Genomic DNA, 72,089 nt, shown 5'->3' on the forward strand with positions numbered 1-72,089 from the left:
CCATAGTGCAGGAGCACAAATCCAGCAAGGGTCCTGTAACTTACTGTATTCTGTAAGTGTGTGCAAATGGCAGCCCCGACCATGCCCCTCACAAGTGCCTTCCCTTGCATTTATGTGCTGTGCCACTTACTCACGCCTTATAATATAGTGCTTACGTGTTGTGCAGCCACTTACATACATAAGTGTTCACTTTACCCGTGAAAGTGACGTTATTCTGTGCACTTTCATTTTCAAGTGGCACGTAAATATGGCTGCGCTGCCTTATAATGGACATCTACTGTAGATATGCTCCCTGTAACCTGCTGTATCTATCTTTTCTGTGCATGGAGTAAAAGTCACAGAGGTGTGATGATTGTCTGAGGACTGTCACAGCAGCTAAGCAGAATCTACTGCTGCTGAGGAGAGCTGACGGGGAAAGAGAGAGGAGACTGTGGCCTCAGTAGCCAGGAGCGGTGACAGCCATGTACACCATATTCCTAGTGATTTTCTGGCCTCCAGTTTGGTAGATCCTCTTCTTTCAGCAGATGGATGGTGCACCTGGGGGCTGTAGTAGCTGACTAGAAAGCTAAAAGTGCTCCAGTCTATGCATTGCTTGCTTTCTGTTGTACTTGGCAGATTACTGTATGCACACTTGGGAAAGTGATTCTTTGCATCCATGTGATGTTGAAAAAATAAAGCATTCACACCTTCTTTTGTATCTGAAGCCTATTAGGGTGTCTCAAGAGTTGTCTTTGACCTTGTGTGATGCAATTCCTTTTATATTACTCTTTCACACTCCCCACTGCTTTCTCTGCAGTGTGTTTCATTGCAGTATTGCGCTGGGGTCTCAATGCAAAGATATTGTTTTATGGTCCAAGATCATCATTTGATTTTTATACAGCTCTTACTCTCTGCAGCTTTTGCTGTCAAAGTCAATAAGGAAATCCAGTGAATGGTTAATAACTCATAAAGGTGGAACAGATAAAGGAAGTACCTGTCCCACGGAGCTTACCATCTGAGCGGGCCAATAAAGGAAGTGTGCATTAGAGCCGTGCGCTAGTGGCTTAGCGCATGGCTTCTAATGGAAGCATAACATGCAATTTTTGCTCTCCAATGAAGTAACAAATTATGGGCCCCTGGCGGTACTTCCTACCCCCAGTGCACTGTCATATCTGGCGCTACAAAAATACATTTATTTTTGTAGCACCAGTGTATACACGGTGGTAATTGGACAGTGCTGCGAGCTGCCCGGTTACTGCCGGGTTAGCAAGGGAACCCTTACCACCACTTCAATGGGTGGCGGTAAGAGCTCCCCCCCCCAAAAAAAAAATGGCCACACGGCAAGTGCTTTGCTTGCCACACAGCCATTTCCTGCAGAAAAGCAAGACCTACCTTTTACACGCTGTGGTAAAGGGGGGCCTCAGTGTGCATCAAAAACATGAGCCAATGCCAGTGCAGGCCCCCTTTTGCTGCAGCTTGGTAAAAGGGGCCCTATATGCAAATAGGATTTGCAAAACTTGCGTGCTAATCAAGGCAGCCCAGATATATATGCACAAGATTCTGTGCTGAAGACAGCTAGTTCTGTGTACGACTGAGCAAAGAAAAAAAAAGTACTGGTGTACATATATGCAGGAATGCTTTTCTTTGCATAAAATTTTTACAATGCCAATATTTGTGCACAGAATATCATTCCAGAACATGCGTGGATGTATGACTATAGAATATTTTCTCCTCAGACCTGTGCACAGCCGTAGCTGCCCTTAGCATAGAACTCTCACCTTCCCCTTTCTATCTTTTTTTTACCAATGCTCTTCATGGAAGCCATGAAAAAAGTTGAGGGTACAGTTATGCTCACAACAAAATGAAGAAACAGACATTAAATCCTCACAGATGCTACTGCAGAAGAATGAGCTAACCCTTCTACAGCTCCTCAGATGAGGTGTTAAACATTCTGCGTTGTGCACAGCCTTACAGTCTTCTGCACATTTCTCTGCATCTAAACAGAATATCTAATAGTCTCATTACCGTTCATTTTAATATAGTATGTGCTGATGTCTAACACATGGTTAGACAGACACACTGTGTACAGAGCAAGAGGCTTTGCACCAATTTTTAAAGACAAACTGCCTGATATTCAGTGCTATTTAACCAGCCAGAAATGGCTCCTGGCTGGTTAAATAGCCTAAAGCTGGCTAAGCGCTAATATTCAGCATGAGATGGCCAGCTATCTTGGCTGAATGTTAGTGCTGGTCACCGGCTATGTCATTCCGATATTCCTTGGCTGACCAGCTATGTTTAGCGGCCAGATGAATCCACATAAGTAGCAGGTCTATCTTTGGCCGCTATAACTTAGCTAGTCAACTGGTTTTTATTTATTTATTTAACACATTTATATCCCACATTTTCCCACTTAGTTGCAGGCTCAATGTGGCTTACACAATACTGTTATGTTCAGACCACCCCAAAAACATGGAAATTCAATGCCAGTCACCAGATACAGGCCAGCATTGAATTTCCGGGTTTGCCACCAACTGCGGCAGGCAGCCCGGCTAACTCCCGCGGTCTGAATATCAGCCCCAAAGTATGTGCATATTTTCACAGTGAACCTTTTCACGGATATTTGCATCTGCTTTTTCGTGTGAATGGGGTTTTCTGGAAAAATTGAGTGCCTAGGATTAAAAATCTGGTCTACACCTGTTGTCTTTCAATTGTACTCAAAACGCATCCCAGTAATACCGCCCAAATGTTGCTAAAACTATGCGCAGTTCTGCTTATATGTATTTTTACTGCAGTGGTTCCCATAGTCCTGGAGGTACCATAGCCATATACAGAATCTCCTCCTTTACGCAGAATACTGTCAGTTTCACAGGTAAGTATACACGTAAGTGCATATGTAACAGCAAAACACGTAAGCACTCTACCGTAAGCAGTGGTTCCCAAGCGTAGTCCTGGAGGCACCATAGCCAGTCAGATTTTCAGGATACCCACAATGAATATTCATGAGATAGATTTACATGCAGTGGAGGCAGTATATGCAAATCTCTCTCATGAATATTCATTGTGGGTATCCTGAAAATCTGACTGGCTATGGTGCCTCCAGGACTACGCTTGGGAACCACTGCTTAGGGTAGAGTGCTTACGTGTTTTGCTGTTACATATGCACTTATGTGTATACTTACCTGTGAAACTGCCAGTATTCTGTGTAAAGGAGGAGATTATGTATATGGTGCGTACAGGGCCGGTCTTAGCAAGTGTGAGGCCCTGTTCAGACCAATTTGGTGGGGCCCTGCCCTAGCCCCGCGCTGCCCTAGCTCCACCCCATTGATAAGCAAAAATAATATAGATATATGCAAAAAAATAAAAATGAAATGAAAAGATATACAATAAAATAAAGTGATGTGTAAAATATAATGTACAATATAAAAACATATAGACCACCAAGGTATTAAAATTGTTTAAAAATATATACCACAACTCTCTGACTCAAGAAGACTCCGACTCTGTCACTCTGTCTCTGACTGGCTGTGGCGGGAAGCTCAAACTGGAACTGGAACTCTCTCAACTCTCTCTGCCAATCTCGCGCGGCCTGCCCTTGAAGAAGGAAGTTGTCGCGGGGGTGGGCCGCATCATCAGTGGCAGACCAGGACTGTCTGTCACTCAGGAGGACCGAGCAGGATGGATCTACTGCTCTGCTACAGACAGTCTGTGGCACTCACGCAAGCAGCACATGTTGTGACCATCACGCCACGCGGCCCGGGGGCTCAAAGGTGCAGGCTCAGGAGGAGAGGTACGGTCCAGAGAGGTGACTAGGCGAGCAGGGCCAGGGAGCGCTGCATCCTAGCTGCTGCAAGTCTCTGGCAGGCAGCCGGCTCACACGCAGCAGAGCAGTCTGTCTGGGTTGCGGGTAGATGGCAGCGAACTGTGAGCGCCGGTGCGGGAGCGGGATGGAGTGGAGGAGGCAGAGTTGAGGTGCGCTGCGCGGGGCCCCCTTAAGCGTGAGGCCCTATGTGGTCGCCTCGACCTAAGACCGGCCCTGGGCGCCTAAAAAATCAGTGCTGAAATCAGTGGCAGCTACATGTATTCTATAATCGGCACCTAGATTAAGGTGCCGATTATAGAATACGCTTAGTTGATATTTCAGTGCCTAAATCTGCGCACATCCATTTACACCAGCTAAAACATGGCGTAAATCCTGGCACGTAGATTTAGGAGCACTGGGCTATATTCTATAACCAGGCACCTAAGTTTAGGAATGCCCACAAAATGCCCATTTCCCCTATCTATAACCATACCCCTTTTTGCTCGCGCATGCTAGAAGTTCGGCGCACATCATTATAGAATACGCTTAGTGAGTTGTGTGCCTAAATTCTAACCAGTGCCAATTAGTGCTCATTATTTCTTGTTAAGTGCTGATTTCAGTGCTCATTAGCTTGTTAAGCCAATTAAGTTACGCACGGTGTTATAGAATCTGCACCAATTTCGGCACCTAAATCTAAGTGCATTATATAGAATCCAGGGGGAAACCTTTTTTCTGCATCACACGCTCACAAAATTGTGTACAGACATCATGCTAACCCTGCATCAGCATCTTTTTTGCTGTATTGGCCCCTGAATTCTTATTTCACCACAGTTACATTGTGATAAACAGCAGACTTCGGGAGGACAGTTTTCAAGCCGCTGCTGCAGGTAAATGATTTACTTGCATAAATGGACTGTCTGAAAATTATCCTCCTCTAATGCAGTTGGAAGCAAGGGTATTCCTAAGTGGAAGAGAAAATAATGTGCACTGATTGAATTTTCAGTTCTGCATGTGTTATTTTCCATGGGAAATTCTCCTGCAACAAGTTTCATTCGTTTCATTAATTTATTGGACTTTATTAGTGGCCTTTTATGATGAGATTTACACAAGGCAGAGTACAACAGTTGACATAAAAAACCTTACACTAAATTCATTGAGTAACAATAATGAAATGACCAAAGGGAAGCTAAAAAATACAGTTAAAAATGCAAGATTATAGATATGCAAATTAAATCCTAGTAATAGCAATGACATGGTGTAGTATCATAAATATACACATTTGAACAGCATAGAACATTCATTGAATAGCAAGATGATAAGCATCAGCAGAACACACACGATATATCATAACAAGCAGCATAGAAGAACATAACCGACAGCACAGAATAACGCTGAGTGCCCGGATCCACGCCCAAATGTGGGCATGAGGATTTATGCCAACTGAACCCTGATGTACATCCCTGTGCCTAAATTAGTTGTGGTTTTCCTAGATTCTATAATAGGGCACACATCTTTAGTGAACGCCCCTCACCCACCCATGCTCCTCACGTGGCCACACCCTTTTCACTTGTGCACCAAAACTTTTATGTGCACAGCTTTATAGAATACCGCCTAGGAAGATGTGCATGGACATACAAATTGTTACTAATTAGTGCCAATAACTGGCGCTGATTGGCTCGTTATTCAATTAAATTGTGCATGCGAATTGGGCACGTGCCCAAATTTGCATTTGCAATTTTGAGTGCCATTTATAGAATTTGGGGGATAATGTTTAGAATAATGCAGTGGTTCCCAAACCTGGTCCTGCAGGCACCCCAACCAATCAGGTTTTCAAGATACCTACAATGAATATTCATGAGAGAGATTTGCTTGCAATGGAGACAGTACATGCAAATCTCTCTCATGAATATTCACTGTGGGTATCCTGAAAACCTGACTGGCTGGGGTGCCTCCAGGACCAGGTTTGTGAACCACTGGAATAATGGCATATTCACAATCCCCCTGATTCTATAAACAGTGCCCAAAGATAGGTGCAGTTATATGGCTCAATTGGTGTTTAATTGATGATAACGAGCAATAATTGGCTTTAACTAGCACTAATTGGGGTCTAATAAGGAGTCATGAGTGTAACTGATCTACGCCCCTGTTCTATAACCGGCATGCCTAACTTCTAATCTTATAATGAAACTTGTTATTGCAACATCTTTTACCAGGTAATAAGATCAAAAGACCTACAGCACCTTCAGATAGTCCAAAATACAGCCATTACATTGCTCACTGGTCATAGAAAATATGACCATGTCACACTCCTTCTAAAGGAGGCCCATTGGTTACCTGTGTCCCATCGTATTACATTCAAACTCCTCCTGGTGCTTAAAATCTGTGCATCTGGACAGCCTCTATTTCTCTCTCAACTTCTTACATCCTACTGTCCAGTGAGGACACGGTTTCAATAGAACAGGCTTACAGTTCCCTCATTCTGCCAAATTGTACATGACTCAGTTCCATCTTTTCCGTCCAAGGTTGTACATTTTGGAATGCTTTATCGAATGACTTAAGACTCCATTTTTCCCTCCAAGTTTTCAAGGCAAACTTAAAAAAACCTACCTCTTTACTGATGTCTACTCATAAGTTGGCTTCCACGAGGTGGGCCTGGATTGTGCAGCTACCCTTATGTGCTCCCCTCCCCTCTTTCCTATTGCCATTTTAGATCTCCCCTTTCCCTTGCTTTTTCTTTGCAGAAGCATTTACACTGGCCTTTGGCTGGCATACATGCTCATGCCTAAAGTTAGGTGTGAGAATGCGGACTTGAGCTAGTATTCTACAATGGCAGCTCCACACAGAGAACAGTGAAATTCTTGTCGAATCTGTGACCCTCAAATTAATTCACAACTTTTTTTTTTTTTAAGATGGCACCATTCTTACGAAGTCAATCATGAATTGATGAAACCCTGATAAAAGTTTGAACAAAATTTGAGGGCTTCTGCAGGATGGGTTAGGGGCTGAAATCCACATAGCTATACCGCCTCTGTGAAAACCACCTCAAGTCTTAATAGAGAATTCTCTGCATTTAACATATCAAGAACACTACTTGCTATCCCATGACTCTCCAATTTCTTCTGGAGTCTTTCATGAGGTACTTTGTCAAATGCCGTTTGAAAATCCAGATACACAATATTGACCACCTCACCTTTATCTACATGTTTGTTCACCCTTCAAAGGAATGTAATAGACGGATCCATGTTAGCTTTGTCTCATTAATCCATGCTTTTGGATATGCTCTGTAATTTTGTTCTTTATAAAAGTCTCTACCATTTTGCCCAGCACCGACATCGGGCAAATAGGCGTTACATTAGCCACCCTCCAATCTTCCGGTACCATGCTTGATTTTAAAGATAAATTACATATTACTAACAATAGTTCTGCAAGATTCTATCAGTACTCTGGGATGAATACCATCTGGTCCAGGTGATTTGCTACTCTTCAATTTGTCAAATTGCGCCATATTACTACTACTACTACTACTATTTAGCATTTCTATAGCGCTACAAGGCATACGCAGCGCTGCACAAACATAGAAGAAAGGCAGTCCCTGCTCAAAGAGCTTACAATCTAATAGACAAAAAATAAATAAAGTAAGCAAATCAAATCAATTAATGTGAACGGGAAGGAAGAGAGGAGGGTAGGTGGAGGCGAGTGGTTACAAGTGGTTACGAGTCAAAAGCAATGTTAAAGAGGTGGGCTTTCAGTCTAGATTTAAAGGTGGCCAAGGATGGGGCAAGACATAGGGGCTCAGGAAGTTTATTCCAGGCGTAGGGTGCAGCGAGACAGAAGGCGCGAAGTCTGGAGTTGGCAGTAGTGGAGAGGGAACAGATAAGAAGGATTTATCCATGGAGCGGAGTGCACGGGAAGGGGTGTAGGGAAGGACGAGTGTGGAGAGATACTGGGGAGCAGCAGAGTGAATACATTTATAGGTTAGTAGAAGAAGTTTGAACAGGATGCGAAAACGGATAGGGAGCCAGTGAAGGGTCTTGAGGAGAGGGGTAGTATGAGTAAAGCAACCCTGGCGGAAGATGAGACGGGCAGCAGAGTTTTGAACCGACTGGAGAAGGGAGAGGTGACTAAGTGGGAGGCCAGCAAGAAGCAGATTGCAGTAGTCTAAACGAGAGGTGACAAGGGTGTGGATGAGGGTTTTGGTAGAGTGCTCGGAAAGAAAGGGGCGGATTTTACGGATGTTGTAAAGAAAGAAACGACAGATCTTGGCGGTCTGCTGGATATGAGCAGAGAAGGAGAGAGAAGAGTCAAAGATGACCCCAAGGTTTCGAGCTGAGGAGACAGGGAGAATGAGAGAGCCATCAACAGAAATAGAAAACGGGGGGAGCGGGGAGGTGGGTTTGGGGGGGAAAATGAGAAGCTCGGTTTTGGTCATATTTAATTTCAGGTGGCGTTGAGACATCCAGGCAGCAATGTCAGACAAGCACGCTGAAACTTTGGTTTGGATGCAAGGTGAGATATCAGGGGTAGAAAGGTAGATTTGGGAGTCATCAGCATAGAGATGGTAGGAAAAGCCATGGGATGAGATTAATGAACCAAGGGAAGAAGTGTAGATAGAAAAGAGGAGGGGACCAAGAACAGAACCCTGAGGTACGCCGACAGGCAGAGGGATAGAAGTAGAAGAGGATCCACCAGAGTGAACACTAAAGGTGCGGAGGGAGAGGTAGGAAGAGAACCAGGAAAGGACAGAGCCCTGGAATCTAAGTGAGGACAGGGTATCGAGAAGTATGCTGTGATCGACAGTGTCAAAAGCAGCGGAAAGATCAAGAAGAATGAGGATGGAATATTGACCTCTGGATTTAGCCAGTAATAGGTCATTGGAGACTTTAGTAAGCGCAGTTTCGGTTGAGTGGAGAGGGCGAAAACCAGATTGTAATGGGTCAAGAATAGCACGTGAGGAGAGGAAATCAAGGCAGCGGCGGTGAACAGCACGCTCAAGTAATTTGAAGAGAAAAGGAAGGAGGGAGATGGGTCGGTAATTAGAGGGACAAGTAGGGTCAAGTGAAGGCTTCTTAAGGAGAGGTGTGACCACAGCATGTTTAAAGGCAGCAGGGACAGTCGCAGTGGAAAGTGAGAGGTTGAGAATGTGACAGATAAAAGGAATAAGAGTAGGAGAGATGGCATTAAGAAGGTGGGTGGGAATGGGATCAGAGGAACAGGTGGTACATTTTGAGGAAGAAAGGAGAAGTGTAGTTTCCTCAATAGTAACTTCAGGAAAGGAGGAAAGGGAATGAGGGGAAGGAGAGAGAGGGGAACGGACTAGTGGAGGGAGAGCTGGTGAAGTAGAGAAAGCAAGGTTTATCTTTTGAACCTTGTTGTGAAAGAATTCAGCAAGGGTCTGAGGAGATAATGAAGGGGGAGTTGGGGGAGGAGGCACCTTGAGGAGAGAGTTCAATGTGGTGAAGAGAAGTCGAGGATTAGAGCCAAGAGAGTTGGTCAGTTGGATATAATAATCCTGTTTGGCACGTAAAAGAGCAGATTGGAAGGAGGTCAGCATGAACTTAAAGTGTAAGAAATCAGCAAGGGCCCGAGATTTCCGCCAGAGGCGTTCGGCGGAGCGGGTACAGGAACGTAGGTAGCGGATATTAGAAGTCAGCCAAGGTTGGGGTTTTGTACGCCTTACAGGGCGGGTCATCAAAGGTGCAAGAGTGTCTAAGGCAGAGGATAGAGTATTGTTGTAAGAAGAAACAGCCTCGTTGACAGATGTGGATGGAGCCACAGTAGAGAGGAGGTTTGAAACATGGGAGGATAGAGATGAAGGGTCAATATCGAGAAGATTCCTAGATAAATTAGATAGGATAGGACGGGACTGGGAGGGAGGAGATTTAAGTGTGAAAGTTATAAGATGGTGATCAGAGGAGGGATGATCAGAGGCAAGGAAACTAGAAGGTGAACAGTTGGAGGAGAAGATGAGATCAAGACAGTGACCATTTTGATGAGTGGGGGAGGTGGAGCAGAGTTGGAGATTAAAGGACGACATTAAAGCGAGTAACTTGGAAATATAAGAGTTGGAAGGATCATTAGCAGGAATATTAAAGTCACCAAGGATGAGAGAGGGGGAGGAAGGATCATGGAAGAAGGCAAGCCAGGCGTCAAAGTCACTGAGAAAGGATGAAACGGACTTATCAGGGGGACGATAAATGACTGCTATTCAAAGAGGCAGAGGAGAGAAAAGGCGGATAGAGTGGACTTCAAAGGAGGAAAAACAGTGAGATTGGGGTGGAAGAAGGGGTTGAAATCTGGAGGAGGGAGAGAGAAGTAGTCCAACACCGCCCCCACGGCCAGCAGGGCGAGGAGTATGTGAAAATAGATAACCGCCATGGCACAGGGCTGCGACTGAAGCAGAGTCATCAGGGCAGAGCCAGGTTTCTGTTATGGCGAGCAGATGGAGGTGACGCGAGATAAAGAGGTCCTGGATATAGGGGAGTTTGTTACAGATAGAGCGGGCATTCCATAGGGCGCAAGAGAAGGGCAGAGAAGAGGAAGGGAGTAGAGGAATAGAGATGAGGTTAGAGAGGTCACGGTGAGATCTGTAGAGTTTGGATAATAGTTGGTGAGGAGGGCCAGGATTGGGATTGATGTCACCAGCTGAGAGTAAGAGGAGGAGTAAAAGAGAGCGGAGGAGAGTAGGAGAGGTGTGGCCACGAAGGCGTCGAAGGCGAGAGGTATTTAGGTGGAATGGGGAAGGCAAAATGGAAGGAAGAAAGAGACGGAGATTAAAAGCCAAGAGGGAGGAAGAGGGTAGGAGAGAAGGTGAGGTGATGAGATATAGAGATTTCATTCAGTTTCTCTGACTCATCAGCTTTGAATACCACTTCTGTCACTGTTATCTCTCTGAAATCTTCCTCGGTGAAGACCAAAGCAAAGAAATTAATTTAATCTCTCTGCTATGGTTTTGTCTTCCCTGAAAGCCCCCTTTACCCCTTGGTCACCTAGTGGTACAACCAATTCTTTTGCCGGCTTCTTACTTTTAATATACCTAAAAAAAATTTACTATATGTTTTTGCCTGCAACGCAATCTTTTTTTCTAAATCCCTCTTTGCCTTCCTTATCAGTGCTTTGCATTTGACTTGCCATTCCTTAGCTGTTTCTTATTATTTTCAGTTGGATCCTTCTTCCATTTTCTGAAGGATTTTTCTTTTAGCTCTAGCTCTAATAGCTTCCTTCACCTCACTTTTTAACCATGCTGGCTGTCGTTTGGTCTTTCCTTCCTCCTTTTTTAGTACATGGAATATATTTGATCTGGGCTTCCAGGATGATATTTTTGAACAGCATTCAAGGCTTTTGACCTCTGCAGCTGCTCCTCTAAGTCTTTTTTTTCACCGTTCTTCTCATTTTGTTGTGGAGGGGCATAATCGAACGGGGCACCCAAGTTTTCATGAGGGCGTCCTCGCAGGACGGCCTCGTAAAGGGGCGGGGCAACCCATATTATCGAAATAAGATGGGCATCCATCTTTTGTTTCGATAATATGGTCGGGGATGCCCAAATCATTAAATTTAGGTCGACCTTAGAGATGGTCATCCTTAGGTCATTTTTGAGATGGTCGGCCTCGGTTTTTGGCGATAATGGAAACCGAGGACACCCATCTCAAAAATGACCAAATCCAAGCCATTTGGTCATGGGAGGAGCCAGCATTCATAGTGCACTGGTCCCTCTGAGATGCCAGGACACCAACTGGGCACCCTAGGGGGCACTGCAGTGGACTTCAGAAAAAGGTCTCAGGTGCATAGCTCCCTTACCTTGGGTGCTGAGCCCCCCAAAACCCACCACTACCATAGCCCTTAGGGATGAACAGGGGCACCTACATGTGGGTTTCTGGTGGGTTTTGGAGGGCTCACATTTACCACCACAAGTGTAACAGGTAGGGGGGTGTGGGCCTGGGTCCACCTGCCTGAAGTACACTGCACCCACTACAACTACTCCAGGTACCTGCATACTGCTGCGATGGACCTGAGTATGGCATTTGAGGCTGGCATAGAGGCTTAGTGTTTTAAAGATTTTTTTTGAGGATGGGAGGGGGTTAGTGACCACTGGGGGGTTAGTGACCACTGGGAGAGTAAGGGGAGGTTATCCCTGATTCCCTCCGGTGGTCGTCTGGTCAGTTTGGGCACCTTTTTCATGCTTGGTCATGAAAAAAAATGGACCAAGTAAAGTTGGCCAAGTGTTCATCAGGGACGCCCTTCTTTTTTCCCCATTATCGGCCAAGGATGCCCATCTCCTAAGCACGCCCCAGTCCTGCCTTCGCTACACTGCCGACACGCCCCAATAAACTTTGGTCATCCCCGCGACGGAAAGCAGTTGAGGGTGCCCAAAATCGACTTTCGATTATGCCGATTTGGGTGACCTTGCGAGAAGGACACCCATCTCCCAATTTGTGTCGGAAGATGGGTGCCCTTCTTTTTCGAAAATTCACCTGTCTCCTTTTTGAAAGTTAAATGCTAAGGTATTGGATTTCCTGTGTGTAGTTACTCCAAAGTTGATATCAAATCTGATCATATTATGATCACCGTTATCAAGCGGCCCCAGCACCAGATCATGTGCTCCACTAAGGACTAAGTCTAGAATTTTTCTTCCTCTTGTTGACTCCTGTACCAACTGCTTCATAAAGCAGTCCTTGATTTCATCAAGGAATTTTACCTCCCTCGCATGCCCTGATGTTACATGTACCCAGTCAATATCAGGGTAATTGAAATCACCCATTATTATTGTGTTCCCCAGTTTGTTAATTTCTGATAACATTTCTACATCTGTCTGTTCATCCTAACCAGGTGGACGGTAGTACACTCCTATCACTATCCTTTTCCTTTTTACACATGGATTTTCAGTCCATATGGATTCCAAGATGTGTTTTGTTTCCTGCAGAATTTTCTATCTGATTCCCCATCTCTCAAAAAGATTAGTTTGCATTACCTTTTCAAATATTTAAATGAATGTCTGTATCATATCCCCCATCCCTCCTTTCCTCTAGGGTATATATTTTGAGGTCTTCAAGACCTTTCCTCCATCCTCCTCTATTTCTCAGAATGAAGCAGTGTCTGGGTAGCTCTTTTCTTTTTCATGGGATATCAGGTACCTGAGATATCTGGGCGCTACACCCTTAACATGAGGTTAGTGCACAAGAACAGTCTACTTAAAAGTGCGTTAAATGGTATTTTGCTTGTTTTCACACAGTAAACCCAGTGTTACTTATTTTATAAGAATATTTTTCAAAGAGGGCATGCCTATGGGCAGAGAGTGGGCATTCCTGCATTATCTAGCTAGCGTGTTATGATTAGTACGCGCTAACTGAATATCGCAGGTACACTTAGTACCTCCTAAATAGGAATCAGTAAGCACACAAACATTAATGCTATGCAGGTGTCTCACGCAAATGACATTAGTGCATGACCTGAAATTTTTAAAATTGTCCTAAGAAAGTGCTGCATTAAATCTGGGCTTAGCATATCAGAAAGTCCAGCATTAAAATGCATAAAGCCCAGATTTTACCATACATTAGTAAAAGAGTCCCTAGGTTAGCTAAATTCCTTTCCCTCCTATTCTTCCTCCTTCACAGGTTTCAGTTCCAGCCTAGAAGACAAAACCATGTACTCACTCAGTGTGGGAATAATCTCTACTTCAGATATTAAACTAGGAACAGAAAGACCAAGGGCACCATCACAGAAGCAGAATGCAGCACCACTTAGTGTAGCCTAAAGAGATCATAAACCACCCTCTTCAAGCTCTATTCTAACATTCACTATATAAACCCAACTGTGGCAAATGTTTTGACCTTAGTTGAGCTAAGATTATATGGGTCAAGAAATTGCGAACAAAAGTAAGTAGTTCTCTCTGTATGTGGTGGTCCTGTCCAGTGTTGCAAAAGTTCTGAGAGTAAACTGAGATTAAGTAAATTACCTCCAAAGAGTTTCCATTAATTCCAGACATATTTTCACTGGGGCTGCCAGTAAAGCGAGTTTACTCATTGTAAAATGAATTAATCATATGTTTGCTAATGTCTGGTAGAATTTCAGTGGCAGCTAAGTGGAGGTTTGAATGATTTGGATCAATAGAGTATGGGCTATTATTTCAATAGAAAAAAAGAGAAAAACTACACTTAATAGACAATATCTTGGTCATAGATTTCTTGAGATTAAGTAACCCATGCTTTAAAAATGTAGTAATGTCCAGGAAATGAATGGGGGGGGGGGGGTGGGCAGACTAAATCGGTCACATTCAGTTTTCTGACTGAAGAAACATAGAGGCCCACTTACTAAACCTCGGTAGGCCTGTCATGGGCCTACCATGCAATAAAAGAGCACTACCCCGGGACGTGCCGAGGTGTCCCAAAATGTAAGCCGCATTGAGCCTGCCATGAGTGGGAAAGCACGGGGTACAAATGTAACAAAAAAAAAGGTAGTGTTTTGCTTAGCACATGCTAATCCCACACAGGAAAATATTTTTTATTTTCCAGCACAGGAGGTGTGTCAAGGGGCAGAGAGTAGGCATGTCTGCATAAATCAAGTAGCACGGGCATATTACCACATTGCTTCCCGATTAGTGCAGGAATAGCCTGGGAGTCCTAAATAGGTGGTGGTAATGGCCATGCACTAATGGGGAAATTAACGCATGGTCATTAAAAAAAAAAAAAAAAAAAAGCAGACCATGGCCATTTTTCAGCTGTGTTAGAAAGTGGCTGGATTAAAACCTATGTGCTACTTGCAGCACCAACCATTTTATTTATTTATTGGTTCTTGTATCCCACATTATCCAAAAACAATTTCAGTTCAATCTGGCTATTGCATTACATTCTAGTATGCTTTAGTAAAAGGACCCCATAGTATGGGTTTGGATGACTGCAGGATGAATCACGCTGACAAGATCGTAGGAAACATTTGCAATTGTACATCCTCTTATGTTCAGTCAAATATACCATTGTAGGAAAACTTGTATGTAAATCAGTATGCTGACATACTTTGCTGTCTTCTCCTGTTACAATTTTTGAGAAGTTCAATGAAAATTTTATTACAAACGATTATAATTCAACAGGCATGTGCAGTGCAACAAGATCATTGAGCCCTTTCTTGCTGTAATTCCATTTTTAAGCTGAAGTAGTTATCATAAGTATATTGGTAGGAATGGAAGGAGGGTAATACTGATCCCTTTTTAAGGGCCCTTTTTATCAAGCTGTGGCAAAAGGGGGCCTGTGTTGGCATCGGCATGTGTTTTTGATGCGCCGAGGCCCCCTTTTACTGCAGTGGGTAAAAAGGTGTGTCTTTCTTTTCTGCAGGAAATGGCTGTATGACAAGAAAAGCACTTGCCACGCGGCCATTTCAGGGGGGAGCCCTTACTGCTACTCATTGAGGTGGGAGTAAGGGCTCCCGTGCTAACCCGGCAGTAACTGGGCAGCGCACGGCACTATCTGATTACCACCGGGTACACACAGGTGCTACAAAAATAAATATATTTTTGTAGCGCCAGATATGATGGCGCGCTGGGGGTGGAAAGTACTGCTGGGCTGCTGCGGTAGCCCAGCTGTACTTCCTTTATATCGAGCAGTAAGCCTGTGTTGGGTGTACCGCCGCTTTGTAAAAGGGACCCTAATTGCAGCTCATGCCATTTCAATGGCAAATCAAGAGCGAATTGCATCCAGGTACAGTATTTTCCTGTCCCCAAAAGGCTTACAATTGTAGGGGCCTTTTACCAAGCCACAGCGAAATCTGGGCTTAGTGCATGCTAACACAGGACCTTCCTGCACATTAACCCCTGATTCTGTAAAGGTCACCAAAAATTGCATATGCAAATTTAGGTGCAGTTTCAATTTATGTGCGCAATTTAATTGAACAATGAGTCATTTAGTGCCTATAATTTGCTTAACAAGCAATTATTGGCACTAATTAGATTTAATTGGTTATTACGCATATAAAGTTAGGTGCAGGATCTGCACCTAAAATTTACGTGCGGCCTGAAAAAGGGGGTGTGGCAAGGGGACGGACAGTCATGGTTGTTTTGGGGAGGAATGGGGGCATGGTTTTGAGATACGCGCATAATTACAGAATAAGGATGTTCTGTGTCTAAATTTCGTCTTGGAAATTTGCACCACATTTTCATTGGTGCATATGGTCGCACCTAAATTTAGGTATGGCCATTACACTTAAGCGCTATTCTATAAACCATGCTGAACTTTAGGCACATCTTATAGAATACCACTTAAGCAGGGGTTTTTTTCAGCATCAATCTTTTAGGCACCATTTACTGAATCTGGCCTAAGCACAGATTTACTGTGGCATATCTTAAGTGCTCCTGCATTAAGTCCATGTTAATGTGCATGAGCTAGCTGGACAATGCTTCCACACCCCCTCCAAAAACCATATACAATATATATATATATATATATATATATATATATATATATATACAGTATATATATATATATATATATATATAGCACTTACCATGGTTTAATAAAGGGGTCCCTAAGTGTGTACCTGAGGCAATGGAAGGTTAAGAGGACAGTTCTATTTATTTATTGATTGATTGATTGATTGATTGATACTTATATCCCACATTATCCAATTTTCACTATTCAATGTGGCTTACAAAGCAGAGTAAGAAATATAAAGATAGATGCAGAGAGTTACAGAAACATGGCTGATAGGCAACTTAGAGAGATGAATCATTGCAATTAAAAAACAATTGCATTAGACAATGTAAGTTATTGAAAAGGAAGACATGTCTATTTAGGCACCCCAAGAAAACAGAGAATAGGGTTAAATGGCCATTTTTCTCAGTGGAGGAGACTGAATAGTGGAGTGCTGCAGGGTTCTGTACTTGGGCCGGTGCTATTTAAAATATTTATAAATGATCTGGGAATTGGAACGACGAGTGAGTTGATTAATTTTGCAGATGACACAAAACTATTCAAAGTTGTCAAAAGACACACGGATTGTGAAAGATTTCAGGAACACCTTAGGAAACTGGAAGACTGGGCATCTAACTGGCTGATGAAATTTAATGTGGACAAATGCAAAGTGATGCACATTGGGAAGAATAATCTGAATCATACTTACCTGATGCTGGGGTCCACCTTAGGAGTCAGCACTCGAGAAAAAGATCTAGTTGTCATTGTAGACAATACGCTGAAATCTTCTTCCCAGTGTGCAGCGATGGCCAAAAATCAAACAGGATTCTAGGAATTATTAGGAAAGGGATGCAAAATAATACCAAAAATATTATAATGCCTCTGTATCGCTCCAGGGTGCAATCTCACCTTGAGTATTGCGTTCAGTTCTGTTCACCGTATCTCAAAACAGATACAACAGAATTAGAAAAGGTTCAAGGATGAGCAACCAAAATGATAAAGGGGATGGACCTCCTATCAAATGACGAAAGGCTAAAGAGTTTAGGGCTCTTCAGCTTGGAAAAGAGATGGCTGATGGGGGATATGATTGAGGTCTACAAAATCCTGAGTGGTGTAGAACAGGTAAAAGTGAATTGATTTTTCACTCTTTCAAAAAGTACAAAGACCAGGGGACACTCAATAAAATTATATGGAAATACTTTTAAAATAAGCAAGAGGAAATATTTTTTCACTCAAAGAATAGTTAAGCTCTAGAACTTGCTGCCGGAGGATGGTAAAGTTAGCATATCTGAGTTTAAAAAAGGTTTGGACAAGTTCCTGGAGGAATAGTCCATAGTCTGTTAATGAGATACACATGGGGGAAGCCACTGCTTGCCCTGGGATGGGTAGCATGGAATGTTGCTACTATTTGAGTTTCTGCCAGGTATTTGTGACCTGGATTGACCACTTGTTGGAAGTAGAATACTGGGCTATATGGACCATTGGTCTGACTCAGTATGGCTATTCTTATGTGTAGTGAGAGCCTACCATATAATGTCATCTAGGTGCCCAGATTCCTTTATAGAATACTAGTGTAACCCAGTATCCAGTGTGCCTTACATTTACACGCCTGCAGTTACACTACACATAAAAATGGTGGAGCTGTAGTTGCAAGGGACATAGAAATGCAGGCACCCGGTTACCAAATTGCCCTTTAAGGGGTCCTTTTACCAAGCTGTGGGAAAAACGGCCCTGCGCTAGTGGTGGGGGCTGTTTTTCCCTTGCGCCAGAGCCCTTTTTACCGCAGCAGGTAAATAAGCCCCCAGATACAAATGACCTTCCAGTAAGAGAACACTTATTGCATGGCTATGCGGAGGGGAGCATTTACCACCACCTCAAGGGCTCCCTGCTAACCCAACGGGAACCAGGCAGTGTGTAGTGATGCCCAATTACTGCCAGGCTACTGCCGTGCAAGCCATTTCTGGGGGGGGTCTTTTCCCCCTGGAAATGGTGCACGCTTAGGGCGGGACTACTGCCGGCAACCATGTTGGGCCAGCGGTAGTGCCAGAAGAGCGAGTGGTATGCCCACATTGAGCTTACTGCCACTGTGTAAAAGGGCCCCTGAATGACTTGCCTGTGATGAGAAGGAGCTGCAGTGGGATTTCAACCCTGGCTTCCCCAGTTCTCAGCCTGCTGCTCTAACCACCCTTCTCTGCCACAGGACTTATTTTATTTATTTATTAAGACTTATTTACTGCCTTTTTGAAGGAATTCACTCAAGGCGGTGTACAGTAAGAATAGATCAAGCATCAGCAATAGGCAATTACAGCAGTAAAAATATTCAAATAATACAAAGTATGGCATGGTATACTACTTACAATGTCAAGAACATTTTAATTGATAGTGAAGGGTAAAGCAAAGATGGAACATATAGATAGGTAAGAGAGTAAGAGGAGTTAGAAGGTAAGGTGACTAATTTAAAGAAAGTCGCACATGAGGTCAGAGAGATGGTTAAATATTATCTCAGCTAGGGTAGGAGCGGATGTAAGCCATACACACAATCCAGCTTATAATTGAAAAAGAAAAATGCCTATATTGCGACCCAAATCGGGAGATAGACGTTTATCTCACAAAAACGAATAAAGCGGTATAATCGAAAGCCGAATTTGGACGTTTTCAACTGCAGTCCGTCGCGGATGCGGACAAAGTTGATGGGGGCGTGTCAAAGGCGTGGTGAAGGCGGAACTGGGGCGTGGTTATCGGGCGAGCAGAGATGGGCGCCTTTCGCCGATAATGGAAGAAAAATATGCGTTTTTAGCGAGAATGTAGGGCACGTTTCCTGGACCCTGTTTTTCCACGAATAAGGCCCCAAAAAGTGCCCTAAATGACCAGATGACCACTGGAGGGAATCGGGGATGACCTCCCCTGACTCCCCCAGTGGTCACAAACCCCCTCCCACCACAAAATATGCCGTTTCACAACTTTTTATTTTCACCCTCAAATGTCATACCCACCTCCCTGGCAGCAGTATGCAGGTCACTGGAGCAGTTATTAGGGGGTGCAGTGGACTTCAGGCAGGTGGACCCAGGCCCATCCCCCCCCCACCTGTTACACTTGTGCTGGTAAATGGGAGCCCTCCAAACCGCCCCCCAAACCCACTGTACCCACATGTAGGTGCCCCCCTTCACCCCTTAGGGCTATAGTAATGGTGTAGACTTGTGGGTGGTGGGTTTTGAGGGGGATTTGGGGGGCTCAACACCCAAGGGAAGGGTGCTATGCACCTGGGAGCTCTTTTACCTTTTATTTTGTTTTGTAAAAGTGCCCCCTAGGGTGCCCGGTTGGTGTTCTGGCATGTGAGGGGGACCAGTGCACTACGACTCCTGGCCCCTCCCACGAACAAATGCCTTGGATTTATTCGTTTTTGAGCTGGGCGCTTTCATTTTCCATTATCTCTGAAAAACAAAAACGCCCAGCTCACAAATTGTCAAATAAAACATGGACGTCTATTTTTTTTCGAAAATACGGTTCGGTCCGCCCCTTCACGGACCCGTTCTCGGAGATAAACGCCCATGGAGATAGACGTTTTTGTTCAATTATGCCCCTCAATGTAAACTAACCATAATAACAATTTTTTGAAAATACAATAGTTACCAATTTTTTGTATTTCAAAGCATTAAACATTTTAAAAATATCTCAAACTGATTTTTTTCTGCCTCAACAATTGACTGAACTATGTATTAAAAAATCTATGGAGGAGGTTGAGAGTATTGTGGTTTTGAAAGCAAATTATGCTTCTTGTCAATAGTTAAACATTAGTCAGCATTCTTAGAGTTTTCATAGCACATAGCAAAGGTAGTAATGCATATCTTGTTTATAAATGACAATTTTAGCTTATAATAGTCTGAAAGTTAGGCAAGTCTTGGAATAAATCCTGAACTATTACCTTGTTTCAATGGGTGTGGCCATCTTGGAAAGTGTAACTGATGACGTCATAGCAGTTGGATCCCACGGGATTATATTGACAAGTGTCACCAAGATGATGGTTGTTTGCATGTCAACAGCTGGTGCATCTTGCTAACCGGTCTGTGTTTTGTAAGCAAATTTTGGGGCAGCTAAGTAGCGATGCAGTTTACTCACAAACATATAAAGTTGTTCTTACCTCTTCCCCCTCTCCAAAAACTAAGACTCCTATGGGAAGTGTAAGTAGAGAAATCTGACAGCACGCGCATTAATGCTCATTATGCTTTCATTACTATGGCGCTCACAGTGATAGCTGAGGGGTTCCCTGAAGGACACTTAGAGAAGAAGCAGCTGCTGCACAATGTGCTTTAGTCCACACTGTGGATAACTGACATTGAGATAAATATTTCCTAGCCTCTCCCTTGGAAAGAGCTTAAGCTTTGAAATACTCAGAATCTGTGACTTCACTTACTAACACCAGTAAGGAGAAGTTAAAAAGAAAGCTAGCTTTTCCTCCAGCAGAAGTCAATAACCATATGAAAGATAATTTACAAAAACATTTACCTGGATAAACAAGTTGGCCTGTCGAAAATGGCCCACTTCTGCATTGCTGAAAGTTTATGTGGGTTTGCACAGTACATATTCTTTTTTAAAATTTATTTATTTATCAGTTTATCATCTCAAGAAAGATATAGTAGAATTGGAAAAGGTGCAGCGAAGGGCGACTAAAATGATAGCGGGGATGGGACGACTTCCCTATGAAGAAAGATTAAGGAGGTTAGGGCTATTCAGCTTGGAGAAGAGACGGCTGATGGGAGACATGATAGAGGTTTATAAAATAATGAGTGGAGTCGAACAGGTGGATATGAAGCGTCTGTTCACGCTTTCCAAAAATACTAGGACTAGGGGGCATGCGATGAAACTACAGTGTAGTAAATTTAAAACAAATCGGAGAAAATCTTTCTTCACCCAACGTATAATTAAACTCTGGAATTCGTTGCCGGAGAAAGTGGTGAAGGCGGTTAGCTTAGCAGAGTTTAAAAAGGGGTTGGACGGTTTCCTAAAGGACAAGTCCATAAACCGCTACTAAATGGACTAGGGAAAAATCCACAATTCCGGGAATAACATGTATAGAATGTTTGTACGTTGGGAAGCTTGCCAGGTGCCCTTGGCCTGGATTGGCCGCTGTCGTGGACAGGATGCTGGGCTCGATGGACCCTTGGTCTTTTCCCAGTATGGCATTACTTATGTACTTATGTAATAATCCACAATTACAACACTTGTTATCAGAAATACAGAAAGAAAAATCAAAATTAAAGAAGGGAAACATCAACATGAGATATCTTAGGGGTCCTTTTACTAAGGTGTGCTAATGATTAGTGCATGTTAAATGATAAGACACCCAAAGGAATATAATGGGCTTCTTTTCATTTAGTGCACGCTAATCATTTGCACACCTTAATAAAAAGACCCCTTAGCTCTTCCTTAGACCACAGTTGTTGGAGGAGTAGACTAGAACACAAGGAGATCTCAACAGGCAGATAAAAAGATAAAATAAGTAAGGCTAAACACCCGTGGTGGCCCTACCATTAGGCCAACTGAAACAGGGCCTCAGACAGCACTCCTTATGAAGCGGCATCTTTTCCTCAACTCCCCTCCACGGCCTACCTTTTTCTTGTTTTTTAAAAGGCAGCAGCGACAGCGATCCCCATACTCTGCCCTGCCGCTGGCACCAGCATTTCCTCTGTACTGTGGCCTGCGTCTCTGATGTAACTTCTTGTTTCCTAGGAGGTGGACCGCAGTACAGAGGAGATGCTGGTGCTGGTGGCAGTGTAGCGTATGGGGATCTCTGCTGCCTCCGTCTTTCGAAAACAACAACATTCCCTCGGAATGCACATCTACTAAACAGCTCATTATAATATATTAGCGATTCCCGTTAGCTGCTACCACAGACAGAAAACAGGCCACAGAGCCCCTTCATATATTCATCACTGAATCGCTAGGGATTCCTGTGCAGTAATGAGAGGAGGCCCATTCAAGTCTTATGGGCTTCCTCTTATATGCCGTGCAGGAATTGCTAGTGTAACTTTGCAAAAGAAGCCCATAGAGAGAAGAATCTGAGTATCTCTGCACCTAAACTATTTTTTTAAACACCTATCCTAATAACAAAACATTCATTTGACATTAATATATAATTACAACTTCTATAAAACATTTTTAAAAGCCACACTAAGCTAACCAGACTAAGGGCCCCTTTTACAAAGGCGCGCTGAAAAATGGCCTGCAATAGTGTAGATGCGTGTTTTGGGCGCGTGCAGAATCAATTTTCAGCACACCTGTAAAAAAAAAAAATGCCTTTTAAAAAATGTTTCCTGAAAATGGATGTGTGGCAAAATGAAAATTTCCATGCGTACATTTTGGATCGGAGACCTTACCGCCAGCCATTGACCTAGCGGAAAAGTCTCACGTGATAACCGTGCGGTAATGACCTACACGCATCAAATGCCACTTGGTGTGCGTTCAATACGTGCATCGGAAAATAAAATATTTTTTTCAGATGCACGTATCGGACCGTGCCAAAAATGAAATTACCACCAGAGCCATGTGGTAGCCGGGCGATAACTCCATTTTGGCGCATGTTGGACACGCGTAGACACGCAGCTTAGTAAAAGGGCCCCTTAGTACATAACTTTAAAGCCTCCCTATCTTTCCTTCTCACCCATTACTTCCCTCACCCGTAACTGTCTTGTCTGTCTGTATTATTTAGATTGTAAGCTCATTTGAGCAGGGACTGTCTCTTTGTATCAGGTATTCAGCGCTGCGTGCGTCTGGTAGCGCTATGCAAATGCTAATAATAATAATAATAATAATCCTGTCTAGCTTAGTTTTTAGAGGAACAGGCAACCACTGTCAAGGTGTTTGCATAATTTCATATTTCGTGCATCTATATTTTCTCAATAGAAAGAAATATTTTGCATATTTCATTCACTTCTGGAGCTTTGGCAGAAGTAGAACTGTCCATCATTGAATGAGCAGCATCCTCTGAAATGTAAAAAGTTTTAAGGGCAGGTATTAGCTGTTTAAAGCGGGAAGATAAACATCCCTCATGCCTTTTTTTGTTTTTGGTCTCTTGTTTGGCAGAAGGATTTTACATCTAAACCAGCAACAAAACAGTGACAGCAGGGAAGCTCTCTTCCCAATAGCTTCAAGAATAAAGAATATTATTTATGTGACTAATTCCAAGCCTGAGTAACCAAAAATGATTTGCAGGCCGAAAGAAGCATGGAAAGAAAATGCAGACACATGTAGAATTAGCAGAATTGTGACTTTGGAAACTAGGCCAAGTCTAGCAAAGGCAAGTTCTCTGGTTTCACTAATTCTTCACCACTGTGTGGCATGTGTAACAAAAACACCTATTATCTCTTGTAATATTTACCAACTCTGAGGATCCTTGATGTTTTCATTGTAACACTTCAACACTTTTGTACCTGCACCAGCTCCAGTTGATTCAGAATGCAGCAGCAAGACTCATAGAAGGTTGCAAGCGACGTGACCACATCACACCATTTTTGCAAAAACTTCATTGGCTACCAGTACAATACAGGGCTAAATTTAAAACTCTATGTCTGATATCTGAGGCCCTGAAAAGAAATGGCCCCGAGTATCTGAAGAATAGGATGATCCTCCACACACTGCCAAGGACACTAACCAGCTTATTTTCGAACGAGATCGCCAGCCATCTTCCGACACAAATCAGGAGATGGCCGACCATCTCCTAAAGCCGGCCAAATCAGTATAATCGAAAGCCGATTTTGGCCAGCTCCAACTGCTTTTCGTCACGGAGCCGGCCAAATTTTAAGGGGGCGATTCGGTAGGGTAGCGAAGGCGGGACGGGGCGTGTTTTTGGGAAGGCCGGCTTCGCCCGATAATGGAAAAAAAGAAAGCCAGCCTTCACGAGAATTTGGTCCACTTTATTTGGTCTCTTTTTTTCAGGTCCAAGTCCCAAAAAAGTGCCTGAACTGACCAGATGACCACTGGAGGGAATCGGGGATCACCTCCCCTGAGTCCCCCAGTGGTCACTAACCTCCTCCCACCCTAAAAAAAAAACAACTTTAAAAACTTTTTTTTGCCAGCCTCTATGCCAGCCTCAAATGTCATACTCAGGTCCATCGCAGCAGTATACAGGTCCCTGGAGCAGTTTTAGTGGGTGCAGTGGACTTAAGGCAGGTGGACCCAGGCCCATCCCCCCCCCCACCTGTTACACTTGTGGTGGTAAATGGGAGCCCTCCAACACCTCCCCCCCCCGCACAAAAACCCACTGTACCCACATGTAGGTGCCCTCCTTCACCCATAAGGGCTATGGTAATGGTGTAGAGTTGTGGATAGTGGGTTTTGGGGGGGATTTGGGGGGCTCAGCACCCAAGGTAAGCGAGCTATGCACCTGGGAGCTATTTTAATTTTTTTTTTTTTAATTTTTAGAAGTGCACCCTAGGGTGCCCGGATGGTGCCTTGGCATGTCAGGGGGACCAGTGCACTACAAATGCTGGCTCCTGCCACGACCAAATGCCTTGGATTTGGCCAGTTTTGAGATGGCCGGCCTCGGTTTCCATTATGGGCAAAAACCAAGGCCGGCCATCTCTGGCATTTGGGCGGCCCCAACCGTATTATCGAAATGAAAGATGGCCGGCCATCTCGTTTCGAAAACACGGTTGGCCCCGCCCCTTCACGGCACCGTCTTCTGAGATGGGTGCCCTTAGAGATGGGCGTCCACAATCGAAAATGCCCCTCCACGGTTCTCCCAAGGACTTTCACTAACTACACCCTCTCCAAAAGACATTACACAATGTCATACCCGCAAGCGAGCCTTCTCCGGAGTAGCCCCCACACTCTGGAATGCATTGCCTGAAAGGCTCCACTTCACACAAGACTATCTGTACTTCAGGAAGCAGGTGAAAGCTTGGCTCTTCAACCAAGCCTTTAATGGAAGAAGTAACTAACTTGTTAGTCTCACTCACACACACAAGGATTGACTCGGGCTGCACATACTGCAGCGGGACATGCTTATCCACTCCTAGCCTAACTGAGATAATATTTAACCATCTCTCTGACCTCATGTGCAACTTTCTTCAAATCAGTCACCTTACTTTCTAATTCTTTCTACTTTCTTACTCATCTATATGTTACAACTTTGCCTTACCCTTCACTACCAATTATAATGTTCTATTACGTATTGTGTAGTCATTGCAAGTAGTATACCATGCCATATTTTGTATTGTTACTTGAATATTTTTAGTGCTGTAATTGCCTATTGCTCATGTTTGATCTATGCTTACTGTACACCGCCTTCAGTGGATTCCTTCAAAAAGGCGGTAAATAAATCCTAATAAATAAAATAAATAAATACCCCCCTCCTTTCCTCCCCCCCCCCCTGCCTATTTGGTAAGGAATGTCTTTCTTGTAATGAAGTCTCCCTTCACCTTCTGTTATAGGCTGTCAAATGTTTAACAGATTGCTTATTATTAAAGTCATACATAGTTTATTAAAAATGTATGTCTCATTCAGATAAAATGCCTCCCAGCAGTTTTTCAGATCTTGGCAGCTATCATCTTCTGCTAGATAACTCTAATGATGGTTCCTAACTATCTACTCAGTGCTTCTATACTTAAATGTTTTCCCAGTTTGTGATGACTTCACTGGCACCGCATGGTTTGGATTGGAAGGAGCGTTAGGCCAGAGGCAATGGAAGATGGCTTGCACAAAAAAATCGAACAGGGGGAAATGGACAAAATCTACCATAAGAGAAGACTAAATCCTGATTCTAGCCTTTGCATTCCACAGCACCAAGAGCAGGACAGGATTAATCCTTTGGTGGGTCCTAGGCAAATAAGTTTGTTGGTCCCCCCATCGTCATAATATATTTTAAAATGTCCTGAAAATGGTGCCCTTCATGGTTTGTTTGTTTATTTATTGTTAAAATTTATAGACTGAAAATCTATAATTCTAAGTGGTTTGCATTAGTACATACATATTGCACATATATTCCAAAACACTCACGTACATAATCTTAAACATATTATAATACACTTCTTCAATCCCTTTACATCATCAGCTTTTCAAGTAACCCTGTTACAATATATCATCAACCTTTCAGTTAGTCCTTCTGAAATGCATACTGGAACAAGTAAATTTTTAAAGCCTTTTTAAATTGGTCCAGTTTTGTTATTGACCGTAATGGCATAGTAACTCTGGTCTTTCTCCCCCTCACCCCTTCCCCCCCAACTTTTATTCTGCCAGCAGCTGACTTACCAGGGCAGAAGCAGTATCTGATCCAGTGGTGTAGCCATGGGAGGGCCGGGGCCCACCCAATTTGGAATCAGGCCCACCCAAAATTGTGGCACTCTTGCTGTGGCTGGCAGGGATCCCACCAGCTGAAAACTTCCTTGTTCCTCCTCCTTGGGCAGCCAGCACTTGCCTCAAGCTGACACCAACACCAGCCCCCTTTGCACATGCTCAGTTTTCATGCATGCTCAAACACTGAGCATACATGGCCTGCCAGCGGTGGCAACAGCCCGGGTACAGTGCGGCTGACTACCGCTTGGAAGAGCGCTGGCTGCCCGAGGAGAAGATCTTTAGTTGGCAAGACTTGGGGATTCCCACCACCTCAGGTATTTAATATTTTGGGTTGGGGGGAATGGAGAGCGGGGCTGAGGATGAATTCTGTGCCTACCCAACTTGGGCTTAGGACCACCCAAAATTGACTGTCTGGCTACGCCCCTGATCTGACCAACTTGCAGTCTTGACCCTAATGACGAGACACATTCTAGAAAAGGGCAAATGTATGGAACAAATCATAAGACTGTCCAAACCATTAGGATTTGTTCAATCCTGATTTATATAATACATGCTGTGACTGCTAAAGCTTCTGTTTCTCAAGGAAACAGTGGTCTCTTGGGTTCCCACCCTTATTTGGAGCGGGGAGGAGAAAAATACCATTCCATTCTGAGCTGTCTGTAGAGCTGAATTTGAAATGCATTAGCTGCCTTGGGTCAGTTATCTTGAATTTCTTTGTCAGGTTAATAAGACGAAATGACAATTCATCACCACAAGATTGCTATATTTTCAGTGTTTTAAGTAGGACCTGTAAATAACATCATTTTTTCAACAACAGATTTAAAAAATAAAAATATGACTTTGTAGAACTGTTTACTGGTAGAGAACTGAATTAAAAGATGATGTTACTTCTATTTCTGTTTATCCAACCTCACCTCAAATAGAGGGACCTCATAGAGGGGGAATTATCAACATAGGTTACTGTTAAATTGAGTTATTTTACCATAAGGCAGGTTATTGTATCACAGGGTTCCTATTTTATGCAATAAAATCCTGTGCTAAAATAACCCGACTTAATGGAAGTCCACAGAGATAACTCCCCCCCCCCCCCCCCCCCCCATAGTCACCATACAGTAGATAAGAACACCTGCTCACTTATGGACAGAATTCAATTTATTACCACTTAAAATGCATGTCATTTGATCACTCCTTGATGTTTTGCTATTTCACCATAACCCTTTTATTTTAAATTTTTAATGTATAAAATTCAGATAACTATTAACCCCCAAATTCTATAACAGTCACTAAAAATTGTGTGCTGAAATTTGTGCACACAATTTAATTAAATAGTGAGCTAATTGGCACTGATAGAAGTTGAACATGGTTGAACACTACAAAGGAAAGGGAAAGACAACCCCCCCCCCCCCCTTTTTAAAAACAGACAGGGCAACTGTGATGAGCTCCAATGCAGACCTTCAAATCTGCTACAAATCTAGCAGCCAGCAAGGCAGCAGATGGAGGGGTGTAGCCAGTGTTCATTGGTGTCCAACTATTCATTTGTTTTTATTGATGGGCCCAGCATACATCCAAGCTTGAGTTTCAGAGGGCATGTTGCTGATGGAAACTTAGGGGCAGTAATGAATTTTGATGATTCACTGACGTTTCCCATGAGAGTGCATCCACATTGGTCTGGATCACTAAGAACTTGCAGCTACGTTTGTAATAAATGAAGAGCATCAACCAAAAAGGAAGGTTTGTATTCTTCCTCTGTCTTAATAGCATTGTATATTACTGTATCTTTACATGATTGTAGCACAGGAAGAGCTATTCCCCATTAACACTACATAAAAATTTCAGCCCTTAGCTCTTTGCGGGGGGGGGGGGGGGCAATTTTCAAACTGCCCATCTAAGTTCTTTGTACCTGATTTTCAAAGGGAATGTACACTTGTACTTCCTTTTTTAAAGATGTCACAGGTACAAACTATTTTCTGACTTTTTTTGTGCCTGCTTTACTGTGCAAATAATTTTTTATGGAAAATATGTGCCCAAAACAGACTTATGGGACTGATTCTCCTCAATGCAGCTAAAACCAAAGAACTATGGAATTTCACTTTTAGCTGGATTGACTGAGGGCAATTTTCCTGGGTAAACTGATATGTCTGAATCTCTATTTATCTGTCTTCAGCAGGTGACCTGAAGCATGTACTGTCATTTCATCACCTGACACTTCATCACTGACACTTCTTCAAGTATTAAAGCTAAATATATTCAAATTATATCCATGGAAAGCTTGTGGCAAATGGAGTGGGGGGGGGGGGGGAGAAGAGAGAGAGAGAGACATGCCAGCACACATCTGCACCTGCTCATTTGCCCTTAAATATGAGTTTCAATAATATTTCTTACATACAAGAATTTTTGAGGCTCAAGTTTAGGCACAGAAGTACAATTATTTTATCACCTTAATTTGCCACTTCATCATGCAATGCCTCACCACCACAGATATTTCATCATATAACATTTCATCATTCATTCAAGTTAAATGCATTCAAATTATATACGTGGAAAACTTGCAGCAAATGGGGGAAACGTCATTAATCGAGGCTTCTTTGTGCGTATGTCAAAAGGAAACCAGGACTGCCAGCACCTGTTTTTTGCCCCTTAAAATGAGCCTCGCTAAACACATACTGAAGCCAAGTACCCCTGATTCACTTTCCAGGTTTATCTACACAGGTCTCCAAGATGCTATCTCACTTCCTTCCCTCACCCCATTCCCATCCTCCCCAACCCAACTGTGATATGTGCTCTTCAGCTTGGAAAAGAGATGGATGAGGGGAAATATGATTGAGGTCTACAAAACCCTGAGTGGTGTAGAACGAGTAGAAGTAAATCAATTTTTTACTTGTTCCAACAATACAAAGACTTGGGGACACTCAAGGAAGTTACATGGAAATACTTTTAAAGCAAATAGGAGGAAATATGTTTTCATTCAATGAATAGTTAAGCTTTGGAACGCTTTGCCGGAGGATGTGGTAACAGCGGTTAGAGCAGGGGCGTAGCCAGACAACAGATTTTGGGTGGGCCTAGGCAAGAATTGGGTGGGCACCAAGTGTTTGCCCCCCCCCCCCAAAAAAAAAATCTCAGCTGGTAGGAAAACACTTCTTTCCACCTTGGCAGCAGGAATTCACTGAAAACTGAGAATGCGCAGGTGCCGGTGTTGTGGTGAGTAGCATTTTCGTTACCATCGGGGGGAGTCTTCAGATGGCGGAGCTTGGGATTACCACCAGATACCACTAAACATATGCTACTGTTGGATGGGCCTGAGCGTAAATAGCCCATCTGTGGCTACGCCACTGGGTTAGAGTATCTGGGTTTAAAAAAGGTAAAAGACCCACATAATTTACAATGAATATGCATGGAAAACATATGCACAAGGGTGATGAAAAGTCAAAACTACAACAGTTCATCACCATAGGCAATTAGAACATAAGAGTAGCCATACTAGGTTAGACCAATGGTCCATCTAGCCCAGTGTCCTGCTTCCAATAGTGGCCAGTCCAGGTCACAAGTACCTGGCAGAATCCCAATTAGTAGCAACATTCTATGCTACCAGTCTCAGAGCAAACAATGGCTTCTCCCATGTCTATCTCAAAAGTGACCATGAACTTTTTCTCTTGGAACTTGTCCAAATCTTTTTTAAACCCAGATATGCTCACCTCTGTTACTACATCCTCCGGCAATGAGTTCCAAGATAGTTTACATTGTACAGTTATCAAAATACAGTCACATAAACAGATAAACAGTGAGAAAAATCAATGCATCCAATACCCTAATAGTAATATACACCCATTAAAAACCACCAACCCCCCCATACCAGTAAAACAAATATAAGCAATCTCCGTCTTACTGCAGCAACTAGCTGATTGCTTCTTAGACACTGAAGACCCGTGAGAAGGCCTTTAAAGCATGAATAGTCAATCTCCATCTTTAGTACCAAAGGTAATAAATTGTAACTGAAGATAGATTATCTGCTTATTTCCAAATAAATGAAAGCAGGTGACAGTGTGGTCAGTAACTTCTGATTAGTTGATCTCAAGGAAAGGAATGGAATGGTATGGAATGTATGGTACTAATAAATCATCAAGGTAATTTAGTGCTTGGAAAACAAGAATCAAGATTTTGTAGTTGCTAAATTACTGGTTACCAGTGTTGGGAGACAATTAATGGTAGAAAGTACATGCATAATACAGCAGTTTGATGGCCATATCTTGCATCAGTTGCACCCAATTTAACTCTGCTATGGTTACACTGTGCCATTGTGCCACAAGGCATTCCAATAATCATTATAGTTAATAGCAAACACATGGAGCAACAGCTGTAAATCTTTAATATCTTAGAAGGATCTAAGGTAGTGGAACTCTGTTGTTCAAAAAGAAATATCTATGAACCCAAATATAGATATGGTCCCTGAATTTCAGCTGGGAGTCAATTGTAATTCCAACTGTCACCTTATAATCAGTTGGACCTACACTTCCAGAAAATGATGGACAAATGAGGAATAATGTAAACTGATTTAAGTTTGTTATGACCCAATCAGTTGGTTAATGCCTTTAGTCACTTATTAAGGCTACTCAAATCAAGATTCATTGGATCCACAATGGCAACCTGTGGGATGTTGTCAGCATAAAAGTATGTACCGATTCCAGAAGTCTGCATCAATATCGGCAGCAGAGAGAGTGAAAGTTATTAAGAAGTGCGGATGAGAGACGTTCTCCTTGAGGTACCACACAGAATAGTTGAACCAGTCATGATACTGATGATTGCAATTCCACATGGTAGGACTGATCTACCAGAAGACCTGAACAATTTTAAAGCCAGGCCCTCTGACAATTTTAAAGCCAGGCCCTCTGATCCCAAGTTTGATAATTAAAAGCTGATGATATATTAAAGCAACAGCTGCTGACATGTCTAAAAGAACTAATACTGCCCCACTCCCATGATCTAAGCCCAAAAGAATCTCATTCAGAAGAGGCAGTGTAAGGGTTTCAGTACTATGTGCTGGTCTGAATCCAGATTATTTAGGATGTAGCACATTATCTTTAACCAGATAATCATTCACATGGAAGGATACTGTTTTCTCAGCTATCTTGGATACAAATGGAGGATTAGATCCACATTTATAATTGGCAGTAACTAAGTTGAGATTAACCTTCCTTGATAATGGTCTAACTCTCGCTTTTGTCCTGATGGCTCTGTTCTTTAGATTTGAAAGATAAGGAGGAGCATAATCAAAAGGGGTGCCCAAGTTTTCCTGAGGATGTCCCCGCAGGACGTCCTGGCGAAGGGGCAGGGAAACCTGTATTATCGAAACAAGATGGGCATCCATCTTTCGTTTCAATAATACGTTTGGAGACGCCCAATTCTTGACATTTAGGTCGTCCCTAGAGATGGTCATCCTTAGACTTGGTCGTTTCTGATTTTCGGTGATAATGGAAACTAAGGACACCCATCTCAGAGATGACCAAATGCAAGCCCTTTGGTCGTGGGAGGAGCCAGCATTCGTAGTGCACTGGTCCCCCTGATATGCCAGGACACCAACCAGGCATCCTAGGGGGCACTGCACTGGACTTCAGAAATTGCTCCCAGGTACATAGCTCCCTTAAATTGTGTGCTGAGCCCCCCAACCCCCCCCCAAAACCCACTACCCACCACTCTACAACACTACCTTAGCCCTTACAGGTGAAGGGGGGACACCTAGATGTGGGTACATTGGGTTTTGGAGGGCTCACATTTACCACCACAAGTGTAGCAGGTAGGGGGGGATGGGCCTGGGTCCGCCTGCCTGAAGTGCACTGCACCCACTAAAACTGCTCCAGGGACCTGCATACTGCTGTCATGGAGCTGGGTATGATATTTGAGGCTGGCATAGAGGCTGTCAAAAAATATTTTAAACATTTTTTTGAGGGTGGGAGGGGGTTAGTGACCACTGGAGGAGTAAGGGGAGGTCATCCCCGATTCCCTCCGGTGGTCATCTGGTCAGTGCAGGTACCTTTTCAAGGATAAAAAAAAAGGACCAAGTAAAGTCATTCAAGTGCTCGTCAGGGACGCCCTTTTTTTCGATTATGAGTTGAGGATACCCATGTGTTAGGCACACCCAAGACCCACCTTCGCTATGCCTCCAACACACCCTCAGGAACTCTGGTCATCCCCCACGACACAAAGCAGTTAGGGACGCCCAAAATCGGCTTTCGATTATGCCGATTTGTGCGACCCTGGGAGAAGGGCGCTCATCTCGCGATTTATGTTGAAAGATGGGTGCCCTTCTCTTTCGAAAATAAGCCTGAGAGTGGAATTGAGGTTACTGCTTCCTTATCTACCCTGAATATTGGCCTTTTTAAGGAAAAGATTTATGGGTTACTAGTCTATTTCTCTCAGGGGGTAGAATCTTTAGTTGTTCTTCTACCTTCCTCCTCTCCTTATAGCCAGGGCCATTTAATCTAGTTCAGATGTGTCAAGCTGCAGTCCTGGAGGACTGTAAACCCATCAGGTTATCCATAATAAATACGCATGAGATACATATGTAAGCACTGCCTCCATCGTATGCAGGATTGCTGTTTGATACCCTTGATCTAGTTGTCTTTATCTATGTCTTGCAGTACTGTTGGGGATTTGTTAGTTGACAGTATCAAGACAGGGATCCAGCTGGTTAGTTTTATACCCACCATGGTAATGGTGTTTGAACCCACAGTGTAAACATTTTACCCATATGTGCTGGATCTTCTAAGGCCACTTTTGAAAAAATGTTGATCAGTGTTTGTAATACACAAAAAAACACTTCTAGCTCTCATGCATTGTGCAGTTTTTCAAAGAGAAATCACTTGTATTGTTACCATTTAAAAGTTAGCAGCTGCAAAGTACTAAAAGCAGCTGTATACTTTGCATCTGCTATTTGTGCAGGTGGTCAACAGGTGGGAAATATGGTATGCATACTTTTGAATGCTTATTGTTTTTCTCCCTCAACTTAAACACATGCACAGGACACACGCCTTTTGTTAAATTGACTAAAAGTGCATGTACCACAGAGACCCATGCATACTTTTAATCTAGAAGTTCAAGCCATCTAAGTAAACAGCTTTGAAAAAAGACTTTTATATACACCATTTACTATACTTTTGCTCAAGTTTTTCTATTTCTTTAGAGTTTTCCCCTGTTTTCTTTTTTCTTGAATTAAAACTTTCTGGGACATTTACATAGTTATGTATAACACAATGGAAGCTGCACTAAGGAAATAAATAAATGTAGCAGGTGCTAAAAAAAAAAAAAGATGAGATAATCACTGGAGTTTAATGATGGTGGCATTTGCAGGGATATACAAAGCAGTCATTTTGCATTTTATCTTACAAGATACTGAACGATACAGAAAGTGAGTCAAAGCAGCTGTCCAAACCAACTAAAAATAATCGGAAGTCTGTCGGAAAACCAACAGTCCAACTGTGTCACTTTGCTTATTAATTTTTAACTTCAATTTCAGGGCAGTAGGGGACAAAGATAGCTTTTCTCTGAAGGCAGGCTGATTTATCCAAGGAGGAGAAGATCTGCTTTCACTTTCACATGCTTCTAAAAACAAACAAAACAAAAAAAAATCTTTTTCTGTAAGTGAAGAAAAGTTCAACTGTACACCATTTCATTGCTGAAGCATTGGATGTACAATGTAAGGAATGTGCCAGAAGCAAGGTGGAATAACTGAGAAACCAGTGAACTAGAATAGGATTGGCATTCACAAAACTTCAGTTATGGGTCTCATCTTCAGTCAATATCAGAGGAGGATGAGGGAGAACATGATTTCTAGAGTACAAGAGTCTTCCCCAACAAGCTAGAATTACTCCTTTTGTTCTTTGTTCTATGTGTAAGTGTTCTTTCCTTTTTTGAACACGATCAAAAAGATGTTCTACACCATGTGGAAACTTAAAAGAGTAAAACCTTTCTTCCCGAGACACATCTTCCATACCCTGGTACAGTCAATGGTAAGAAGTCATCTGGACTACTGCAATGCACTGTACGCCAGGTGCAAAAAACAGACAATCAAAAAACTCCGAACTGCCCAGAATACTGCTGCCAGACTCATATTTGGAAAAACTAAATATGAAAGTGCAAAAACCACTAAGAGAGAAACTTCACTGGCTCCCAATTAAGGAATGCATTGCGTTCAAGATGTGCACGATTGTACATAAAATCATTCATGCAGACGCCCCAATCTACATGCTAAACCTCGTGGACCTACTTCCCAGAAACGCCACAAGATCATCTAGCAAATTTCTCAACCTGAACTACCCCAGCTGCAAAGGACTGAAGTACAAACTGATGCATGCCACTACCTTCTCGTACACGAGCACGCAGTTATGGAATGCATTACCCGCAGACTTGAAAGCAATCAACGAAAAACTATCTTTCCAAAATCTCTGAAAACATTCTTCTTCAACAAGGCCTACAATGAACACCTATAATCTCACTAAGTCACCTCACCAACCCACTCAATTATGAAAGCTCACCTTATACAACTATCCTAATCACTCCCTTCCTTCCTTCCTTCCTTCTTCCCTCCTCCCTACCTGATCGCTACACATTACTAATTGTATCTGATATCTTGTCATGATAATGTCAACAAATCTATGTAAGCCACATTGAGCCTGCAAATAGGTGGGGGAATGTGGGATACAAATGCAATAAATAATCTAGCTAGAGTGGACTAAGCTAGAAAATCCAGCCTGCTTTTTTTTTTTTCTTTTTCTTCTTGTTTTCATCCAGACAGACCAGGTCTTATTTTAACAGGCCTTATCTACTATCTCTAATTCGGTAGCAGATTGCATTTCTCATGTGACTTTGGCAATGCATAGAAATATAGAAACATAGGAAAATGAAAGCAGATAAAGATCATATGGCCTATCTACTCTGCCCATCCATGCCATCTACTATCCTTTCCTCTTCATTAGAGATCCTATGTACTTGTCCCAAGCTTTCTTGAATTCAGAGAATCTTTGTCTCCATCACCTAAACCAAGAGGCCATTCCATAAATTCATCGCCTTTTCCATGAAGAAGTATTTCCTTAGGTTACTCCTGTGTCTTTCCCCTTTCACCTTCATCCTATACGTCCTCATTCCAGGGCTTCTTTTCAAATGAAAGATACTCGCTTCCTGTGCATTTATAAACATCTCTATCATATCTCCCCCTCCCACTGTTCTTCCATATGCTTTATGATTAAGACCACTGACCACTCTAGTAGCTGCCCTTTGGACCGACTCTATCTTGTTAATATCTTTTTAATGGTGTGGTCTCCAGAACTGTACATACTACTATAGGTCATAGCAGAGACTTATACGGAGACATTACATAAGTACATAAGTATTGCCCTACTAGGAAAGACCAAAGGTCCATCAAGCCCAGCATCCTGTTTCCAACAGTGGCCAATCCAGATCACAAATACCTGTCAAGATCCCAAAAAAGTACAAAACATTTTATACTGCTTATCCCAGAAATAGTGGATTTCCCCCCAAGTCCATTTAATAATGGTCTATAGACTTTTCCTAAGGAAGCCGTCCAAACCGTTTTTAAACTCCACTAAGCTAATCGCCTTTACCACATTTTCTGGCAACAAATTCCAGAGTTTAATTACACGTTGAGTGAAGAAAAACTTTCTCCTATTCATTTTAAATTTACTACATTGTAGCTTCATCGCATGCCCCCTAGTCATAGTATTTTTGGAAAGCATAAACAGATGCTTCACATCTACCCGTTCCACTCCACTCATTATTTTATATACCTCTATTATATCTCCCCTCAGCCGCCTTTTCTCCAAGCTGAAGAGCCCTAGCCACTCTAGCCTTTCCTCATAGGGAAGTCGCCCCATCCCCTTTATCATTTTTGTTGCCCTTCTCTGCACCTTTTCTAATTCCACTATATCTTTTTTGAGATGCGGCGACCAGAATTGATTACAATATTCAAGGTGCAGTCGCACCATGGAGTGATACAAAGGCATTAAAACATCCTCATTTTTGTTTCCCATTCCTTTCCTAATAATACCTAACATTCTATTTGCTTTCTTAGCCACAGCAGCACACTGAGCAAAAGGTTTCAACGTATCAACGACGACACCTAGATCCCTTTCTTGGTCTGTGACTTTTAACGTGGAACCTTGCATGAAGTAGCTATAATTCGGGTTCCTCTTTCCCACATGCATCACTTTGCACTTGCTCACATTAAATATCATCTGCCATATAGACGCCCAGTCTCCCAGTCTTGTAAGGTCCAATTGTAATTTTTCACAATCCATCTGCGATTTAACGACTTTGAATAACTTTGTGTCATCAGCAAATTTAATTACCTCACTAGTTACTCCCATCTCTAGGTCATTTATAAATATGTTAAAAAGCAGCGGTCCCAGCACAGACCCCTGGGGAACCTCACTAACTACCCTTCTCCATTGGGAATACTGCCCATTTAACCCTACTCTCTGTTTTCCATCTTTTAACCAGTTTTTAATCCACAATAGAACACTACCTCCTATCCCATGACTCTCCAATTTCCTCTGGAGTCTTTCATGAGGTACTTTGTCAAACGCCTTCTGAAAATCCAGATACACAGTATCAACCGGCTCACTTTTATCCATGTTTGTTCACCCCTTCAAAGAAATAATTTCCTGGATCTCCTCTGGAACCTTTTTTAAAAATTGGCATTGCATTGGCCACCCTCCAATCTTCCGGTACCATGCTCGATTTTAAGGATAAATTACATATTACTAACAATAGCTCCGCAAGCTCATTTTTCAGTTCTATCAGTACTCTGGGATGAATACCATCCGGTCCAGGAGATTTGCTACTCTTCAATTTGTAGAACTGCCCCATTACATCCTCCAGGTTTACAGAGAATTTATTAAGTTTCTCCGACTCGTCAGCTTCAAATACCATTTCCAGCACTGGTATCCCACCCAAATCTTCCTTGGTGAAGACGGAAGCAAAGAATTCATTTAATCTCTCTGCTACGGCTTTGTCTTCCTCCCTAGCATGCCCCAATGTTACATTTACCCAGTCAATATCGGGGTAATTGAAATCACCCATTATTATTGTGTTGTCCAGTTTGTTTGTGTCCCTAATTATCTTCTCCTTTTTCCTGCTGACCATTCCTCTCCCTATACACCCAATCTTGCTGCTGTTTGAGATTCTGTCAGGTACTTGTGATCTGGATTGGCCACTGTTGGAGAAGCAAGATACTGGGCTAGATAGACCATGGGTCTGATTCAGTATCACTATTTTTATGTTCACCCAAGCATCCTTCTGGCTCTCACAGTCACCTTTTCTACATATCACATATGGAGTGGAGGAGTGGCCTAATGGTTAGTGGGTTGCAGACCTGGGGAACTATGTTCAATTCCCACTGCTGCCTGATGGTCAGCAGTGGGTTGAGATCCTGGGGAACCAGGTTCAGTTCCCTCTACAGTTCTGTGTGAGTCACGTGAGGGCCCTTTTACAGAGCGGCCACTCACTCTTTCAGGACTGCTGCTGGAAATGGCTTGCATGGCAGTAACACCAGTAGTAATTGGGCATTGTTGTGCACTGCCCGGTTACCACTGGGTTAGTGTGGTAGCCCCCATCACCACCTCAATGAGTAGCAGTAAGGGCTCCCTGTTGCATGGCCACGCGGTAAGAGTTCTCTTACCGCATGGCCATGTGTAATGGGGGCTTTATTACCCGCTGCGGTAAAAAGGGTCCTGGCACACAGGAAAAACAACCCCCTGCCACCAGCACAGGGCCCTTTTTCCCACAGCTTGGTAAAAGGGCCCCTTAAATCTCCATTGCCCCAGGTACAACAGTAGTACAATGTACCACTTAGATTGTGAGACTACTAGGGACAGATCCAGTCCATAGAGGTTAGTTTCAATCTGAAAATCCAAAAACAGTAAAAAGAAAGTGATATGCCCCAATTTAAAAAATAATCCCAAATTATGCAGTTTGCTGTGGTCTAAAAAAGTGCGCATTTCAAAATGAAGTCACTAGAGCACATTCAAAAATCTGCAGTAATAGAAAGAAACAGCAGAAGGAGCCATTGCAATAAGAAGAGGATTACTGCTTTTTCACCAGTATGTTAGAAACTCATGGCAGGCTGGCAGACATTACTGGGGCATCAGAAGTTAGAACAATCAGAGGAAGACAAGTGCAGTATTGCTAAAGCATTTATTTATTTAAAACATTCATATTCCGCTAGTCACAGCATTTCAAAACAGATTACAAACTAACGAAATTAAATAAGAAAGTGGCACTGGATTTCAATTTCCTCTCCAGGTATGGAATTCAAAGTTCTCTCTATGGTGACAACATTCAAAAACATTTACTTGGATTCCGATAATGTGAACCTTTAGCCACATTAGAAGAAAAAATTTTCTTGGCCCTGTTTAGTTCAGGGGAATAAACTAGCCCCTATAGAGCAGGTTTCAAATAGACAAACTTGTGGCAGAGGTGGGGTCAGGGCTGAAAGTCAAAAAACATAGGAACAGCCATACTGGGTCAGACCAATGGTCATTTAACCAACAGTGTTACCAACAGTGGCCAAGCCAGGGCACAAGTACCTGGCAGAAACCCAAATAGTAGCAAAATTCAGGAACCCCAAAGAGTAGTAAGATTCCGGAATCCCAAAGAGTAACAAGATTCCAGAACTCCAGGCTACCAATCCCAGGGCAAATAGTGGCTTCCTCATGTCTATCTCAATAACATCAATAGCAAACTATGGACTTTTCCTCCAGGAATTTGTCCAAACCTTTTTTAAACCCAGATACGCTAACTGCTGTTACTACATCCTACTGCAAAGAGTTCCAGAGCTTAACTATTCTTTGACTGAAAAAATAATTCCTCCTGCTTGTTTTAAAAGTATTTCCATGTAATTTCATTGAGTGTCCCCTGATCTTTGTACTTTTTGAAAGAGTAAAAAAATTGATTCACTTCTACTCATTCTACACCTCTCAGCCATTTCTTTTCTAAGCTGAAGAGCTCTAACTTCTTTAGCCTTTCCTCATATGAGAGAAGTGCCTATTTTCTCTGTTTTATCATGGCAACATAGGGGTAAATATTTAGACAGCGGTGGTGAGCATTTTGCCGACCACTGCCGGCATTATTCCTGGATAGTCAATGTCAGGCCATATCCAGGCTTCGGGAAATTTTGAAATGAAATTGCTGTTCATTTTTGTTTTGCCAGCTACATGAAATGACATAGGAGATGTCATTTCCTATATCATTTCAAATGAATGAACATCCTTCGTATCAGCAAGCCTAAAATTTAAGAGCATGTACTAGAGTGTGATACCGTAATGGGGTAACCATGATAATTCTCGCTGGGTGGGCAATAGGGTAGCTAGGAATTTTTTTACTGGGGTTGTGCACCGCGCAGGATGCCAGACTCACAGAAACAGAAGCCTTGCACATCAGCAACGCGGCCGCGCTGGAAAAGAGGACTTCGGCTGGCAAGGGTTGGGGACCCCCACCAGCAAATGTACCCAATGGTGACAGCGGGGGAGGGTTGGCAGTGGGGGGAGTCAAAGGGGTTGGCGGCGGGGGGGACCAGGGCCAAATCTACGGGGGCCCATGCCCCCATGGCCCCACATAGCTACACCCCTGATTGGATATATAACAACTTCTGGGAACATTCAAACTGTTGGTATCAGTCACTTTGGGGATTATGTGAAGGGATAAATGATGAGAACCTTTCAAGTCTTTCAACCTAAATGAGGAACCTTTCACATCTTTAAAAGTCAGAAGGTTTGGCACTTAATGTCCTGTTTATAATTTTTATAGAAAGGACAAATAAAGGATATCCTTTAAGATATGATATTAATTTAAAAATGTGTTAATTGAAGCCTTTTTTCAAGTTTAGTCAAAGTGGTCCATGACTGGACTACTGTAATTCATTATATCAAGGACTTAGAATAGCTTGAAAAGGCAATAGCTAATTCAGAATACAGCAGCTCAGTTGATTATAGGAAAAATAGAAATTTGATCATGTGACACATGTCCTTATTGAACAACTGATTTCTGATTAAGTGTAGATCTCATTTAGAACTCCTATTAACTTATTTAACAAAATTACTGTTAGCTTATTGCATGAAAATTACTAGTGGAGAAAAAGACCCAACTGTAGCAATCATTCTGTAGCCAAAAACTCCACTAATTAGTGTTCTGCAACTTATGGTTCTGTTTGTAAATCATCCAGGAAATAAGGCCAAGATTCAAAATTGGCAAACTTGACTAATATTTTGCAATCCTTGGGGTCGGAGGCTATTTCAGTCTTTACATTAATGGTGACTTTGGCTTTATCTACTGATAGGGATTGGTTGTTAAACATTTCCTTTAATCATCATTGAAAATGGTTTTACAATAAGAAAATGTGGATTTTTCCTGATGTCTCAAGAGAGACTCAAAAGAAATGCAAGCAGTTTTTGTTATCATGCCCAGGGTTTTACAACTTGGGGGTTCTTTTCTTTCTTAAATACCCCTCTAAATGTGTGGTTAAGACTAGACTCCAAAAAGTATGTTGCCTTCTCTCCTTCATAACTATCAGCCCTTTCGGCCACAAAGAGATTGGCTGATTGAGAAAGCTGGGGAAACCTCTGTTTTCGTCACTATCTAAAATGCTCTTTTGTATAGGATAGCCTTCTGCTCAAATGGAAGTGTTATAAGTCCTAAGCAGTGGCGTACCAAGGGGGGGGGGGGCGGTGGGGGCGGTCCGCCCCGGGTGCACGCCGCTGGGGGGTGCCTGCGCCTGTTGCCCTGTTTCAGTCCAATTTCGCAATTCGCATGTGTTCACTGCTCCCTCTGAGTCTGCCCCGGAACAGGTTACTTCCTGTTCCGGGGCAGACTCAGAGGGAGCAGTGAACACATGCGAATTGCGAAATCGGACTGAAACAGGGCAACAGGCATGCGCCGCGGCACCCCCCCCAGCGGCGTGCACCCAGGGGGGTGTAGTTTCACCTGGGGGGGGGGAGAGGTGTCATTTCGCCGGGGGGGGGGGGGGGGTTTGCGCTGCACCTGGGGGGGGGGGGTGCATCGGCGATCCGCCCCGGGTGTCAGCTAGGGTCGGAACGCTGCTGGTCCTAAGTATTTCCTACACTGAATATTTCTGTTCATTTTCTCTCATATTCTAATACAGGAAGCCTACTAGTGGTGGATTATATGGAGACTTAAAATTTTAGGGTTTTTAAAAATTTGATCTTCCTAATTAGCTTATATTTGTCTCAATTCTTTAGGGGGTCTTTCACTAAAGTGTGCTAGTATTTTTAGCTCATGCTAAACATCAGCTGCCGCTAAACGTTGAGACACCCATTATATTCCTTAGTAAAAGACCCCCTTATTCTATAAGTATTGTGCTTGATGTACTGAAATTTCATAAAGAAAAAATAATTAAAAAAACGGAATTCACACTTATCTGCTTAAAATACTCAGGAACATCTTCCACTTTGTTTTACTATAAGAAGATTCTCATTCACTGCAAAAAAGGCAAAAAATATCCAATCTTTCTTCGCTCCCAGCATTAAATTAAACAATCCTGACATGGGCCTCTTGTTTTGCCCAAGCAGCATCAGAGGTTCAAACTGTTATTTCACTTTCTAGAAACTGCAGTGAAGAATTCTATTTAACTCTGACACCAACTACATATAAACTAATAGGCAGCATGTATGGCATTTAAAGTAACCACAGAAACCTGTCATCAAATCAACCCTTCAAAGGAGGACTGTTCCAGAATTTAAAAAGGCATAGGATAAGCATGTGGGATCGCTTAGGAACAGGAAGAATTAGGGGTTACAGAGGATGGGCAGACTGGATGGGTCATATGGCCTTTATCTTCCGTCATGTTTCTATGTTACTAAATGACAACACAAAATCAGAAAAAATGCCTTCCATTCAATTTGAGTATCAAGACCAAAGGGCTCCATAGCTTTCACTTGTAAAAAATCCATTTCTTCTCCTTCTACGAATGTCTCTTCCTCTCAAAGTCAACTGAACTTGATCAAACATGTCAAATCTGAAAAGATGTGGTCTTCCTATAAACAATTGCATGCTAAAGGTTCCTCCAGTTTGCCTTTCTTTAAAGAGTGCTGGTGTTCAATCATTCTTGATTTAAATATTCTAGAAACCTGTTCAATGTACCAAAGATCCCTGATGCAGGTGCTTGGTTTCCAAAACACAGCCCGTGTTGGGGCTTTCCAATAAAGAACTCTTCATTGTCCTTTTTCTGGAGGTCAACGTGTGCTTCTTTTTCATATTGACCTTTTACCCTTTTTTGATTGACAATGTACCAAAGATATCAGGGACAAGTAAATTACATTCATAAACCAGCAGGTAGTAGAATGTTGAAAATGATAAATCCAACCCAAATCTGGATTCTTTAATTGGGTACTCTCTACTGTCATTAATCAAATAGAGTACTAGCTACACTTTCTGTGATCTAATTGATCCATAGGTATATTCATCCAAATATATATACAAAATAAGTCATTCAAATTCTTGTTGCGACAATAAGCCGGTATATTTCTCATTGAAGAGACCAGTGGGGACCATTTTTCCCCACACGCCAGGGCTTTTTTTGCTGCAGTGGGTAAAAAGCCCCCTCCCGTCCCAAAAAAAATGGCATGGCGTAGGGAGCACTTACTGCCACCCATTGAGGCGGTGATAAGTGCTCCCGCTGTAACCCAGACTTGTTAACGTTGCAGTTTTTTTTTTTTCACCCGTTCTCTTCAAATTACAACCTGGTTTAATACTATATATGTTTGTACATACGGCAGGGCAGGCTTCTCCTGCTCCCTTCACCCTGTGTTTGCTGCCTTCCTTGGGCCCTGTTTATTTCATTCACTGTTTTATGTTTAATGCAAAAGCCAGTGATGCTGTATATTATGTGTCTCAATCTCCCGTGACATTAAATTGCACAATAGATTTGAAGCACCAAATCTTAATGCTTTAATGGCTTAGTTTATGCATGCTATTTGAAAACTGCATAATATTTGTATTTTAAATAAATGGAAAGTGTATAAATGACTGTAGTTATTTGTGTGATGTAATGTTTTTTGCATACTTCTCTCACCGGGAACAAAAAGTCCTGTGCAATGAACAGTGCTTCACAATATAATTTATATTGTGCACGCATGTTAATAATCAACTCTTATGAATATTTTGACTGATTTCTCTCTGCTATTCCTTTGAGCACTGGTGCTTGTGAAACTTGAAGAGCTGCCAGGCATGATTTTGGTAACCTGTAGGCAAACTTCCAGTATCTGCTATGGCAGCTCTTCAGTTTGGACATATGTAAAGCGATCAATACAGTTTCTGCCGATTATGTGCATATTAGAATATGCATGTAAATGCCAAAATTTCCTCTAAGCACAATTCTGTAAATACACACTTATCTTTCATAGGCATACACATGAACAGGACAGTGACCCAGATGTTTAGGCGGTCACAAGCACAAACAAGCAGCGGCCCAGCAAGGCAGGAGGAATAAGTATGGGGAGAGAGGGGGAGGGGCAAGAGCTCATAGGCCTAAGCAAGTCAGGTCAGGTATAGAAAAGGGGGGGTAGCAAGGGTAGATGAGGGACGCAGAGACGGGTAAAGAGGAGGTCTAGGAGGTGAAGAAAGCAGTGAAGAGTGGCATTTGCAAAGGTGCAATCACCATTTTTTGCTTGCTGCTCCAAAGGCTCACATCATCTCATGAGTTTATCTGAGTTAGCACATAGACCGCAGTTGCCTTTCCAGATTCTCAGTAGCTATCTGGTTAAGTTGACTCTATCTGCCGTCCTAGCTTAAAGCTTCTCCGAGGACCTTGGCTTGGACCCCAAGGGCAGCTGCCTCCTTCTTTTGCTGGAGTACCTTTAAGACAATGTTTAAGTCTGCCATCTTATGTTCAGAGGTGGAAGAAGGTGCATCAGCCTTGACTTCAGTTATGGCTTTCTTTGTCTCTTCTTCTAGCTTAAGTTTCTCAAGTTCTATGGCTGCTTCTTGTTCAATTTAAGGGATATTCGATTTAGTGGTCTCTGCTTGAACCTGAACCAGAGTGGCGACTGAGCTGTTCGCAGACCGGTTCCCCGAGCCCTGCCAGTCGAAGACCTCCTCCCCGCCAAATGAGCTTACTTCTTGGACAGCCGCCAGTGCCATCCCTAAGCTGATACTAGTTGCAGGCCCCTCCACCGTGCACATGCTTAGTTTTCACTCATGCGTGAAACTGAGCATACATGGAGGTTGGTGGCTGGCAGCTGGTAACAGAGGCTTAGGGACAGTGCTGGTGGTCACCCAAGAAGTAAGCTTGTTTGGCGGGAAGAAGGTCTTTGACTGGGCAGGGCTTGGAGATCTCTGCCAGCACAGGTATTTCATTTACTTGGGGGGAGGGCACCAGGAGGGGATGTGGAAATTAGTTGAAGAGGCATAAGAACATTAAATCTTTGGCCCACCCACTTTGATGTCAGGCTAGCCTTAATTCAGCTATCTGCAAAGAAAGGCTGACTGCAGCTGGCTGAATTTTTCCTCCTATATTTTTACCATTCTCCAGAACGATAATTAATCGTACATTTCTTAAATTTCTCCCAACAACTAATTCCAAGTGAACAGGCCAATTCATCTGTAGGCATGGTGATAAGTAGATGTGAACCATGCCATCTTTAAAAAGAGTGGTTCATAGAAATCTCAATGAATGCTTGCATAGAATAATAACATCTTGTTACAGCCTTCAGGGAAAGCACTTGAGAAACTGAAAGTGTATTTTTATATTTATGTGGATGATATCACCATACTAATTCCAGCTCCTCAAGAATACACCGATATTTTAAGTAGAATTCAAAAATGTGTTAATGCTATTGAATGCTGGGCTAAAAACGTTTGAATAAAACTTAACCAAGAAAAAAATAATTTTTTTTATGGTTGAGTTCCCTTAAAGATGTTAAGGGAAAAGAAAATGTTACTATTGGAAATATAAAATTTAAATTTGAAATTTTCATCCTGGATTTTAGGAGTAGAAGTAGATAGTCAATTGACCGTGGTCAATCATGTTAATAAGGTAATAAAGCGCTCCTTTATGTTACTGAAAAAGTTAAAGTTGTAGATATTTTGAATTGTTTCCCTTTCGACTTATAGTGCAATCATTGTTGCTTTCCAAGATGAGGATGTTATAATGCCTTTGTATCAGTCCATGGTGCGACCGCACCTCGAATATTGTGTTCAATTCTGGTCACCGCATCTCAAAAAAGTTATAATGGAATTAGAAAAGGTACAGAGAAGGGCAACGAAAATGATAAAGGGGATAGGATGACTTCCCTATGAGGAAAGGCTGAAGCATCTAAGGCTCTTCAGCTTGGAGAAGATATGATAGAGGTCTATAAAATAATGAGTGGAGTGGAATGTGTAGATGTGAATTGTTTGTTTACTCTTTCCAAAAATACTAGGACTAGGGGGCATGTGACAAAGCTACAAAGTAGTAAATCTAATACGAATCGGAGAAAATCTTTCTTTACTCAACATGTAATTAAACTCTGGAATTTGTTGCCAGAGAATGTGGTAAAGGCGGTAAGCTTAGCGGGGTTTAAAAAGGGTCTGGAAGGCTTCCTAAAGGCAAAGTCCATAGACCATTATTAAATTGACCTGGGAAAATCCACTACTTATTTCTGGGATAAGAATCATAAAATGTATTGAGCTTTTCTGGGATCTTGCCAGGTATTTGTGACCTGGATTGGCCACTGTTGGAAACAGGATACTGGGCTTGATGGACCTTTGGTCTGTCCCAGTGTGGCAATACTTATGTACTTATGGATTATTGTAATACTGTATATGTGGGCTGTACCAATTCGGTTTTGAAAAAGTTACAAAAGGTTCAAAACCTGATGATTAGGGTGATTTATTTCTTTAAAAATGGATGCCATATTTCCATAAATTACAATGGTTGCCACTTATAGCAAGATCTCATTTTAAATTGTGCACAATGTTTTTTTGGTCCTTACATGGAAATACTCCTTCTTACTTGGTTGGATTTTTCCCTTTACTAAATAGACAATTATTGAGGGGGCAGGTTTACCTACTATTTCCATCAGTTAATTTGGTTAAATGTTTAAGACAGATTTCATTTTCACTACCTTATCAGGCTGCCTCAGTATGGAATTCTTTTCCCTCATCTGTTCATTCATTACATAAGTACATAAGTAATGCCATACTGGGAAAAGACCAAGGGTCCATCGAGCCCAGCATCCTGTCCACGACAGCGGCCAATCCAGGCCAAGGGCACCTGGCAAGCTTCCCAAACGTACAAACATTCTATACATGTTATTCCTGGAAATTTGGATTTTTCCAAGTCCGTTTAGTAGCGGTTTATGGACTTGTCCTTTAGGAATCCGTCCAACCCCTTTTTAAACTCTGCTAAGCTAACCGCCTTCACCACTTTCTCCGGCAACGAATTCCAGAGTTTAATTACACGTTGGGTGAAGAAAAATTTTCTCCGATTTGTTTTAAATTTACTACACTGTAGTTTCATCGCATGCCCCCTAGTCCTAGTATTTTTGGAAAGCGTGAACAGACGCTTCACATCCACCTGTTCCACTCCACTCATTATTTTATAAATCTCTATCATGTCTCCTCTCAGCCGTCTCTTCTCCAAGCTGTATAGCCCTAGCCTCCTTAGTCTTTCTTCATAGGGAAGTCGTCCCATCCCTGCTATCATTTTAGTCGCCCTTCGCTGCACCTTTTCCAGTTAACAGATTATTTGTTGTTTCATAAGCAACTTAAAACCATGTTATTTAAGAAATATGTGGGATGATGTATGGTTTAGGGCCTGATAATATCTTTGTAAATTCCCAGATGTTTGCTCTGATTTCTTTTTCTTTTGTGATCTGCATGGAACTTTGGAGAATATTGTGGAATACAAGACCGAATGTAATGCAATGTAATATGGTGTTTTAGATAACCTGCTTGTTCTCCTCATAAAGCTTCAAAAACTAACCACCCAATATTCAGCCCTCGGCAATCAGCGTGCTTTATAAATGCCAGCTGCCAACGATAACGGTATCCAAATATTCAGTGCTAATATCCGGACAGCGGCTGGCTTTGTATATCTGGACACTGAAGTGAATTCCCAACATTATCCAGATAGCAGAGATATTCATCAGCTATCCAGATACACCTAGAAGAGCTTTTAGGCTGTCTTAAATTGCCTGAATAGTTATCCAGGTTATGGAGCAGAAAATTGCTGCCATACAGATAACTCTGACCCTGTGATCCTGATCCCATTTTCCACTCCCCACAGGCACTATCCAGCTTGTGCTGAAACAGTCTGTAAAGATATGCATGGTCAGGTGATCAAAAGCCCCGCGCTGTTCCAAACAGTGCTCTAAAAATAGCACTGGAACAGCTCGGAGCTTTACTGCCCCTATGATCAGAGATAATAGCATGCAAATTTATGCACGCTATTATCGCTGATTATAGGGTAAAGTGTCGGAGGATTGTGCCTAATCTTCCCACACTTGTTTGACAGGTCTGGGCTGTCATAAGCCCAGACCTGTCAAACACAGGGGCTGGAGATCCATGGGACCACCAAACCCCAAACAGCATGGCCCTGGTGGCCTAGTACCCCCACCCTGAGACAAACTACATGGGGACTCCAGTCTCCCTGACCCCCCGACACAAGTTCATGGGGGCTGGAGATCCGATGGGTCTCCAGCCTCCCTACCCCACCCCCCCCAGCAGTCATTGGGTAGGGGGGGTCAGGTCAGGGTTCCTGCTCCTGTGGAGGGGGGCTGCTGCATTGGGGGAAATGGGGGCTGCTAGCATGCAAATGCATGCTAGACAGGGCTCAACATTCCTCCCCAATAGTCTGCAAACCCTAACACCAGCTCCGAGCTGGAATAGGGTTTCCCGCAGACAGCACACCAATGTTTGGTGCACTGCTCATTGATCATTGGGGAGACATACATTTAACATGCATTTGCATGCTAGTTGCGTTCAGAGCCCGCAAGCATGTTGTTTCATTTGCTAGGGGGTTCTGATCATGGGGCAGTAGCAAACGCAAGCACTGGCATGGCGCTAACAGCCTCTAGCGCCTGCGTTTGCTTCTGATCATTGGCCCATCAGTGACTGGATCCAGATTCTGTCACAGATATCTGATTTCGTGGGAGAGCAGGTGCTGCTTTAAATATTGGGTTCTATGCATATTTATTTTAATTTTTTATTTTTTGACAGCGAAAACATCATTCTTAGTTCCAAACACAGGTAAGCATTCAAGTTCATATAATATTAAGTTCACTCTATCTTTATAAGCTGTACCTGAAAAAAGGGTGGCTATATTCTGCATGAACAGTTTGTGGTTGATGGGTGGGACATTTAGACTTTTCATTCTCTTTGGTTTTGTTGTTGTTGTTGTTGTTGTTTTCTGTATAAGTTTGCTTTGTTATTTGCTGAATGTCTTTTCTTTTTCAGTTCTTTGTTTCAGGTTTCACAGTATTTTTGCATATATTTTTGCTTGACACCAGCCTTACATTCTACTTCTGGCAGCCTTATCCATTCTGTAGGAATCTGTTAGAATGGGCTTTGTTATGTAAATAACACCAGAGGGAGAACTGAACCAGGGAAGCTGCATCCACCTAGTTCTGCAATCAAATGCTTGCAGCTAGCAACACTGACAAACAGAATGCTGGGTATTTTGGCCATCTCTGTGAAATGAGAAGAGAGGTTTTTAAAAAGATTTTTCTATTTCTGAGCAATAAGCAATGCAACATCCTTCTCTCCCCCATCACTGGTTCTACACTCTAAACAGTCTGACACACACCTCATTGCTTGGCAACAGGTGCAAAGTAATAAATCAAGCCCAGAAAATGTCACTTGGTGAGAATCGTTTTATCTCTAGAGACAAGATGCCTTCTCGGTTCTGCATCTGGACCATGGGGGAGGTGTGGTTGCTCCATGGTGCGACCGCACCTCGAATACTGTGTGCAATTCTGGTCACTATATCTTAAAAAAGATATAACAGAATTATAAAAGGTACAGAGAAGGGTGACGAAAATGATAAAGGGGATGGGACGACTTCCCTATGAGGAAAAGCTAAAGCGGCTAGGGCTCTTCCGCTTGGAGAAGAGATGGTTGAGGGGAGATATGATAGAGGTAGACTTGCTTCTTTACTCTTTCCAAAAATACTAGGACTAGGGGGCATGCAATGAAGCTACTAAGCAGTAAATTTAAAACAAATTGGAGAAAATATTTCTTCACTCAACAAGTAATTAAACACTGGAATTCATTGCCAGAGAATAAGGTGCAAGCAGTTAGCTTAGCAGAGTTTTAAAAAGTTTGGATAATTTCCTAAGAGAAAAATCCATAAGCCATTATTAAGATGGACTTGGGAAAATCCACTGCTTATTTCTAGGATAAGCAGCATAATATCTGTTTTAGTATTTTGGGATCTTGACCAGGTACTTGTAATCTGGATTGGCTACTGCTGGAAACAGGAAACTGGGCTTGATGGGCCTTTGATCTGGCCCAGTATGGCAACACTTATGTTCTTATGACCACATAAGTATCTGCCTGTGTTCTTCTTGAATGTTTGAACCCACAGAGCCCAAATGGCAAACATGCGCTGCCTTTCAGTCTCACCTTGAATGACTAGTGACCAGGCAGATAAAAGGGCAACAGTAGCTACCATAGGCTTGTTACAGGAGATACTATCTCCCCTAATTCTATAAACTTGTGTGCTCAAATTTCAAACTAGTATGCATTTATGCACAAGTTATAGAATAAGGTCAGTTGTGTGTGTAACTTAATTCAGGGGCCCTTATTCTAAGATGTGGTAAAAAGTGGCCTGTGGTAGTGTGGGTGCATGTTTTTTTGGTGCAGGTTGGGCCATTTTGTACCATGGCTTGGAAAAAGGGCATTTTTTAATGGTGGAAAAAATGTCCGTGTGCTATAATTAAAAGTAGTGCGTGGCTATTTACTGTCTGAGCCCTTACCGCCACCCATTGACTTAGTGGTAAGGGCTCACATGCCAGGGGCATAGCCAGACCGGTGGGAGGGGGGTCCAGAGCCTGAGGTGAAGGGACACATTTTAGCCACTCCCCACCGCCAACTTCCCCCGCCGCCGCCACCACCACCAACTCCCCCCCCCCGCCGACCCTCTTGACCCCCCTCCCGCCGCCAACCCTCTCCTGCTGCCGTCGCCTACCTTTGCTGGCGGGGGACCCCAACCCCCGCCAGCCGAGGTCCTCTCCTTCTGGCGCAAGGTTTCATTCATTGTACGTGCAGGACGTCAGACTCACAGAAACAGAACAAAGCCTTGCGCCGGAAGAAGAGGGCCTCGGCTGGCGGGGGTTGGGGTCCCCTGTCAGCAAAGGTAGCCGATGGCAACGGCAGCTGCAGGGGAGGGTTGGTTGCGGGAGGGGGGGTCGAGAGGGTCGTCTGCAGGGAGGTCCAGGGCCAAATCTACGGGGGCCCAGGCCCCAAGTAGCAACGCCACTGTCACACGTTGCTCATGCGGCAATCAGGCAGCGAGTGCTAATGTGGCTGTGCTGCTAATTCCAGAAGGGAACGCCCTCCCATAGTAGAAAATCGAAAATTATTTTCTACCTCAGGAAACAGCACGCGCCAACTTCAAAAGTACCACAGGGTGCCCATGCTACCCCTGTGGTAGTACCGATTTGGCACAATCTACCCGTGCGTTAGCCCTACCGCTGCTTAGTAAAAGAACCCTTCAATAATTTGCTGATAATTGGAGTTAGCAGGCAATTATTGGCAATAATAAGCCTTAACTGGCACTAATTGGTACCCATTAGCAATTGCGGGCATCACTGTCCTAAATCTCTATTCTGTAAATTGTGCACTCAAATTCCAGAGATTACAACTTCAAGGGAGGAGGCCTTTAGTATAAATGTTCTTAAGTTTGTATCTGAGGCAATGGAGGATTAGGTGACATGTCCAAGGTCACAAGAAGCATCTGCAACTAAAGTAGGATTTGAACTGCAGTTTCCCTCATTCGCAGTTTGCTGCCCTAACCACTAGGGCAGTGGTCTTCACTCATTTTTAAGTCAGGGCCACTTTGGATTCTAATGAGTTGAAGGAGAACCACCGAATATCATCCCATGCGGAGGCACAACACTGCTGAACACTGCCTGCCTACCTTCAAACTTTTCCTTGGGGTTTTCCTCAAGGAGGTGTACATTTCCAAATGCATTTGATTTGTCTATTGAGAAATGTCTTGTCCTTCAAGCATGTGGCTCTTTCCCCCATCCATTTTCCTCTTTCTGTGCTGAGCTTTGGCAACAAGAATAGAATAGAGGAAAAAACATAGGTGGGGGGCCATCATAGAGGTCTCCAGGGGCTGCCACTGGCCCCTGGCCCTTGCATTGAAGAACACTGCACTAGGGCATCCCTCCAGGTTGATGGATGATTGTTTTAAAAGTTACTTAAGTGTTTTGCTACAGTTCCTGGCTGCCCTGTAGTGTTTCAAATATGTGCTGATTTGTTTTTTTATAAATCTGATTTGCGGTTTCCCAGCACTGCTCCTTTATGCATCCTGACAGCCTGTGGCTGGAATCAGCAGCCATGAGTGCATTGCTGCAGTCTACTGAGCTTGTGCATCTCCGTTGGGGCTGATCTACAGCCATCCTTCTCGTATATCTAGCAACAGAAAAATGAAGGGAAGAGAAAGAAGGCTGTATTGTGAATGCTTTCTCAAGAAATGTTTGCTTTACTTAAGGAAAATAAAACTAGCAAAGATAATAAGGAAGTTCCAAAGAGGTTCTCTGTGTTCCTGTTTCAAAGCCCAACTTATTAAGAACACTAGTGGAACCATGCCCGTTTCCTCAACAATTAAAAGGGCCCTAGGAAGGCTGTCATGTAAGCTTTTTTTCTCTCTCTCCCCTCCCCACCCCTCCATGTCCAGCGATTCTCCTCTTCCCTGCCCTCCCATCCGTGTCCTCCTCCTATCCTATCCATGTCTATCAATTCTCCTCTGCCCTGCCCTTCCTTCCTCCCTCCCCTCGATGTCCCGCGATTCTCTACTCCCCTCGATTTGTACCTGAACATTCTCTGGCTGGCTGGCGCTGGCTTCCATTCCGTTCGTAGCATCCCTCCTGATGTCAGCTCGCCTCCAGTGTTCCCTTCCCTCTCACTGTTCCGCCCTCTGATGTCATTACGTCTTAACGCAAGGGCGGGACAGTGAGGGGGAATGGAACGCTGGAGGCTGGCTGACGTCAGGAGATGTTACGAACCCAGGCAGCCAGACATGGAACGTTGGAGGTGCAAATTATTATATAGGATGACAAAAAAGAAGTCTGGGAAGGTAATGAAGGAACCAGTTTACTAAACTGTGGGGTCCTTTTACTAAGGTGCACTGAAAAATGGCCTGCGCTGGTGTAGGTGTGTGTTTTGGATGCGTGCAGGTTAATTTTTCAGCACGACTGCAAAAAAAGGCCTTTTTTGTGGCCGAAAATGGACATGCAGCAAAATTAAAACCAGCGCACATCCATTTTTGGCCTGAGACCTTACCACCACCCACTGGCTTAGCAGTAAGGTCTCACGTGTTAACCAGGTGGTAATTGTCAGTACGCGTACACTGCCGATTACTGCTGGGTAAGCGCCACGCGGTAGAACATTTCTACCGTGTGTTTTGGATGTGTGTCAAAAATAGAATTACCGCTCAGGGCATGCGATAGCCAGGCAGTAGTTCCAATTTGATGTGCATTGTTCGCACGTAGGCGCCTATGCGCCTTATTTAAAAGGGCCCCTCTGTTAGCTGTTCATGTAGCAGTTAATACATACTAATTTCTATGTTAATAACCAATATGGAATGGAGTAGAGAATGAGCATGGACTGCATCTTTCAGTTAATGAGGAGGTAGTTACTACATGTTAATTGTTAATGCAGCAGAAAGTAGGATGCAGTTAACATCACCTAAATAGATGTAGCTAACTGTTCATTCATAATGCAATTGTAAAGCAAGAAAATAGTTTACCAAGAGCAAAGCTGTCAAGTAGGGCTCTCACAGAAGGTGAAATATTGGTGGACAAGGACTTTCTTTTGTACCCTTTGAGCCGTATCAATCGTTTGATGTTTGAGTTGATTTATTCAAATTTTTTATTTTATTTATTGCATTTGTATCCCACATTTTCCCACCTCTTTGCAGGCTCAATGTGGCTTACAATACATCATGGATACTGGAAATAAGAAGAGGATATACATTTGGTTTTACAGAAGGATTTTGGGTTACATGGTCATGAATATAAGATAGTGATATTGCAGAAGACATTTACAAACATTAGGAATACAAGATAGTGGTATAGCAGAAGACATTATAAGACATTAGATGCGTTACGATGTTTCTGGGTATATTTGGGTATATTTGGAGGTTGTTACATGTTTTGATCTTTGTGGTATATCTTTTCAAAGGGATGAGTAAAGGAATGACAGCTCCTCAAGAAAATAGTTTACCAAAGAGCAAACAAACATCTACATGGGTCCCTTTGGGCTTGGTTGATCCTCATGTTCAAGTTTTTGAAGAATTGGCAACCACTACCATTACATCTTTGGAGGCGCAATCTGGCAGATATAAAAACAACATGTCCAGAATGGAAATTTCTGCAATGCAATCGTTAGCCAGTGAAATAGACTTTAGATTTGTAGTTTTGGAACTTACCAGTTTCCAAGTGGGGGTGGTGGGTGGATCAATCAAGGCTTCATGGTATAGAGAAGAGAACAAAGGTGGATATATACGTGGCATAAAGTTGATTCACAGGGTCTAAATTGGGAGGTGCAGTGGTGGGTATTTTTGTACTGTTTCTGTAATGTTTATATAAAAGCATGGCATTCAAAGTTTTAATGTTCCGTTTCTTTCTTTGATTAGCTATATGTTAAGTCTTTGAGCCGGTCTCAGCTGTTCAGATGTCTCACATGATACCCCTTTTATAAGTTGGAGGAGGGCTTCATCTCCGATGGCATCTTCTTTTCATGCACAAATTAATGGTGTGTTGTATTTTCCTTTTGTCCTTTTGACCTGTTGAGGTTATAGGTAGTTGAATTTTTTAAGAAGTGATAGTTATTTTATGTATCTAGCCAGCTATGTATTTATAGTGAGGTATTTATTTTGTAGGACACTGCACATTAGAGATATAAAACAGTTGTTTTCTGAGAAGGATTCATGAAGAAACCACTGGTATAACATGGTTCATGTCCGGGACCCCCCTAAGCTTCATTTGAGATAAGTTGTTCAACTTCTATAGAAAGTAGTAGCAGAAATGAGTTTGAAAAGCTATGATTAAAAACTCACTTTGAAACAATGAGCATTGGCGCTTGTTGTTCCGTGACAGTATCTTATTCAGTTATGAGCACTTTTCATTCTTTTTAAAGATTGCTGTGTTTAAATGTATTTATAAATGTTCTCTATATATTTGCTGTGGGTTTATATATTTGTGTTTTATAAAAAATGCACATAAGTGCCTAACCCACTCCAGCTCCACCAATTCACTGACTCTAGGGATGCTATGATGTCTAGTACCCTACTCTTTATGTATGTATATGCTAGGACATTTTTATAAGTGCCTATCAGGCTTATTTTCAAAAGGGATCGCCGGTGATCTTCTGACACAAATCAGGAGATCGCCGGCGATCTCTCAATCCCGGCCAAATCAGTATTATCGAAAGCCGATTTTGGCCGTGCCCAATTGCTTTTTCGTTGTGGCGCTGGCCAACCTTCAAGGGGGCGTGTTGGTAGGGTAGCGAAGGCGGGAAGGGGGCGGGGCGGGCTTATGAGATGGCCGGCTTCACAATATTATGAAAAAAAAACGCAGGCTCAAACGAGTATTTCGCCAGGCGGACTTGGTCCATGTATTTTTAGGACCAAGTCCCAAAAAAGAGCCCCAACTGACCAAATGACCACCGGAGGGAAGCGGGGATCACCTCCCCTTACTCCCCAAGTGGTCACCAACCCTCTCCCACATACAAAAAAAAAAAATTTAAACATTTTTTGCCAGCCTGTATGCCAGCCTCAAATGTCATCCCCAGCTCCCTGACAGCAGTATACAGGTCCCTGGAGCAGTTTTTAGTAGGTGCACCGCACTTCAGGCAGGCGGACCCAGGCCCACCCCCCCCCCCCCACCTGTTACACTTATGGTGGTTAATGTTGAGCCCTCCAAAAAACCCCAAAACCCACTGTGCCCACATGTAGGTGCCCCCCTTCACCCCTTAGGGCTATGGTAATGGTGTAGACTTGTAGGCAGTGGGTTTTGGGGGGATTTGGGGGGCTCAGCACACAAGGGAAGGGTGCTATGCACTTGGAAGCTAATTTTGTTTGTTTTTTAAAGATTTTTTTAGGTGCCCCCTAGGGTGCCTGGGTGGTGTCCTGGCATGTGAGGGTGGCCAGTGCACTACAAATGCTGGCTCCTCCCAAGGCCAAATGCCTTGCATTTCGCCGGGTTTGAGGTGGCCGGGTCCGGTTTCCATTATGGCTGAAAATCGGAGCCGGCCATCTCATCTAAACCCGGTGATCCTATTCTAAACCCGGCGAGCGATTTGGCCGGTGCCAAGCATATTTCAAAAATACGCTTGGCTCCGTCCGCTTATGGTGCCGGGCCCGAAGATGGCCGACCATCAATTTCTCCAGCGCCGTTCGATTATTCCCCTCCAAATGAGCATGGAAAACGCTGTTCTTCATGTTCAAGTTGTTTGTAAAATTACCCCTAAAGTTTTATATTTTAGTCTCACTTGTATTGGCAATCAGCTTCTTCAGGTTTGCTTCGGCAGTGCTTCCCAAAACATGCTGTATTATTTTGCAATATTAGGAATCTCTTCAAGTTTGCCTCATCAGCAATAATCTAATCTACTTGTTACTGTAGTGTGAATCAGAGCTGACAAACTAGCCTAATAAAAAAATAGGACAAGGCATCATAGCAAGCAAAGTTGATTAAAGCATGATCGCATCACACACACTCTACCTGTGCTGATATATTAATTGGGCAGCTATCATCACTCTCAAACTCTTTATATCTTCAGGAGGTCTGTGAGTGGAGGAAGTGGGATGTACACCTAGTGAAGCCAGGTTTAAAGCCCACTATTGCTCCTTGCGTTCTTGGGCACCTTACAACTCTCCATTGCCTTAGGTTGTAAGCCTTCTGGGACAGGAAAATACATATTGTACCTGAATGCAAGCTGCTTTGATCTACTGGGAAAATTATGAGCTGAATCCAAATCCTTTTTCAAGTTCTGAAAGTACAGTCAATGCAGCATTCTTGGCATCCACAGAGCAATGATCTTATCATGGTTCAGCTTCACCTTACACTCAGCTAATCACCCTACCACTGCTTCCAAACCATGATAAGTTTACTGTGGTAGTAATCTGATCAGCAGGTACATGTGCTAACTGTTGGATGTCATCCACAAAGACAAAGAATTCAGCAGCACTAAGGCTTTCAATAAGGCTGGCCAATTATGCCATATGCAAATTAAATAGAACTGCAGATCTAGATCCCTCTGGCACCCCACATGATAATAATCAATTTCCTATCCAAAATATGTGGAGCCCAATTTTAGAAAGGATCTGGAGAGGGGAATTAAGAAGTCCAGGTTGGGATGTGGAAAGGTCCCACAGTGTTTTACAAAGGCTTTCCCAAATGCAGAGCCTCTTGTAAAATACATGCAAGGACATGCATCAATACCTCACTGCATCTAGTGGCAGCAACAATTTAAAAATATTTCATCTACGGACAAAAGCATGCAGCTTTTTAAAATCACTACTCATGATATCAATGCAACCCAATCCCCTCCCACCAGCAGCACAAGTCCTTCTCACATGCCAGTCATGCCCAGAAACCATACCCCCTCATGATCACCCTTGTCATCAAAGACCTTAACCCGAAGACCCTCAACTTTGAACACTCCCTCCACCAATAATCTTACCTCATCCCAAACATTCCCTGACATCAAACCTCAACCTGATCATCCCCAACATCAAAGGCCCCCCATTACAGCCCACCCAAATCAATACCTCACCAACATTACATCCTTCCTGGCATGTCATGCCTACCCATCAGCCCCCACCCCAGGCTCCCACTGGGGTCCCTCGTATTCTAGTGATTCTGCTCTTTCTAGACCTGGGTTCAAAATGGTCAGGCTGAAAAGTAAAAGGGATTTGTGATTAGGTTGAAATATAGTTACCAGGGAGTGATCTGACTGGGGTATTTGATGTCAGTGTGTGTGTGTGGGGGGGGAGGGGTTGGCGTCTTTGATGTTAGAGAGGTGATGGGGAACTGGGTTGACCTCAGCCTTTATACCTGCTCCTTCATGCAGGCACTTATGCCTGCCTTGCGACAGGTGTAAGGACCAATGTTTATAATTTTTATTATTGACATGCCTTCCCCCTGTAATATGTGGAATATACATCAATATGGTAGTTCCATCCAAACCACATCCTTTCCATTCACCAGCCACACCCTGTTGACATCTAGATGTGGTGTGGATCCCAGTAGCTTTCTAAAATTGAATTTATGGGTTTGTAACAATCCACTCATGGTGATCCTTCTAAAACGTGGGCCACAGTAAACAAAATCTGCCCAGGAAAATATCAAAAAGACATCCTGAAAAAAAAAAAGTTGTAGTAACCATTTTCACTTCAAAATTTTACTACTAGATCAATATTTTAAATACTGTGATTCTGGGAGCAACCATGTTTGGAACAGTGTCTCAAATGATGTCATATGGAATGTGATATGATTGAGTATTAAGTCATTTGTGGTATCACTGCTAATATTGACCAATCAGATCTCATGAGTGTGAGCTAATTGTTGTTAGTGTTTTGCTAATATGATTTGGTGAATTAATGGGAGAGTGTCCTTGGAAGATTTTCAGATATCTATAACATTTTTGATAAAAAGTGTTCCTCTTTGCCATGTCTTGAAAGCTCTCCTCAATAAACAAAGGGCACACTTTTCTTTGATAACCTCATTCTTTCACAATACCACATGAGCAGAGAACACAGTATACTTTGCAATCAGAAGTCACTGTCCTCTTTGGAGTTAATGCAATGTCTTGTAATATTAAGTGTTATGTGTCACTTTTCTTATCCTCTTTGTGTGTGTCACCACAACCCTGTCTACTCACAAGCCTACTGTCAGGGCTATTCTAAAGCAAGGATGAGTAAAAGTGGCCCAGTTTCATCTTGTTGACCCTGCCAATGGTGTGAGTTAGCCCTTAGGGATTTGACCTGGACAGAGTTTCAGACAGGAAGAGCTGTATAAACATGTTTTTTTTCCACTGATTGCAATGGTTCAATTGGACAAAGCAACTGGGGTGTCTCTGGTTAAATGAACATAAATCTAGAATCACCATTGGATAGTGAAACCTCATACTGTGCAAAATATGAAATGGCAAGTGTTGGACCAGGTTATTGAAGGATGGGAAGGAGGTCATTATGAAACAATACTTAATTATAAAGAAAACATTGGATATTTTATTAAAGACAGTTATTCCGAAGGGTCTTAATGCAGAGATTGAGTGGGCATTTTTACTGTGACAGGGTTCTGTGATTGGTGGAAAGTATCAGCTGATTAGTTCAAATAGTGGTGTTAAACTCCAGCGCCATCTTGACGGAGTAACATTGGTTGGCAAGATGTGCACGGCTTAATTGAAGGTAAGGGTGTCTCAGAAATTTTAGGGGCTCCTGAGTGTTTTCTTAGCTTTTTTTTTTAAGAAAAGACCTCCTTTAAAAATTGCTTTTATTTATATGTTTTGCAGGGGTTTGTCCTTGAAAAAGCAGTTTGTGAAACATGAGCCGACAAAGATAAGTGTTTTGTCTTTCATACATATAAGATATTAGAAGCCCACTACTGACAATGTTTAGCTTTTGAAAAAATGAAATATATGTAAACAAAGACCAGTGATGAAGGGAGCGCTTAATTCTTGATGGTATGAGTGAAATCCATCGAGGTCTTGATAACCCCATTAAAAGCCTACAGTTTAAATTCCAATGCTATTGACAGAGGTGGTTACACTTTCAAATCTCGTCACTGCGTATATTAAATGTACCGCAGTACTTTGCAATGTCTATAGTTTTTTCATAAGAGTTACAGTACAGCCCACATATAATCTAACCTTGTTTTTTTCCAGGTATTTGTTTGTTATGGGAGCTATGTATTCGAGAGTCTGCATTCTTTGGAAAGAGGGTGCACTCTTCCTAAAGATTGCGTACTATTTGCAAAGAGGGTGCAGTATATTCCAGATATTGTGAGCATGTGCACACATGTGCAGTAGTTATTGCAAATGACAGCCCATCTGTAGGCGACATAACCCAACAGCAACAAGAATGTATCACAGATCTGACCAATGTTTAGTCAAAATTTGAGGTCATTATTTTAAAAGACCATTAAACTTCAGTCAACTTTGCTCACTGCTGTAGCAGAATGTTGACCAGGACCATATAAGTTTTGGGTGGGGGTGGGAGGCAAGTGGACACTTATAACCCTTCTGTCATCTTTCCTTAACTTTCCAAATTTCTCATCCTTGATTGGTATTTATTTACTCCTGATTAAAAAATACTTTTTTAGTGGAGAATGCCCATGAGTATAACGCATTTCTCACGTGTCTTGCACAGTGAAAGATATATCAGCTTGGCATCCTGCACGGTACTCTATTGGCTTCTTGGCAGTCCGTTGTTGCTGTGTGCCCTAATCACCGTATGCATCTGGTTTACTTAAGGCCTCAAGCTCAGGACTGCCAGCACTGAATACAATTAAGTCAAGACGATTGAGCAGAGCTTGGAACGTCTGCTTCAGCTCTCAATCGGAACAGCAACTCGAATCTGTGAAGGAACTGGCCTGCCTTTAGCTTTTCAGATGAATATCAGGTAGGAGGCTGCAGCAGCTCCGATGTTGCCAATTCAAGCTTATCTAATAAAGGTTCAGATAATCTAGCCCAAACAAAAACCAGTGAAGGCTGAAACTAACTAATCCAATCTGATTTTCTCTTCTAAGGTTCTGAATTTGCAGGTCATAGCGATAAGTTGTGAATCCTGTTCTTGTTGAGATGCTGAATTCGTACTTTTAGTGACAGAGAAAGAGAGAACATGAAGCAGAATATACTGAGAGGCAGATAGAACAATGAAAGCAACAGAGTGCACTAGAGAAAGTAAATAAGCCAAAGAGAGAAAACGCGTAAGGTAGAAAGAGAGAATGAGGAGCAATGGGTAGTGATTAAGAGAAAGTGAGATCTAAAGATGAGAGAGACAGCATAAGAGATGGAAAATAGAAAAAGAACAAGGAAAGAGAAATAAATAATTTTCATTAAAAAGATAAATCCATTTATTATATTCAGAAGCAATATAATGTTATGATTCACAACTCTTGGGCCCTGATGTTTAGCCAGTGGCAATCAACTTTATATGAGTTTAAACATACAAAAAAGAAAAACACACCACTGCTTTTTCCCTGTTCTTAGTGTATGGAGTATTCACATAGTTTTCAAAGAATTCTGTCGGGGTTTTTTTCTAGCTCAGGCTGGCTCCTCACAATTGATACCCCGATGAACATAATAGCAAAATGACTGAACCCAGAAACTGGCCATACATTTCCGAGGTGCTCATCCTAAAAGGGCAGAGTAATTTATTTATTTTGGTGCATTTGTACCCCACATTTTCCCACAAGAGCAGGCGCAATGTGGCTTACAGGAATTCAAGAGGATAAAATACAATATATAGATGGCTCAAATACAGAATGTTGCAGTAGGGGAAGGAACATGGGATAACACGGGGGGAATGACGGGGTGAATGCTTTGTGTAGTGTGTGGTAGCTACAAACTGTAGCCTCATTCCTTAGAATAGGGTTGGGTAACCCAGTCCTTGAGGGCCATATCCTAGTCAGGTTTTCAAGATTTCCACAATGAATATGCATGAGATCGATTTGCAAGTACTGCTTCCACTGCATGCAAATAAGATCTCATGCATGTTCATTATAGAAATCTTGAAAACCTGACTGGGTTATGGCCCTCGAGGACCTTGGTTGCCCTATCCTGCCTTAGAAAGATACTGTGGTTATGGTTATTTTCCAAAGATATTTCTGATGCCTTGAAAATCTTATACTTGCACGCATTTCATAATTTTGTACAAGAGTGAGGCAATATGTTTGTTCTTCCTGATTCTTTGTTATTAGAAAGTGATTGGAAAGATAGAAGTTGGCTCAGTTTTCAAGTCCTTTTCCCTCTTTTGGTCCATCTGTTCATGTCTCAGTTTCACAGCAGAATAAAACCCAGTAATTTTAAGGTATGTTTTCTTATTCCTCCCTACAGATCTTCCAGGCAAGAACCACAAACTACTTTCTGGCTACATTTGATTGTGTGTTGAAGGTCAGCACTTGGTGTGTCTTGATGTTCCATCAAGAAATTATCAGAGACACCACTTCCTCTCAGTAGACTTCTCATATCCAAAAGGCAATTCTGTAAACTAGCACCTAAACTTAAACACACCAAATGTGTGCCTAGTTCAAAGAATAGTAACGCTTATGGGCATGATTAGCGTCAATAATTGGCAATTATGCACATCAGTGCTAGCTACTATTCTCTAAACAGTGTGCCTAAATCGCAATGGGTGGAATTTGATGGTGCTCAAAAATTGGCACAGGAAAAAATCAGCAGTAAGTGCAATTCTATAAAGGTCACACACCTTTTATAGAGTCACTCTTAACGCTGATTCACATGCCTAACTTATGGTGCCAGGCTTACACCTGCTGAAACCTGGTTTAAATGCTGGTGCTCAAGTTAAGCACATGGAGGCAGGATTCTGTAAGAACATGCGTAACTTTTCAGAACATTCCTGGCTCACCTATGCCCTCTTAAGGCCACGCACCTTTTGAGGTATACGCTATTAGAGTTAAGCGCTATGTCTTATAGAATAGTATGCAGCCAGATGCATGGGTAATTTTAAATGGGTACCAAATAACATCAATAATTGGATGTTAACACATAATTATTGATGTTAATTGGCTCGTTAGACAATTAATATGTGCACGCATCTTGGGAGCACACTCAAATTTTGGCATGCAAATCCAGGTGCCATATACAGAATCCGGGGATTAATGCTCAGCTGTCAATGGGACATAGATGCAGGTAGAGCATGAGTATGTCATGGGTGTATCCAGAGGCGGCACAAGGCAATCTGCTGCCCGAGGCAGGGATGAGATGCTGCCCCCACCCGGTCTGGCATTCCCCTTCCCTCTTCAACCATCTTCCCTTGTTTACCTTACTTTTTTCTTTTCCAAAAGGCGGCAGCAGCAGCGATTCCCATAAGCTTCCCTGTCGGGGTGCCTCTGGCACTGGCCTCGTCACTCTACTGCATCCCTCCTCTGAGGAAACAGGAAGTTACGTGAAGAGGTGAGCCGCAGTAGGGAGAACAGGCTGGTGCCGGTGGCAGGGCAGCCTATGGTAATCGCTACCGCTGCCACTGCCACCTTTTGGAAAAGAAAATCATATGGTAAACGTGGGGAAGAGGGTTGAAGAGGGAAGGGGAAGTGCCACTCTATGGAGAGTGCCGCCTGAGGCCTTGCCTCAGTTGGCCTAATGGTAAGGCCACCATTGGAAGTATCTCTAAGCGGCGCACACAAATTAAACAATACTATCAGATGCACATGTTGCATGGGGCACTTAAGTGTTTCGACTTACACCTAACTTTTGATGTCTAGACCTCTTTGACATGTGTGACCTTATTCTACCTCCTCCACAACTCACTCACATAAAGGGTCATTCCTTTCCATCTTTCTACGCCTACCTCCCAACGCTCATTTCCTTCTGAATCCAATTCCTCCTATGTTTCAACATACTTATCCGATAACCCCATTAATTTTGCGTTTACCACAAACTGTATATTCTTCTTACAACTTTGTAATTCTATATTGTTACTATGTAAGCCGCATTGAGCCTGCAATGTGTGGGAAAGCGCGGGGGTACAAATGTAATAAATAAATAAAATAATAAATAAATGTACCAATGTGACTTTGCGTTAGTAGTCTAGATGCCGTTATTGATTTAGTGCTAAGCATGCTCCTTTATGACATAAAATAAGGTTCCAATTTATAGAACTGCTGTCATAACTTTAGGCTTGACAGTTATCTGCCTCTGTTCCTTTATGTAGGCCAAAACCTAGTCATTTTGGTTCATTACAGATTAAACTATGGCCTGCATGACCCAGATTTTGTCTTGTCACAGCACTTGAATGAAAGAACAGTGGAAAATAATCCAACGCATAGCAATGCTTTATTAAACTGGGATTCTGTTTGGCTTCTCAGGGTTGTGGTGTTTTCCAGTCTGTTGTTTAACCATTCTGTTCTGCTATCTGGGTTCACGGCTGACAGCTATCTGAAACTTTCACTGGAATGAAAACAAGATGAAGTATGCCAGTGGGAGGTGACCTGGCAGCACCTTGTGCTGTGCAATCAAGAATTTCTAATGCCACTGTAGACCCATATTAAGAATGAACTTGATCAGCGTGGTACTGAGAGCTGTCATCTATAGCACAACCAAAATAAAAGGAACACGTAGAGTCCAGGGAATAAAATGCACATTGTACGTTGATTGATCTTTTCATCCTGGGATCTCAAACACTTTTCCATGAAGGTTTAGCATTCTAGAACCTCCTATAAACCAATAAGAAGATGGATTGAATGGCTTGGACAATAGGAGAAATTCTGCCTTAGCCATTCCTGCATCTGAGGTTCTTCTCTTGGTTGATTCTTTTGAGTTTCGCTCTGCTATTGAAGAAGAAAGAATCAAAAACTGCAACAGCATTCGGAGAAAGGTAGCTGTACAAGATATCCTAAGCAAAATGAAAAAGGAGAGCAGTAATGCTTGAGGAAGGGAAGGGTGGGGAGTACTATACAAAGTAAAATTGGAAGTAATAGGTAGCTGATGAGAATTGTGCTTTCTTTTAAGAAATGTCAATACACTACTTCAGAAACACATATGCTGCCTGTGGGGGGGGGGGGGGGGGGGGGAGAAAGGGGTGGGGACTAGCTCCAAAGTGCTGGAAAGAGAAGGAAAATTGTTTCACTTTGAGAGGCATAAAACTCCATTCAGGGACAGAAATCATCCGGATAGTGTGGACCTAAGGATCAAAGGCGCACTCTGCAAATGATTCCAAAGCACTTCTGTATTGCTTTTCTGCAGAAGACTCATTAAAAAGGAATGAGAGGCTTTTTCCTTGTAGGCTTTAAGCATGAGCTTGAGGTGAGTTAACAAACTTCATAGCTATATTTTACTGTAACAAAGATATTTTTTGTTCTGCTTTCAGTTGGTCTCTTGCTGGAATTCAGTGAAATAAGAAGCCACAGCCAGAGTCTACAAGAATACCACACAATCTGTTGTCATATGTGAAAAAGGAAAAAAGGAAGTGAGTGAGGAGTGGAGGGGCTTTGATAGTCTTCTTTCCTGCCCCTCCCTGGTGCCCTTTGATTGCTATGCAAATTTACTGAGTCAGATGAGCTACAGTTTTGTTCTGTTTGTCACAGCAAAGCTCTATAACGAATTTGGCTGAAAGGAGAAATCAAGACTGTCAAGTTTTTTCTTTATCTACAAGATCTATGTTTTGGAAATTATTCCTGCTAAAGGAAGGAAATTAAACCAACAGAATTTCAGTCAGTTATGTTACATGGGCAAAATAATCTTTTTCACAAGCAAGAGGCATAATCCTTTATACTAGGGGTGTCTAACCTTGAACCTTACGGACCAAAACCCAGTCCGGTTTTCAGGATTTCCACAATGAATATGCAATGAGTATGCAATGATAGTTTATGCAAACAGATCTCATGCATACTCATTATGGAAACTCTGAAAACTCAAGTGGATTGTAGCCCTCAAGGATCGAATTTGGACAACCCTGCTGAATACCTTAACATTTAACTAAAGTGCTGAAGGAGGAGAAACAGAAGACTTTCATGATGGATCACTTGCCCCTTTTGCCATGGCTGAAGAAGGAAGTTGCTCTGACAAAGGAGGACAGGGTTTTCCCCTAGCCTGTGAAACAGCATCCAGGTTTTTTAGACTATGCCCATAATTTGTCATCTAGCAGAGGTGCCTCCAACCAATGCTTCGATGTGTACGTTTCTTTTCATACCCGAGTTCCACTGTTCAATATTATTACAAAGCCAAGTGGTAAAACATGAAGGAAGGACCAATTTGTTTTTAACTTCTATCATCTGTATTAATATGAAGACTTGTTTCATGCATTGCCTTGATCACTTATATCAAGAACATCTTGGCTCCCCTTTCTCTTGAATATTTTCTCTTCTTGTTGCGCTTTTGTCTGCTCATATTACTCAAATGGCCTTTTCTTGTTGTGTGAGTCTGCTAGAATATGGTGAACAGCACACAAGTCTGTCTGTGTCTACTGTACTACTGTTTTATTCAGAAATCTTCAAGATCTGAGAAGACTGGCCAGCCATTCATTGAGCAATCAGAATTCTCTGAAGTGAGGAACATCTGGACAGTATGCCATTTGTTACGGGCCTCGCTCGTGTGAATGATACACTAAGACAATTTTCTGCCTTATGATAAATTCTGCTAACTCATGAACTTTGCGATCTACGAAGCTAGGCACTGCAAGAGAACCACTTATCTTGTGCTGAGTGCAATATGAAAACAGATGGCAGGAGCAGTCCAGAGATAAATCAGCAGAAGTTTTGCCAGTTGTTACTTGGAAAATTTGACAGCCAGATTCCCTGACACAGGACTTTTGGAGTTTGATGAGTATGCACAATAGATCAGACTGGCCCGAAGATGTATATTATGTCTCCAACATGACGAGTCGTAGAAAGCATAATTTGCAATAGCATTGAAGGCCCATTACTCCTCAGTGTTTCTCTGCCTATAGTACTATACATTCTTGCCTACTGGAAGTCCGCATATACAAAAGCCTTTTTCTAGGTTCTGTTTTCAACAGTAGGATCTATGAGAAGCTCATATAGATTTGTGATGACTGTCCAAACAGAATTTTTAAATTGTTGGAGAAATTAAGGGCCCCTTTTAGAAAGGCACGCTGGAAAATGGCCTGCGGTAGTGTGGACACATGTTTTGGGTGCGCATAGAATCATTTTTCAGTGCACCTGTAAAAAATGCCTTTTTAAATTTTTGCCGAAAATGGACGTGCGGCAAAATGAAAATTGCCACACATCCATTTTGGGTCTGAGACCATTCTGCCAGCCATTGACCTAGCGGTAAAGTCTCATGTGGTAACCGGGTAGTAATGACCTACGTGCACCAAATGCCACTTGGCACACATCCGTTACAAGCGGAAGAAAAATGAAATTACACCAAGAGCCTTGCAGTAACTCCATTTTGGCATGCATTGGGCGTGCATGCGTAGACGCTTACGCTGCTGAGTAAAAGGGCACCCGGGTTTCTTTATTAACCTTTTAGAGCCTGCAAGTATTCCTAATATTTTAGCCCTATTGTCTTTGTAAACTTTACAGTTCTTGATTTCTGGCACCAAAAGGTTATTACTAGTATCTATTCAAATATCATTGTACACCTTGTTGTACGTTTGCAAACATTATTTAGTAGAGATTCTTTACTGTAGCAGAAAACAAAGAAGCAAGGATCTGCAAAATTCCGTAGGACAGTAGAGAGAGCAGATCACACAAGTACTAGCATCCAAATTATAGAAACTGCAATTTATTACAAAGTGTGGAGCTTAAACATCAAAAGAACTCTAATGGGCTGTTTTGATGTTTTAGCTCCATGCTTTGTAATAAATTACGGGTTCCATAATTTGGATGTTGGTGCTTTTGTGATCTGCTCCCTCTATTGTCCTAGAGATTCTTTGTTGGACAACCTTTACCGTCAACCAGAGATCATATGATACCTTGTAAAAGACTTCATATCCTTGCCCTTTTTCCCCATGCTGCTGTCTAAAAATACAATTCAAAATACACTGAAATAGAAATTTGTTTCACTGATCTACACAACAATTACACTGCCAATGTGAAAGAACAAGTACAGAAAAAAAGAAACCACAGAAATTTGATTGCATACGTTTTCATACCCCTCAACTTGATTCGTTGTGGAAGCCCCTTTTGCAGCAGTAGCAGCCATGATTCATTTAGAATAAGTGTTTACCAATTTTATACCACTGAATGGTGCTGGCTTTGCCCATTCTTGACTGAATAGCTCAAACTCTCTCAAGCTGGTTGAGGATTGTCAATAGTCTGCAGTCTTCAAGCCTTGCCCATGGATTTTCTATTGGATTCAGCTGTGGTCTTTGACTGAGCTCCTTGAGAACTTTTACCTTCTTGTTTCCAAGCTACTCTCAGGTAAGTAAAGCATTAAATACCTATACACAAATAGGAAAATGGGACAATATCTGGAAAGCAGTAAATACTAATGCCTGAAGTATGGGAAATAAGGTTCTGGATATAGAGGCTGTGATGGAGGAGGCTGATATGGATTTAATGGCAGTTATGGAGGCATGGCTCATAGAGAACCATGGCTGGGATGTAGTTATAGCAGGTTATAATCTGTTCAAGAAGGACACGGTAGGAAGAAAGGGAAGGTGGTAGCATATGTTAAAAATAATATTAAAGCCACACAATTGCAGGAACTACAAGGTAAGGAAGAGGCACTGTGGGTCAATCTGGAAAGAGGGAATGGAAATATATATTTACCATGGTATGGCATACAGACCTCCTTCACAGATAGAAGTAGAGAGAGATTTAATTGAAGGCATTCAAAATAAAGCTGTGAAAGGGGAAGTACTACTAATAGGTGATTTCAATATGCCAGAGGTTAAGAACATAAGAATGGCCATACTGGGTCAGACCAATGGTCCATCTGGCACAGTATCCTGCCTCTAACAGTGGCCAATCCAGGTCACAAGTACCTTCAGAAACCCAAATAGTATCAGCATTCTATGCTATCAATCCCAGGGCAAGCAGTGGCTCCCCCCCATGTCCCATGGGGTATCCTTATTGTGGGGTCTTCTAGAAGTAGGGAGATCCTGGATTCTCTACAAGGAAACTTCCAGCAGTTTGTAGTGAAACCCACGTGTGATGGGGCCAGACTGGACTTAGTGCTTAGAGCATTTCTGATGTTATAATGGGTGATCATCTGGCATCCAGTGATCACCAGGATGGTGTGGTTTAATATTAAGACAGGTGTTGAGAGGGTTTATTCAAAAATGAAGGTTCTAGACTTCAAAAAAAAAAACTAGCTTTGTTTAGATGGGGGATTATCTCAAGGAATTGTTCTCTTGATGGGAACATCTGGAAGAAGTAGGAAAACAGTGGGCAAAACTGAAAGGAGCTATTGTAAGAGCAATAAATCTTTTTGTAAGGAAAGTAAATAAAAGTATGAGGGAAAGGAAGCCGCTTTGGTTCTCAAAAGTAGTAGCTGAAAAGGTAAATAAAAAGAGGTTAGCCTTCATAAACTACAAGAGATCACAGAAAGAGGAAGACAGGTGACAATATCTGGAAAAGCCAAAAGAACCTGGTACAGTAGTAAGGAAAGTAAAGATGCAAATTGAAGATAAAATATCCAATATGGTAAAATGAAGGGATAAGACATTTTTTAGATATGTTAGTGATAGGAGGAAGTGCAAAAAGTGGAATTGTGAGGCTCAAAAGTGAAGGGGAGGAATATGTAGAAGCTGATAAACGATAAGGCAAAATTGCTTAACAAATATTTCTGTTCTGTGTTCACACCGGGAACAAGACCACAGGAGACAAACACAAATAGGAATGGAGGTGTTCTAGACCCTGAATGATTTTCAGAGGACTGTGTTTGCAAGGAGCTAGCTAAACTAATGGTGGACAAAGCAATGGAGACAGATGGTAATACATCCAAGGGTACTGCTGGAACATAGGGAAGTTCTGTCAGCTCCACTGGCTAACCTTTTCTTTTTTTAATATTTCATTTTCTATCATGAACACACAAGCTAATACATCACATAGAATAACAAAACTTGAACAAGCAACAAGAGCATCAAAGCCACCCCACCCCCACCCCTTGACAATAACAGGCGAGTAACAGCATTCACGAAATGACACAAAAACACTGAACAATGATTAAGCCCCCTGGTGGAAAACAAAGGTGAAGGCATCTAGCCCCACCAGACAGTGAACCCAGAAGAATAGCAAAGGGTGCCGAAAGACCTCAAGCGGGGATTCTCCACTCCGCTGACCACCAGTAGCGTGCACACCATTGCTTCATATTTTAATTTAAACTTCCCCCTACACAGATACTCCACCAACCCTTCAAACATATCAAACACAATGCACTCATACAGAACCCACACAATGCATTCCCAGCCTCACATCTCACACCCTCACATTAATAAATAATCCTGAACTAATGTAAGCTGTGCTGCTCACCTGTGGGGCAGGCGTGGAAACCTAGATCACACCACTGGCCGGTCTTTATAATGCTGCCATAGACAAATATATCTAAACCTTTCAGATGTTTTCTTCTTCTCCTGCTCTTTCCTAATTTCATGGGTAGCTACCTCTTGCATACGCTGAAAACAAACATCCACAGACGGACCATCCTCCTTAGTCCAAGAATGCAATATAACTCTCTTAAGCAACACCAAGGCAACACAAAAATTTACGAGTGGGCAGGGAGATATGTTGTTCTTTGATGCCTTGTTGGTAACCCAATAATAATGTACTATAATCCCATGTTACCTCATACTGGATAGCCTGCTCTAAAGACGTAAGCACCTGGATCCACAACGTAAGTTTGGGACAATCCAAAAGAGTGGAGCAGCGTCCCCACTTGGGCTTTACATTTAACACAAGTGGCATCCTCCCAGAGTTTCAACCTAGCCTCCCATCTCAGCCAGATTATAAAAGTGAATATCTGGAAAATTTACTCCCTCCCCAGACTTATCCAGAATTAATTTAGCTGCTCCAGTCCTCCAGATAAATGCTTGAAAAATAGATCACAACGTGAGCTCCTCCTTCCTCTTAACCCAGATTGGCAGGGCCTGGAGGGGATACATCAGCTTGGGGATAATCATCTTCACGAATGCCACCTGCCCCATAAAGGACAGTTGGAGCTCATTCCATTTTAAACAGAGAATTTGAATCTTTCTATAGCGTTAGCAATGCTACTTTGGTACATCACTAAGACAGAGGGGTTCAAGAAGATTCCCAAGTATTTCAAGCTATGTGCAATGGACTGAATCAGAAATTGTCGATGCCAACCCTCCAAGCCCAAGATCAGATTTCTCCCTCTCTCACCCCTCTCACCCTCCATGGACATACGGGTGGAGGGGAGCGGGAGTTACAACAATTCTCCCTCTCACACCCTCCATGCAATATTTCTCCTTCCCCTCTCACCCTTATGTCCAACATTCCTCCCTCTTTCACTCTCCATGCAGCCTCTCTCCCACACTTCCACCCCTATGTCCAACATTTCTTCCTCTTTCATCCCTCTCATCCTCCATGCAGCATCTCTCTCTCCCCTCCACCCTTGTGTTCAACAATTTTCCTCTCCCTTCTCCTCCCCTCCCCATCCCATGTCCAACAATTCTCTCTCTCTCATCCCCCTCACCCTCCATGCAGCATCTCTCCCTCCTCTCACCCATCTGTCCAACATTTCTCCCTCACCTCTCTCACCCTCCCCTTCCGTCCACCCCTATGACCAACATTTCTCCCTCTCTCATGTCTCATCCCTCTCACCCTCCATGCAGCTTGTCACCCTCCCCTCCCCATTATGTCCAACAATTCTCCCCCCTCCCCATCCCATGTCTCCCTCTCTCATGTCTCATCCATCTCACCTTACGTGCACCCTTTCACCCTCCTCTCCCCCTTATGTCCAACAATTCTCCCCTCCCTTCCCCATCCCATCACAAGTCCAACAATTCTCCCTCTATCACCCCCCCCCCCCAATTCAACATCTCTCCTTCCTTTACCTCACCTTATAACTCTCCTTCTTGTATGAATGGGGCAGCACCAGCGGTGAGGGGTGCAGGCTGGATGCACGCTGTCCTACATCTCCCTCCCTTAAGAGTCACTCTTGCTTGAACAGGTCCACAGTATTGGCAGCGATTCCCACATGCTGTCAGTCACTAAGCCAGAAGCCTCCTTTCTTCTGCATCCAGTCTAAACAGAAAGTTGCAACAGAGGGGGGCAGGACGCGGCAGAAAGGAGGTTTCTGGCTAAGCAGCAGGCAGCTTGTGGAAATCACTGTTGCTGCTAGGGAACCCAATCACACAAGAGCAATGCTTAAGGGAGGGAGATGCAGGACCACAGGATCCCAGCCTGCTCTCCTCCATGCCAGCAATGTTAAAGGTGTAGCACTGTTGGGTGGACCTACGCCAAAACTGAGTGGGCCCAGGCCCACCCAGCCCACCCGTGGCTATGCCCCTGCCTGGTATGCAAGAATGTGGCCGCAGAGTACCGCCTTTGAGGCCTCCCAATATACTACCAGGCCCACATCATCAGGAGAATTAGCAGTGTCATATTTCTTGATTCCAAAAGACATTTAATCGGAGGGAAAAAAAAGACTTCAGAAGCTCAGTATTTTATCCTGCTGACAACACAATGGCCTTGCAGCTGAGCAGCTTCCTCATAAGTCTTTTAAAATACCACCTTTCTTTCTATGTCTTTTTTTCTTTTCTTTTTAAATTTTTATAAACTTTTAATCTC

This window comes from Microcaecilia unicolor, chromosome 12 (genome assembly GCF_901765095.1).
Source record: "Microcaecilia unicolor chromosome 12, aMicUni1.1, whole genome shotgun sequence".
In the NCBI taxonomy this organism is placed as follows: Eukaryota; Metazoa; Chordata; class Amphibia; order Gymnophiona; family Siphonopidae; genus Microcaecilia; species Microcaecilia unicolor.